The sequence below is a fragment of the Cupressus sempervirens genome, chromosome 11 (genome assembly GCF_028749045.1).
Source record: "Cupressus sempervirens isolate cs-2001-9-10 chromosome 11, ASM2874904v1, whole genome shotgun sequence".
In the NCBI taxonomy this organism is placed as follows: domain Eukaryota; kingdom Viridiplantae; phylum Streptophyta; class Pinopsida; order Cupressales; family Cupressaceae; genus Cupressus; species Cupressus sempervirens.
This window is the reverse complement of record NC_143128.1, coordinates 92,552,367-92,624,455: the sequence shown is the minus strand read 5'-3', so window position 1 is coordinate 92,624,455 and position 72,089 is coordinate 92,552,367. Positions and strand designations below refer to the sequence as shown.

The window sequence follows — 72,089 nt, the reverse complement described above, 5'->3', positions numbered from 1 at the left end:
ATTGCATAGATAGGAAGAAGGGTTTTGAGTACCTTGCTTACCACTGTCACATCCTCAATTGTTCCTCCAGAGGCTTTGATAGCATTGATTCTTTCAACATATTTTATAATGTTTTCATCTTCTCTCATCTTCATTGATCAAATTAACCTCTTAAGCTTTCTACCTTAGCTCTTTTCACATTATCATCACCTCCATAGATATCCTCCAATTTGGTCCACATGGCATGAGTAGTAGCACATCTTTTGACATAATTGAATTTAACATATTTAAGAGCTTGTGCTATGTCAATCACCATGATATTATGATTTCTCTTTTCAAAAATCTTCTCCATAGTCATTGTACCAGTAGGATCTTTGTAAGCAGTGTTTAAATATTTCAAACCTGAATCACTGATGATTTCTAGATACAACTTCATAAGTTCCTTTCATGCTTCAAAGTTATCTCTGTCCAGCTTGGGAATCTCTCTTCTATAAGACATCCTGATCTTTAGTTTAGGTCCCTGAAACCTTCTCTACAGGCACCAAGTAGCTTTGATACCAATTGTTGGAAATATAAGAGGAGTAACTGAAATGGGAGTGGTGAATCAATTACCACAAAAAAAAATCCTAGATCCCTTAGATGTCATTTAAAAAATAAACTTCACTGAAAATACTAATGCTTGGTAAACACACAGTCACTCAGTTTACACTAGGAAATGTTGTAACTCGACAAACACTAAAATAACTTGGCAACTACTAAACATGTAAATCTTAAGATATTATTTTTGATTAACCTTAATTAACTTAGTTGCATACACATAAAAGAAACAACATGAACACAAGTGACACCAAGATTTAACATGGAAACTCAATTTGGGAAAACCCACCAATTGCAACTAGCTACTGATTTTCACTCTTCTAAAGTGAGCACTGCTAGGAGCCAACCTTGTTAAAGGTTACAAAACACACTGTTAGTTGTCACCCTATGAGAGGATTTAATCACCCTATTAGGAGTGGCCTTGTTAGAGGTCTTTTGACACTTCAATAGAAATGCCACCTTGTTAGAGAATTTACAAATAACTATTAAGCCAACTACGTTAAGAGATTTTGATCACTACTACAATGGTTAGAGAGTAACAATGAGATGGCCTAATTTCTAATGCAACTAAATTTTTAATTACAAATCTCAATTCTGGCTTGTATACTTGATCCTTTCTGATCAAATGTATCTTTGCAGCTCCACATAGATATTTTGTTTATCCTTCTAATTTGCTTCCTTTAAGCATCTTATATTCTTCAAAACACTCTTCCTCACTTTCAATCGTTAACTTCACCTTATACTTATACCTTATGCATTGTGAAGTTGGCTTGAATACATCTTAAAACAATTAATTTACATTACCTCAGTTGGCTAGAACTGATAAAAAAATCTATTGAACTTGATATGCCAAAACAAGACAATCCTTTGTTAGCCGACCCTACTCAGTAGACACTAACTTAGAAGCAATTTTCCTATGTTAACCAAGTGAACTCAGTTAACACAACATTTTCACAACCTTTCTTTGGTAATTGAGTGAGCTTGGTTGATACTAGTTCCATCCAACTTTTCTTTCATTAACCAAGTGAGCTCAGTTAACACTCGTCTTCTACGAACTTTGCTTTGACGCTTGAGTGAACTTGGTAGTCACTAATTTTTGAACTTGGTAAACTTTGGAATACTCAGCTAACACAAGAAACTGTCCTCAATGCCTAAGTGAGCTCGACATGCACTGTCTGGTAAAGATATGACATTTTGTGTAACATTAAGGATAATACACAATTAACCAATTATTTTCAATAAATTTGTCTTATCCTTTGGGTTCCTTGGTGGGGCATTACATTTGGTATCAAAGCCCTGGGTTGCTACACTAGGAGCTCCAGGGCCTATTATTCTTAGGAAAAGAAAGAACAATGAAAACATGAAACATCATAAACCTCATTTCCTTGTAATCTTTAGGATGCCTCCTCAGGCATGGATATTAGAAAAGAGTAGAGAGGTCCATAAGTTCCCAACAAGGGAGTATATTAGAATCACCAAGTCCTAACTCTGGAAAAAAGATACAACACTAAGGATAAGTGTTTCATATATCGCTTAAATACTTCATCTTTGTGGTGATAGGAAAAGGAGAGTTTTCTAGGAATTTCAGAAAAAATATATTTCTCTAGTACATAACTCTAGTATTGGACAAGACCTATATAAGCACTACACAATTCACTATTCAAGATAAACCTATATTTTGTAAAATTATGTATGGAATCATAGGAATTCCAAGCTTAGTTAAGATCAATTCTAGCGCGTTTTATGATTACAACTATTTGAAAATATTGCTAAGATAACCCCAAAATTTCTAAACACATTTCTTAAACTCATTTTGGAACATAGAGTATTGTGGTATGGACTCATAGGATAATATACCTTCTTTGGTCATGATTATGAAACATGGATGCCTAGTATATGGAATTAAGAAAATAAGGTAATATCTCCTAATGGATAAACATCATCCATTTTTACATAAAATTCAAGAGATGATAAGACTACAAGTTTTAGAGAACCATTTATTGTAAGATCATTAGTTGTTAAGTTTATATAAGTACTACATGAATACTCAATAGAATATGTGTTAAGCAATGCATTTGTTTTTCCCTACCTTAACTTATGATGATTATACACTTGTGGGGAATAACTTAAAATTGTTAGACAAATAAGTTATAGATACATGGCCTTCCTATTCTGGTTTGACAAATTGATGAACCAATAAACTAAAAATATTTTCTCTTCCTTTCCCAAATTCTATAAAAGGCCAACAATTTGGAGTAATGTAGAGTCATAAGTTACAAAAATATTAGGTCTTGAGTCCCTCTCCTCCTATTATATAGAAATTAATCACTCTGCTCCCAAGAAAGGTTGAATAGTTGAATAACTCTAATAAGTGTGAGTATTATCCTTGTTAATATATTAGCGGTAAGAAATGATTCTTAAGGACTAGTAAAGGCCTATATGAAATTAACAAATAGTTATGAGAAAACAATTAAAGATCTACTTGATATTACTAAAATCATATGTTAAGCACAAGTTTTAAACTTTTTAGAATATTATAAGATAGTCCAAAGCTACTTTGAGCTAGAAAAACTTGGGACAATGATGAGGGGCAATTCTAATTATGGTAATATTTTGATATTGGAAAATAATAAGACAATTAACCATGAACACAGTTTAGCAAGATGTATCCCATCAAGGGATTTGTGATATTTAACGAATAGAAAAGATAAAAGAACTCACTCCTTATTGACCAACTAAACACTTGGGAGAATTGTAAAAGCAATAATTTTCAGAAATGGTTGTAGTTTGTGGTTTAAGTAGAAATAAGTAACCTCTAACCTAATATATTCATCTTTTGTATAAAATTAATTAAGAAGTACTTTTTATGAATATTTTTATGAAGAAAAATTAATCATATGCGAAGGAGAGTTTATGAGTATAATTATTTAAGGATTTGTATGTTAATTTCTTTTTTGGAGAGAGAGTTATATGTGAGAGTTTAAGGGGCCAAGAGAGAGACTAATTTTTGTAGAATATATTCTTCTTCAACATTGGAGGTTTGCGAAATTGGAGTGAGCTTGAATGATCCATCTCAGGTTGGATTTATTTTCTCTTTGTTCCTGCTTCCGTTGAATCTCCGTAGGAATTGAGGTATGGATTGAACTTATTAATTGTGTAACGCCCCACTCGGGAACCCAAGAGAAATAAACCTAACATGTTACAATGTTTACTGAACTATTTTTTTTTTTTTTGAAGTTTAAACAACATCAAGATAACATTAATGCGGAAGCAATATGAACATACACATCAAATACACATATGCAAATATAGATACAGTTTCAATTCCTCAAGAGTTCGTTTACGTTGAGTCACATTTAATAATTTTTAAATTAATTAGTTTAAGTTCCAAGTACAATGTCTCATGATCATAAAGAAATAACAGATACATAATCGCATAAGCAATTGCATAAGTATAAACAATACAATGAAAGTATATCCAAATAATAACATCCACTGCACATGTCACAGGGTATGTGAGAAAAGATACAATACATCAGACTACATGATAACATATATACATCATCTGAAAAGAAGTCTCTGAGATAAGAAATAAGAATGATAAAGGTACATCTTCTGCAATAAACATCCAACAACTAGCAATGTAAAGGGGGAACCCAAATGGTAAGAAGACACTACCTCCCGACCACGTGGTTACCTAGTCAGGCTTCCACTCCCACCGTGCAGGGAAGATAATGAACGATCCACATACGGCTATCAAACATAAAACATTCCTAGGCATGGAATTCCTAATAGCCAAAACTACCTCAAAGGTAACACATGCTACTCAAGAAGATAAAATAATTCAAAAGTAAGAACACTCAATCCAATACTGACACCACATAATCAAACATCATACATGAACCAAGTATAAACCAAATACCAAGATCATAAGATAAAGTCAACAAAAGACAATCACCTCAAGTCAAAAGCCACATGTCAAAAGTACATCATCCATGAATCACCAATCATCATCAATGAAAGTAAATAACCATAATAAACACATCTGATAATAGATACACCGCCAACAATAAGTACACCACCAGAGATACACAAAATCTACAGAGGAGACTCAGGCTACACACTAGGGAGTGTCATTACATGGCTGCTTGAGTTACCCTGGACTAATCTCTTAAAAGACCCTGAACCCTCAAGCGTTGAGTTACCCTGGACTGGTTACTCTGAACCCCGGACCCTCAACATCACACATATGGAAAACTAGAAAGCCCTCTCAAGAAGACGAGGCACTCATCTCATTCCCATCCTTAATCTATACAAGCACTAAAGGCATGGGTAGATCAAAAATCTCTAACTTATCTTTTTAGTGTGTTTCCCCCCATAAATTTTAATTACTAGATTATCACTTATTACATAACTTGCATTAGGTTACCCTGGCACTGACCACTTTGGGTCCCGGACCCCTATGCAAGCCACTCCCAAGTCACGTACCTAGACAACCTCTCCTAAGCACATAAAAACACAGTTGTGTCCCATACCACAACACCCATAAAGATCAAACTTGGTTCCTTAACAGGCAACCCGAAAGCAAATTGGTTCTCCAAACCCAAGTACACATAAATGTTCCATAGAGTAAACCTCATAAACATAATCTCAATATGAATCACAAAACACATCACAACATCTAGTCCCATAAATAGTATACAATAAATCTCACAAAACCTCTGGTGTACATCCTAGACTGGTCAACACCTACTCGACTCCAAAATCCAAAGGCATAAATAATACAAGCAACACCACAGTTTCATAGTTTGGTTTGATTTGATAATACACAATAAAGTCAAAAGTAAAGTTTCAATTCTCGTTTCAAAGTATGAACTTGATTGACAATATATTGTTGAGTTAATGATTAGTTCCCATTTCCAGTTGAACGTATGTTTTAATCAGATAATTCCCATAGTTTACCCTTGCAAAAATATCTTGTCCCTATATCCAAATGATTTCAAGTTAAGTCCCCAAGAGTGATAATTAAATTATTAATAATACTTATTGATCCATCAATATAATAATCTACGTTTTTCATTAAATTTTGGTATTATAATAATTTAATTATCTTTAATTTAATCCACTTCCTTTACTCAATTAAATCAAATTTTAATTAAACCAATTATTATTATTTTCATAAGAATCTATATTATATTTACAAATAATTTATTTAATTACAAAATTATTAATAAATGATAATACAAATTCAATATAATTAAAACTTAATATATTTAAGTTTAATAATCTAAAATTTTAATATAATTAAACTATAATAAAAACTAAATTATAATTAAAAAAATTTAATGCATATATCAAGAAACGTTTATAGCCCGCCGGCTAACACTATTGGCCGCAGCCCTTAGTGCGGCAGCTCTGCCGTAGCAGGCTGCTGCCGCAGCAGCAGTACTATGTACTGCTGCTGTTGCAGCAGTCACTACTACGACAATGGCTGACCGCCGTGCGAGGAGGACAAGGGGACAGGGGGTGGGTAAAACCCGCCCCTCCCCATATTTATTTATTTATTTTATAATATTTAAAACACCCACGTCTTTTTAAATAAATATTTTAAAAAAAAAATTTAAGAATTGTTTTATTATTTGATAAATTTTTATTTCATTAAAATTTATGATTTTCATTTCAAACAAATTCTACAATAAAAATTATTTTAATATATATATATATATATATATATATATATATATATATATATATATATATATATATATATATATATATATATATAATCTTGACATTATTAGTCTGATAGGAAAAAAAACTAAGTTTGACCATTCAAATTTCTAATTTTAAATCTTTCTTTTCCTTCAAACCCTACGTGATTTAATTAATTTCCTCTATGATTCTTCTGTATAAACAATGAGAAACTAATTTTAACCAATTAGATCTTGAAACAATCGAGATGATAAACATAATTTCAATCACCCAACAATCACGAAGCAAACAGATATTTCCAATTAAAATTGCATTCATGGGATTTCAAAACCCTACCTCGTACTGATGCTAAAACTCTAACAGCTGGATGAAAATTTCTACTGCAAGCAATATCCTTCAAGCTACGAAAAATTCCTTCTTTTCCAAACCCTCTGAATCGCTCTCCAAACCTGTGTGTGCCCTTGACACTTATGTGTGTCTTGAAAACCTGTGTGTGCAATAATGACCCGAAAACCCTCTAATATAGAATCTAATTACCTTTAGGGTTTCTGTCTCCACAACTCTAAAATAATAATTACTTTATTTAATTAATTCTTTCATGCACAATTAATTTCCTTTTTAAATTAAAATATTCTTTTTATTATACCTTCATGCACTTTAAGTGAATTGTTAAATTACTTTATTTAACTTTCCACTTTACTTCACTCTAAATTAATTTATTAACTTTAATCTCATGCGCAATAAAATATCTTAATCAAGTTCACATATTTTATCTTTTAAATTAATTTCTTTTATTTTCAACTCATGCATAAATCATGCGAACTATAATCTTTATGATAATTAAATATCTTTTCACTTTTAATTTCATTTTTTTAGAAACTTAATTGATAAAATATTTATTAACTTAAATAACAATAATATTTAGCATTTATTTAAAAATGCACTCTAAATATATTATTATTAAATTAAATAAATATAATCACGTTCTAAATTTAAACTTTATTTAACTTTTTAATATATTTAGAACGTTTAATTTGATAAATATTTATTAACTTAAATAACAATAATATTTAGCATTTATTTAAAAATGAACTCTAAATATATTATTATTAAATTAAATAAATATTATCATGTTCTAAATTTAATCTTAAAACTTTTATCTTCAATTTAATTCTTTATATTTAATTAATTTCTCAATTAATTAAATATAATTAAATATTCAAAAAGTCATAATAATTTTCCATTAAATTAAATTATTAATTTAATCTATTAATTAGACTTAATTAATAGAAATTCATCAAAGACTCACAAAACAACATACGCACAAAATACTCATAGGTTTAAAAAGGGTAGACAGTTTGTTACGAGTCCTCCTTGCAGGACAAGTATTATAGGCTTATGGCTAGGATTGGACCTGATCATTATCTTCCCATTCTCACCATTTGAGTATTTGTAATAGGGCACGCTCATCCTGGCAATTCAGGGAAGTCGATGCCCAGTACCTGCATCCTATATAAAAGACGAGCATGTACATGTATATAATATATCTAAACTAAACAGACAATGGCGGGGAGTGGTTCATCGTGTAGATCCCGACTAGCAGGTGACTACGACTCCCTCCCTTAACCACATCAAACACGTCAGACAGAAAGATAAAATAAACACGCACACCATACACATGCAAGTATGGGGTAAGTATCGTAAAAATCACAAGTCTAACATCAAATGCGTACATATAATAATGCATCTCTATCAATACAACATAATCATCATTAAAGACATCATGTTAACATTTTTATGAAAGAAACCACATTTACTAACTAGGAATCATCAAAATACCATTAACAACACATGAATGAAATCAACTAAGCAATAATAACCGATACATTTGTAATTCAAGACATGAAATAATATCATAATATTGTAAATCCAATATCTCTAAAACTAATCAATGCATAAAATCAGCCTAAGGAATTTGACAATAATAACAGAAATGCAAACTAGGGGCAGGCACTACAAATTGCAGTATTTATCTAATTAAATATATATCTATTTATATGTTCTCTTGATGTACTATAATTGTATATTTTGTATTTTGATATGATGAAATAAATAACCATGTACTCTTCATAATGTTAATAGAAAATAGAAGGTGACCTGGTTTACATGTATGGTTGATGGTTTAAATCTATTTCATTTATCTTTACTGCGTGTTAAGTAGATACATTTGACTGTAAGGAATAAGACATTTTTTTTTTAAATCATAAAAGGCCAAAGCCTTGTGTATTTTATATAAATTAAAATGAAAAACAAGTAAAGTCTCTGTTCAAATGGGCACTGGTAGGAAAGAAGGGAGAAGAAAACCTCCAATCTTGCCCGGGACAAAAGTCCTTTACAAATTTACATAAATAAAAGGGGCATAGGCTAGTATTACATTGTTACATATATCGGTTTTATTTGATTTAAAATGGATGGGTACATATGTCCCTTGTGAACTTGGGGACTTCGAAAGGCGTTCCTTCACAAATGTTTTTAGATTTTGATGTATGTTTTTAAATCTAGATTCAAGTCTTCATTATGAAAAAGCCTTTTGCAATTTAAATGATTTTCTATAGAACTTTCCTGAAAAGATCTAAGCACTCCCTTGATTCTGCATCTCACAACAAACTTCAAACTCTTTTTTGTATGTTAGCATCAAACATCATAGAATATATTAATTGTGATTCATTCCAAGAGAAGGGTTAAGGTTAAAGATTAACTATGAGAGTTTCTTTTGTTATAGGATTGATTAACACATATCTTTTGTTTAAAGTTTTAAAACTTATTAATATACTTCAGATCTAATAAATTTAATCCAAGTATATAGTTTTTCTTTAACATTTTAAGATTGGGAAAAACTTATAATGGGAGTTTTTAGTAAGCTACAGTTTTAATATTTATGGTTTCAATATGTGATGTGATTTTATCCCATTTGTTTCCTTTATAGTGAACTTGGTTCCAGTTTTGAGTTATAGATGTTTTTATCTTAATGTTTAACAATATGATCTTGAAGAGTTAAACTAAATATCGGATTTGGAGATAGTGAGGGGGAGGACATTAGGGAACATGTTAGCACTTTACATACATGATTAAGTGAATTTAGCAAGCAAAAGATGTTAAACGAAAATTATTCACCATTTGTCTTATCCTTTTGGGTTCTTTGTTGGGGCATTACATGAATACACCTCGGTCTTTGGCTCTTATTTGAATTGATTTAACCTATGGCTCATGTTCTCCTATTGAGTAACCACACACACACACACACACACACAGTAACCGGGTCTACTTTAATAGGTTTCGGGTCCCCTACTATCTAGTCGGGGTCAAAAGCTGGTCTTGCCTCTCCTCCTACTCCCCATGCCTATACCTATGCTATGGATGGGGCGGAGCCGTAGATGGGAGAACACCAACAACACCTCCTTTGGAGGCGTATGGAGCACTGGGGGTCAGCTATGGGGAATGGGCAGTTTACCACCTCAGGGTCAGACCCTGAGGTGGTAAACTGCCCATTCCCCATAGCTGACCCCCACTGCTCCATACGCCTCCAAAGGTATGTATATATATATACATATATATACATATACATACATATACATATCTATACATACATACATATATGTATATATATGTATACATGTATATGTGTGTGTGTGTGTGTATATATATGTATGTATGTATGTATATACATACATGTATGTATGTATATACATACATGTATGTATGTATATATACATACATATAGATATGTATATATATATATATATATACATACATATATAGATATATATTTATATGTATATGTATATGTATATATGTATATATACACATATGTATATGTATATATGTATATATACACATATGTATATGTATGTACATACATACATACATACATACATACATACATAAAGCCCTCCACAAAAATGATCATCATCTTTCTTCTTTTATACACCAATGCATCATTCAAAGTCAACATTTTGAATGGACGTATAATGACTAATTGTAGTCAAATTGGTTTATGTCTATTATTAAAATATGACTTTTGAAAAAAAGGGTCATTACTACCTTACAACGACGTCTAAATCCTAAACTCAAACACAAATCTTACCAAGAGAAACACTTAAAAACTTTTTTCAAACGTCCATTATATGTTTGACATTTTAGTTTGGAATTTAGCCAATATTCTACCTTACAAACTTAAATCAGATTAAACTTGTCTTAATGATTTGAATCTATAATTAAACACAACAACAACAATAATAATAATAATATAAAATAAATTCAAACCAAGAGAGAATGATAGCCCTACTTTATTTTTATTTGAATTCCACCACCTACACATACATAGACCATTCACATGTTTTGGACTATTACACTACATACAAGAATGTAGACGAATAAAAAATAAGCAAACCTCAAAACAGATCATTATCAGCCAACAATTTTAATTTAAAAGTTATAATATATTATAAAATTCATTTTTAACAAAACTAGAAAACAATGTATAACGAGAACCAAGTCTAAAATAATAAAAAAGAACCCGGAATACCTACTTATATCTAAAAAGACAAAATTCGTTCTTTAAAAAAACAACGTTTTCACCGGCCAACGGGCCTTTTTATTATTATTAGTAGGTGTGAGTACCTAAGCATAAGCTTTCCCAAGGTCAATTAATTATAATAAAAAAAATGCAACTAACTTTCCAAGGCATTGTTATCATAAGCCACCTTAAGAATTGTGCCTTTTAAAGGAAACATTTATTGGAAGTAGAAAAAATCATATGCCCAAGAGCTATTGTGAAGTTCTATGAGAAACTTCAGCATAGAATAGATAAAACAAAGGATTACTACCTAAATATATGGAGACCCAGTTTAGGTGTGGTGGAACAAGATTCAAAAACTCCCTTCCAACTCACCCACTTTAACCCCTAAAGTCAAGCTTATCCAAAGACAACCTAATTGATAACATGTTTTATAGTTTTAATTATAGATTATTGTATCAGTGGAATTTAAATTAGTTTTGATTGATGAATTTTGAGAGTGATGATAAATTAAATGAATATCTAGAATTGTTTAGTTTTTTTTACTGTTATAATGATTGATTGTGAATTTATAAATTTATAAAATGCATTCTTTATCCTTCAAATGTCTTGTAGTAGTTTTGTTAATTTTTTCCTTCTTTCTTTTGAGATTCTTATCTTGAAATAACATTGTGTTGTATAATTTTTAATCATTTGTATATATATAGTTAAAAATATATGTATTGAGAATCTAGTATTAAATTTTTGTTCTACATTATAACAAGGTCACATTTTATGTTTTCTTTGTTTATGAGTGAATGAGTTTAAATGATGTTCTTGAAATCATTGGTATGAAATTAAGAGTATTATTGTTAACTATTTTCAAGATTCCTTCAAAGAGGGTTCTTTGTGTTGTAGATCTTGATCAAGGAACTGAAAATTTTGTGGACTATGAAATTTCATCACGAGATGACAATGATCCTAACTATCTTTCCATGATTTAATCCTACATTGCACTAAATTTTAGAACCCATGCACCTATTAAGATGTATGCTTTTGCAGGTTTTTTTTGACGTTAAAGATTACATTATGGGCCATGTAATTATACACTTGAACCATGCAAATTATATGACTCGAAAATAGAATCATAACTAGTTTCACAATACTATATGATATGAAATACACATATATTTAATATATTTAATGTATAATATCTATAAATGTTATTGCATAGTTTATATACTCTAACTTAATAATGTTCTCAAATGTGATCAAATTCCATTCAATCATTTTTAATATCAACGAGTCTCTAGGTCCATCTACAAATACAACATCACAGTTACTAAATTTAAATATGTCAACACAAATATGTATACAATAATTTAATACTTCATAAGGATAAACTTGGAATAAACAAAAAACAAAATGTTTAAATTTAAGTAAACATTAGATGTACGATTTTGTGTAAGAGAAACAATTGCACATACAACATAGTAGAAGTGAAGAAATATGTGTAAATTAGATTAAGTCCATAATACCAAATCTATAAAATTAGAAGCCTTGTGATTTTTATAGAATAATTAGTCAAAAGAACATCTTTAAACAAGACCCAAAAGGAGTGTAAAATGACTAAAAGGAAGAAAAATATACTTTTATCCTTTATATAGTATAAGTACTAATCATACCAATAATTGTTTGTCATAATTTATTTTGAATATCTTATAAGAATAAAGTCAAGAGTAGCTTTGTCTATATTTCATATAACAAAGTCAAAGATATATTTTTATATTATATAATTAAATAATAAAATTATACTTTTGAAATAAATAATTGTATTCAAATGAGTTAATTTTTTCTCATCATTATCATAGTAACAATGATGAACATTTTATATTTATTCTAACATAATCTCAACAACACACGAGAATCTTTATTATAAAGTAATATTTAATAATGTCTTTGTAGTCTTTGGATGCTTTTTAATAAATTACTTGGAAAATATATCAAATCATAAAAATCAAACATCAAATCCAAAAGAAGTAATAAAGAGTAAAATATTCTAAAAACACATAATAGGAAAGTGGGAATCCACAAGTACATCAAACAAATAAATAGAGACCATAGATCATAATTGAATCACTTGTCCCACTCAATTACTAACTTAATAATTTTTTATTATACAAAAGCATAATGCCATTACTTTTAATTATCAAATAAATATACTTAACTTAAAGTTAAGCCTAACCATTAAAATAATTTAAGAATATTAATTTAAAATATAAAAATTGATAAATACGTTCAAAATTAAATGGATATTGTCATGGATTATAATTGTGTCACTTACAATACTCAATTATTAAATTAATAGAAAATTCTTATGTAAACAATAATGTTATTAATTTTGCCAATAGTGGCATGTTGTGATGGTTAAGTTGTTGCGTTGTTATCCATGCCATCAAGGTTCAAATCTAATGGGGATGAGGTCCCCCGTTTGTGGCCTCACTAGTTCTTAGCTCCAGATAAGGATGACAATTTAATTGTCTATCTCTAAAGCTATCCATAGTGGTAGAAGATTACTAGGCAATTCGTCTACTACAAGTGGCTTTGCTTCTCATTTAGCTAAGTATTGACATCAACTTCAATAACACATAATGACTCTTAAATGTGATAAAATATGGTTAAATTATTTGATTATAATTTAATTCAAAAAACAAAAATAGAACAATAAATTTGATGAATTTGAATACCATCACCAACATTAGAAATGACCATCTCATTCCATTTTTATTATTATTTGGGTTGATTATCTTTCTAGAAGTTATGGTCATCCCAATTCCATTGCAATCTTCCTTTAGCAAGTCTGTCATTTCTATTATTTGCATTAAAACAAGCAACGTTTTCCATATTTGTGGAAAATATGGCTATTTTAGTTAGACTTACTTCATGATATGTAAGCCTTGATTGTAAGGGTCTTTCAATTGTTCTCCTCTATTCTTAGTAATTTGTTTTTTTGGGTCTTTGACCTTTTTTTAACAAAAAAGGTTAGAAAATATAATAATAACTATGAAGTCATCCACAATATTATTTTGTTATCCAACATAAGAGTTTAAACCAATGTTGACATGTCTTTGGTTAAGAGTCAAGGATTAAAGGTATCTATTTTGTGGTCGAGAGTAAAGGATTAAGAGTATCCATTTTGCAAATGTTGTGAGATTTTAAATAAAAAATAAATAAATAATGAAACATAAGATTCAAGCTCACAATTCACACAAACACAAAATGAGTTCTACAATCTATACATAAATCAAATGAAAAAAAAACCATCTTAAGGACCTTGGGAGAGTCCATGTTACTTATAAATTTTCTTACATAACTTTGATTGCACAATGAAGGAGAAATGCTTGACAATGCTTAATAGATGCTAGCTCTTAATTTAGAGTGCTTGATAATTTGGCTATAGTGCAAGTACTTAAAAATGCTTCATGTAAAATGATAAGTGAATGCCTTATTTATATGCCTCACACATATTAGGTAAATGGTATAGATTAAATGACACAATGAAGGTTGAGAAAAAAATAGAGGGGACAAGACATACAATGCATATGGATTGATTAGATGGAAGGATAAGATGAGGTGTAAATGTCAAGAGGAAATAAATAAAATAGTATTTTGATTTATTTAAGGTGAAAAATTAAATAAATGATTTAAATTTATTTAATTTTTAAAAAGTGTGCTAGTTAAATATTTTTTGAAAGTTATACAATTATGGAGGGTGTGATCTATATGTAGGATGATGAGGTGTAAATGTAATGTATAGAGAAAATAAATAAAATATTAAAATAATTAATACTTTACTTTTATATACAAAATCGAATTAAATCATTATTGTTTATATGAAATTGAACTTCATAATGATAACAAAACTAAATTACATTTTAGAAGTAATTAAAGACTTCAAATGTACCTAAAAATAATAATTTTATTTTAGAACATTCTTTATATAAGAATTAATAAGAAAATGATGATAATATAAAAATACATTAATCATTTTAAAAAAATCTACAAATTCCACACCCACCTCATTCCTTATAACTTCTATAAGACTTGATCAAGAACTTCCTATTCCTTAATAACGAGACATCTTTATAAAAAGTCAAACTTCAAATAAGGAAAAATCAAGAGCTCAAGTATTCAAATTAACCTGAAAACAATATCATTTTATTATTATTAAAATATAAAATATAAATGATTATAAATAAAAAATTACTCTTACCAACCTGCATTGAAAATATCATAATTATAGCTCAAAAATTAATGTTAAATACAACTATTAGTAGAGGACTTCAAACACAACTATGAACAATGTCTTCATTCCTTATGCTTTTTATATTTCCTAAAATCCTTCATGAATTCAATTTGACTATCATATGACCAGGCCAGAGGGATTATATTGTATAATTTTTTTTGTTAATTCGATGAATTTTATAGAGGTGTATTTCTTCTTTTCTGTTCTCTAACCCCAAATGAGTTCTTAAAAATAAAACGCGTCAGCTTTGCTATTAAGATCCACATGTCTCAATGCATCAGATAAATTCATTGGAGTCAGACGTATATATAGTAAATCGTTGATAGACGCTTTTATATTCTTTTCCACACCAATCACAATCAAAATTAAAATCCAAATCCTTGTACCAACTGCCCATTCAGTCTGTCCTTTTTCACCAGAAAATTTCCCCCCTCCTGGTATGACATTTTTGCACCCGGAGGAGATTGCTTTGAGCTTAATTTCTTGTTTGTTTGTTGTATTAGTTTATTTTTGTGCACATGGCCTTAGTTGTCTTGAAGACTTATCAAACCAATTTGAGCTCCATGTACTTTTCTTTATCCAACCTGCTCTGATTCCTGTGTTTTTATTACAGAAGAACGGGAGAGGCTTGGAAAACTCCCGTGGACTTTGTGGGACTTGCACCGCATTGGGCCGACTTGAATCTTTTTGTGTTCCACTGGTGAAATGGGGCTGAAGTGGGTCACTGATTTGTATCTTGGTCTGAAGTGGGTACTGCATTTTCTTTAGTTTTTGTAGCTGGTTTTTGGATTGCATTTCAACTGGGCGGCAAGCCTTGTTTTTATTCATAGCGAGGCTTGTTGGGGAGCTTTGCTTCTGATTCATGTGGTGAAATGTGGGCATTCTGATATGGGTATTGAAGTGGGTGGGTAGATTGTGTCTTGTAGTGAAGCGGGTATTGGCTCTTTTGTAGTTTGGGTTACTTGTTTTTTGTTTTGGGTTTGGATTTGAAGCAGCTCGGACTTTATAAATTGTGTTCTAGGCCTTATACTGAGATGGGTTTTCGTTGCAATGGGAGGTTTGGTGGAGATTCTTCTGTTGCTCTTCTGCCATTATAGTAGTTGTATACGAGCATTTGGTCTGCATACTTGTAAGTATTGCAGTCTTTTAGGTCACTCTATTCACGCTTAGAACAGGGAGGAGGGCGGCCTTTTAAGTGTGTGCTCCAATGAGATCTGAAATCCGCATTCTATGTTATCCCGCTTAATTTGGAGGTTTTGACAAGTGAGCACCTGAATCAGCTAGAAAAACTGAAAACGGACATCTAGTCAGAACGGAGATTTGGGAAAAATGGCTTGTATGAAGCTGGGATCGAAGACTGATGGTTTCCAACGACAAGGACAGGCCTGGTATAGTAACTTTTCCATTTTCCATTTCTAAGTTCGCCTTCTTTTTTTCCCAATTTCAAATGAAGAGTTTCAATGCCATTAGAACTAATATAATTTAGCTGTAGGAAAACTGAATGCATTGTTTGAAGGATTATTTTAGAGCAATCTTTCTGTCTCCTGCTGAAGGTAAATGATTCACAAAGTACTTCGCCATAGTTAAGTTTTATTGAGTGCAAGGCATATAACCTTCAAGGACGAGGGCAGAATCATGCCCTGATTCTTAAATTGAAAAAATGATTATTTGTACATAAGTTGCAAAAATGAGAGGTTGTTATAGAGCCTCTAAGGATTTAATCCTTTCAAATATTGTTAGGTTGTTTCTCTTGAGTTCACTACAAAGACTTTAATGGGTGCAACTTGACCCTGAGCCTCCCTTTTCTCGTGGGCGCTCCTGACGATGATAAATCACATTCGCTTAGCCTTCTGATATTCTCGATTATTATTGTTCTCTCTCTTTCCTCAACCTTTTTCCCCTCTAAATTCCCTCAGGACTGATTTTGACAATTCCGATATCTGAAACTTCTGGCAAGGGCAATGTCAAAGATCCGCAGTAAAGTTAAAAGGAGAAACAGGGATTACGGAATCATCAAATAAAATTTCTCTAGCCTTATTATCTTTTGTTTTGGACTTCACACTGCCCAGAGTGGAATCCAGGGAAAAATAATTAAAAAATTGGACAAAATCTACATGCATGAATAATATATACATAGCATTTTTCATCTTCTGCATTCTCCGCAGTTTTCTTCATAATACAATTGAGTATAGTCTGCAATTGAGGCCTGAATGAAGTGTGGACACTAAAACCAACATGCAAAATTGTCAGCGGTTGTGAATTAGCTTTCTCACCCGCATTTCGAAAAAAAAAGAATTGGTCTGGGACTGCAGAGGAAACATAAATTTTCTGGTATAAAAATATTTTGGTCGGCATGATAGATTAGTTTGGTTACAGGTTGGAAGCAGCTAGTATGGAAAGAATGCTTTGCAGTCGTGATGATGAATTGCTTTTGATAGTTTGCATTCTGCATATTGATGCTAGAACATTAGCCCTCCTGCCGAGAACTTAAAACTGAAAAGCTATTTAGTAATACAGTGACCCATAATAATCCTATATTTTTTGTTGTAATTGACACTCATTTATGTATTATTTGATAAATAAGTCTAATTATTATGTATAGAAGTTTTTCATCATGACAATTTTTAAAAAAAATTCTACACTCATATTGTTCCTCTGGGCCTACCTCAGTCATGTTCAGGCACTGTAGATACATATTGGAAGGTTCGTTTGTGAATTTTACAAAATTATTGAAGCAGAGAAAGAGAATTTCCATCATATTCACCTATGAATGCAAGATAGAGTGGGAAGAAAGAAGAGATCTGATTCAAAGTCATATGATTCTATGGAATAAAATCTAAAAATCTGCATGTGAACTTGTCATAAGGCTTACATCCTTAACATGTCCCAAAAGCAAATGAATATAAAAAAAGACACGGTAAAAAATAGAGCAAGATATGGATCTCTTGGCAGCCTCTTTGACTGTATTCACAAATATTTGTCAACGCTTTATGTTTGATATTTCTTGATTCCTGCTAGAAAACAAATATGATTCTATGGAATAAAATCTAAAAATCTGCATGTGAACTTGTCATAAGGCTTACATCCTTAACATGTCCCAAAAGCAAATGAATATAAAAAAAGACACGGTAAAAAATAGAGCAAGATATGGATCTCTTGGCAGCCTCTTTGACTGTATTCACAAATATTTGTCAATGCTTTATGTTTGATATTTCTTGATTCCTGCTAGAAAACAATCTTGAAATATACAATGTGAATGTCTCTGCCGCTTTCCACTTGTTTGAGGATTGAAATTGTGTTTTGGTTCTGATATAAGTTTATAATTGTAGCCTTTGTCCTTTCGCATCAGTGTTCACATCAGTGTTGCTCAGCTTTACCTTCTCTTGAGTACAGTGCTTGTACTGTCCTTGTTTTCACTGTTGGTCTGCTTATGCTTATTTGGTCACGTTGCAAGGTGCCCTTTAATAACAAGACTGGCCGGGTCTTTTCTTTTACTCTTGGCCTTCTTCACCCTGTTACTGTCAGTTGACCTTCATGTATTGCGGAGTCTTGAAAAAAACAGCTCAATGCAAATAGACAGGAAAAGTAAATGGTAAATATTAGAACAAGATATGGTCTTGGCAGCCTCTTTGACTATATTCACAATTATTTGTCAAAGCTTTATGTTTGATATTTCTTGATTCCTGCTAGAAAACAATCTTGAAATATATAATGTCTCTACTGCCTTCCACTTGTTTGAAGATTGAAACTGTATTTGGCTTGGATATGATTGTAGCCTTTGTTCTATTGCACCACGGATGCTCAGCTTTTACCTTCTCTAGAGTACAATATCTGCAGTGCTCTTGTTTTCACTGTTTGTCTGCTTAAGCTTATTTGGTCACATTGCATGGTGCCCTTCAATTACAAGACTGACTGAGTCTTTGTGTTTACTGTTGGTCTTCTTCATCTTGTTTGGTCATTGTGTGAGTTGCTCTTAATGTATTGCTGAGGCTTGAAAAAATGAAATTTGAATTTTCTTACTCTAGAGTCTATATGGATGCTTTCTGCAGCTGCCAAATTTGTGGGATACATTCCCTCTTCTTCCCTGATACATGTATCTGTGTTTTAAATAATGGAGATGGATACACTATGCCTTGAGATGGCATGAATACTATATCTAGCAGTATCGATGTACAAACCCATAGCTGGGCCACATCTAATAGGCTCAGATACAAAGACGGAGGCTGTTCTGAGCTGTATACAGATTCAGGTTATAAAATTGCCAAATCCTGCAAAAAATATTGTGAAACTTGGGAATGATTTATTCTACACAAAAAATGTATACTGTTATTAGTACACATAAATCACCAAAAAATACAAATATGACAAAAAAAGCTAGTCTTAAAACATAAAAGCCAATATATATTTTAATGCTTTGTAACACACACACTCGCATACAGACACACAGAGATACATACATCTCTCTCTCTCTCTCTCTATATATATATATATATATACACACACACACACACACACGCACGCACGCACACAGAAACTTACATCAATATATATATATATATATAGTGCACACACAGAAATATATATACATACTACATACATACACATATATACACATATACATACATCTATAAATACATCTATTTATATGATATACATACAGGTGTATATGTCAATAATATATACATATATATGTATATTTATATATATATATACACATACATACATACATAGATACACACACATATACATACATATAGATTTGTGTGTGTATCTATATCTATAGATGTAGACACACAGATGTCGACCCTTTTATAAATACCATTAAAAGGCTAAAGCTGTATGTGTGCCATGGGGGTCTTCAAAATTTGCCATAAATGATGCTGTATCCATTTTCATGCAACAATGCTAGTTTAATATTTATGTTGACAATTTCAATGTAATTTCAGTTTCTTATTTAACAGTAAGTAGGGGATGTTTTGTAGCCATCCTCATGAGTGGAAACATCATTATGGGAAATAGAACTTCACCAGGGCTGGATACATGTCTTTTTGGTGTATAGGAAAAATCTGTCGAAAGTGATCATAAATCTCTCTCCCCCCCACTCTTTTAAAATACTATCATCATCATGTCATGAAAATGTTTTAGCATGTCTAGATTGGGTACTGTACTAAGTGCATAGTAAAATACATAGAGGTGTAGGAAATAGGAATCTCATGCCTTGTATACTTTAATCTGTATTAAAGAGTTAAATGCTTTAATACTATCAATTCAAATCTCAAGAGATGTTGGGGAACTGATATGACTGTGGTGGAAACAATATGTTACAATGACGACAAATGTGTGAAAGTTGAAGTGAGCAAATGAGCTTAATCTATAACACTAACAAAAGCAAATGACAAGTTGCATGATGGAAAAAGAGAAATGGGAAATAATAAACTAGGAGTATAAATTTATAGTTCATTAATGCTAGTAAAAGTGTTTTATGCAGTATCTCTAAAAAGAGCTTTAAAGAATTTACAACTACAAATTGTGAAGAGACTTAACTGGAGAGCTAAATTGAACTGGTTACAATTCCTAGTTTATTCTACTATAGTACGAGTTTTAATAAAAGAAGATGAAATGGTTTTATCTCTAAACTGTTACTTTTAATCTGCCTTTTAATTAGTTGCCCTTTCTTTTCTTTAACGTTCTTTCCTTTCCTTCGCAGTGGTAAAGCCAATCACTTGGCCTTTTCATTTTATCATATTACCGTGTATGAGAAGAATTATTTTATCTACTTTCAAGCATTGGCTTTATGCCTTTCCATGATGTTGGAACTTAAACAAATCATACAGCCATATCCAGTCTGTCATGGAAAATCTGTATGCTCTTAAATCAGTGATATAACTACTATACATGGCTGGTTTGCGGCACAGGTTCATGTATGTTGGATGTTGGGTGGATGATGGCAGAACTGGCATTTGTTGCAACACATGATTTTATAATTGGGGCTCAGATAAGTGACAGGTCTTGATGGTCGATGTTGGTGCCAATTTTGGAAATTGAGCATGGTTTCTTTTAGGGTGGTCCATATACAGTCTCAGAGTTCTTCTCAATAGCTATAAGCCTATAAGCAGTCAAACCTCTCTTCTAATCCAATTAACATAACCACTACAAGACAGTTTATGTCATGATTATATCTTGCTTCTAATTATGATACTCACAATCCTTTTTGACTAAAAGATGATACATCTAATAGCTTTATTTATTTTTAATGTTTTGTTGTTGACTATAAACTTTTTGTACACTTGCATTTAATTATGATTATTTATGAAAGTTCTACCATCTCTAACATGCATAATATTCAATAGTGCTTCCTATTCATAGAAAAATGTGATCTCAACAGGTTCTGTACGACAGGGCTTCCTAGTGACATCCTTATTGAAGTTGGAGAAATGTCCTTTCATTTGCACAAGGTTTGAGTTTTATCATTATCATTTTGCAGTCTTTTATCAAATTCATTATCTAATTTATTAGTCACATTTGATAATTCATGCACACTTGAATTATAATAATATTTGCTAAGCTTTTTGCTAGAGGCGTCGTATGGCCTCCAGCATTGAAAAAGGCATGAATATGCTTTCTAATCACATGTATTCTATTGTGTTGCTTGTATGCATCTCTAGTCTGGCAGCTCCACTTTAATGATAAAAAGTTGTATGAAATTTCAATTATAAAGAAGTTTCACTAGATTAGAACCTGAACTTTTATAAAAAATATTTCTATCAAATGTGAATTGCAGTTTGCAGACATTTATAAAGATTTTGGTTTTACAGATTCTTTATAAGTGTTTTTTGGTAGTTTTAAAACATTTTACTATTTTACTATTTTGATGTTATCATTGATAATTTTAAATTGCAAAATAGCTTCTCGTGGAAGGACTTTGGGACACATGCAATGCTGATTTAAGCTTTTTACTGGTATGTCAAGTTAAATAAGCTAAGTGCATTAAGAACAATATCAACATTCAGGAATATGATCACGTCTGTTAATCTGGAGGTCCCTAATACGAAAAAACTATACAATGACTTGCATACACTATATTTATGACTCTGATGCAAGTTTTCACTATGATCCTGTCAATCCAGAAATTGCAATGCTCTGTCATGCATCATTGTTACAGAAGTCTGTGTGAAGTGTACTTACAAGTGAAGTTTGTTAATCTCCATGACCCTTATTTTCCAAGACAAAGCTCTAAAACTTTTTAGCTATAAAATGATTGATTGGCCATTTTCAAACTAGTGATCACATGCTATTTTGATTGATCTCTTGTAACTCTGTATCTTCACTCACAAAATGATACTTGACAACCCTATGTCAGGAAATTAGCACTCAGGCATCTTCCCACTAGTCTCATTCAATGTCTAGGTTGATAATGTACGTAACAAAGAGCTGAACTTTCTTAAGATGCTTATTGCAGGCTTGTAGAAGTCACTGCAGGCTTGCGCATGTTTGCAACTTGAAGGGCTGGCAGCGCTCACCTGTAAACTCAGCCCAACTGCCAGCTGAATTCCTCTACTTTTACCTGTATAACATATATAGAGGAGGGTTAGGCTCTTGCAAAAGATTTTTATGGAGGTGAACTTAAAGGCTTACCACCATCCAAAGGGGAGGAATGTTGACTTGACCAAGATTGAGTCTCGAGTGCTAAATTCCTTATTCTCAGTGCTGCATGAAACTCATCACTGTTTACCTGTTGAGAGCTTGGATCAATGATTAATGGCTCCTAACAATGTTGTTATAGTTGTGAGCTGTCTTCCTATGGCTTTAAGCTTTGGAAACTTTTTGACCAGCCACACTAAGAATAGTCTGGGCAACCTTACACTCCTTATGCTGGCAATATATATTCATCGTGGAATATTTTGGACCCAGTTGGATGGTCATCTGGGCGATGAGGGATCCTTTGTCCCCAACAAAGCAAATCCATAATCATCACTGTAAGGCCAGACTCTGTAAAATAAATATTGTATATTCACAAATCCGTTCCCTCAGAGAGAAATATAAATCCTCTTGTTGATTATGATGATTATTCTGAGGTCTGTTTCACATATTCTGGTCAATGGCATTCAACTGTAGATTTTTGATGCAGAGTGTTTCACATATTCTAGTTGATGGCATTCAACTGTAGATTTTTGATAGTCACAGTGTATTCTTAATGTTGGTTATATATTATTTTCCAAATTATTGTTAGTATGTTTGCTAAGCAGCCAAATAACTTAATTGCATTTATTAGTCACTATCACCAGCTATATAGTCTCTTGGTAATTTTATTTATACATGTTATGCTAACAGCAATAACTTACAAGGTTATTGCAATACATGTTCTAAAGTTGAAAATTAATAAGATTATGCATCAAACAAGACATCCAATCAACAAGCCGACAAATTAATTTATCACTAAGAAGATCAAACCTGCGATAAAGGAACTGCCAAAGCTTAATAAGATTAGGCCTCAAGCAAGACATATCATGAAAGAAGACATCAGCATAAATTATGATAAATCAAATAAAATGGGCAACTAAATATGCCATTGCAGATGTGCACATCTTAAACTTAACTTGTTGAGCTCATTAATCACAGGTGGTTGGAATTTCTTGAGATGCTTGGGGTTTGAATATTATTCTCATGAGACATTAACATGTGGTGTTTTAGGTTATTGCATAGCTGAACTAATTGGGTACAAGTTTATCATTATGGTATTACCTTGTAGATTAGATTTATATTGAGCTCACCTTGGTATTGGTTTACTCTCCCCTACCCATCTTAGTTTAATAGTAGGTTAATAGACTTGTCATGAGAGATATAACCATACAAGATAACGTGATTTCATATTTAGATGTAGATGGGAGTTGTGTCTTATGCTTTATTCATCATTCAAATTCTTGTGCTAAGACAAAATTTGGCATGCTAGGTTTACCATCCATATCCAGCCACTCACTCCCCATTGCGCTTTTAATCATGCATCTCATGTTGCTTATGAAGAGAAACTTGCATTTCACTCAACTACATTGCTTATGAATTGCTACTTGAGTTTCAATCCAGTATTGGAAGGCAAAACAAATACTATGTTTTAGTGCCATCTCTAACGAATTTGTTTTAAACATTGATAGACATATACAAAAGGACCCTTTGATGCCGCAAACAATGTCTTGGGATTCTTTACTTTTCAGAAGTTTAAGAAACATAATTACAAGATTTTCCTGGCCCAATGAGTCATGAGTTGGGCAGTTGCAAACAAGCCTAGAAGACCCAGAACCTGCTTACCTGACAAGCAGTTCTTGAAACTGGACTCTCTATGTTACCTCCAGAAATTAAAATACTAGAGCAAAAATAAAAAGTTGAACAATATGTCCAAAGTCAAATGTCCTTTAGTGTTAGACTTAGCAAATTATAGCAATATGTTAAAAGGCAAACTGACCAATATGGTTTGGGATTTCAATTTTCTTTGCGCTTAAGATTGGCTGCATTTTCTTGAAGGAGTAGGCTGCCCAGTAGCCGAGCAGGAGCCCTATAGCTTTTCCTCACTCTTGGAATGTGTTCAACCCACTTCCACTTCTTCTCTTTGATGCTTCTTTAATACCAAGTCAGGAGAGCAAATCTGAATTGATAATGCATTGCTCAATGAAACATTGTTTTATAGTTTATTCAATCCAAAAACTGTTGAATGCTTGATGTATTGCTAGAATATGTTGTCTTGTACATAACAATTGAAATCGATGTATGTATGCCTTTGTGTTTGGTTAAAAGCAATAAATTATTAAAAATGGTATACACCATGATGGTCTGTTTTCCCGCAGAGGCATTGGTTTAGGCCTAGTAGTCCTCAACGGGTGCTGTCCCTGGACTCCTTGGGGAGTGTTGCCTTTAGAGCATTGCATGGGGTGCTGCACTATGACCTTGTTGGACCTGCTGCCCCAAGCCCCACTCTATGTCCAAAGAGAAGAAAAAAGAAACCATTTTGGTCCTGGCAAATTAGAAAAGCAACCCTTTTTAAAATTCTATTGATATTTTCCCAATTAAATCTCTAGCAATCAAATTATATTTATACTTTTAGTTTTCCAAGTCAATCTTGTCCCAAGTAATGCTCCTATGGCTGTAGCAGCATAGTAGATCTGTTTGAGATAGGAGTGCAACCTCTCACATAACAAACCCAACATCTCACATAAAGCTAGTCATGTTGGGTTGAGTGATACAATCTCCTCTCTACTATAGTTCATGAATTCATGTTGCAATTTTTGTTTCTGGTGCCATTGATATCATAATCTATTATTTTTGTCTACCCAAAACAATTGAGAATATTTATATATAAAAAAATGCTGTTTCCTTTGACTTAAATCTGCTGTTGTATCTGCTTGTGTGTGATCAAAATAGCATCTGTTTAATTAGTTTTAGTATATCTTTAAACTTTATTTATTGAAGGTTGCATAATAAAAGTGTTATATATATTTTGTGTTTAAATTTTCACATTCTCTTTGATTCTTAGTTGAGTCTTGAGTGGTGAGTCCTGACTGGGTCCATGTTTCAATATATTGTGCTGGAGTTGACTAAAATATCACTTCCAACTTGCCAAACTCAAGTGGTAAATGCAGAGGTGCTTTTGAAAGAAAGTTGAAGTCCAAATGATTGAGGGCATATAAGATGTGGAAATTGGAAAAAACTAATCTCAACACTTACATGAATAACACTAAGTGCAAGTTAAGGTTTCAATTTGAGAAAATAAATGCACCGAAATTCCAGGGTGCAATGGACACCAAAAGATGAGGCCAATTGCTAGTTCTGCGCTAACAAGGACACGTGAACATTAAGGTGCTCAAATTGGAAAATAACACATCAAGGTGTTCAATTTTAACCTTTTTTTCGAATCGTAGTCGAGTTCAAGCTTCAGTACAAATTAGCTTGCTGTTTGAGCTGAGTTCGTATCTTGTAATTGTGTGAAGAATCCTCCCAATTGCTTGCATTTCTAGAAATTACATCAAAAAAATGAAAGTGTATGGTTCTATTCTTTTTTAAACACTATCTGTTCCATGTTGGTTCACTGATTTTAATTTATTGTGAGATGCAGCAAGAATTAGAGAATGGGAATCGGTTCAAAATGCTTATGCAGCAAGATAGGATTCAGACCGAATATATGAACATGGGATTGTTGATCATCTAAGTCCATTATTTCACTTGCGAGATTTAGCTTTGGTATAATCTTTCTTTTGGGTTTGATTGTGTAATACATTTTTAAGCATCAACGTTTCGGATCACACTACATGATCCATCATCAGGACACTAGAGAATAAGGAAAAAAATAATGGAAAGATTCAACCTTGGTTAACTAGAGAGGATTTCTATGAATAATGATGATATTACTTTCTATGAACAATTTAAGCACTGGGTGTTGGTTCTTTTAAGTTAAAACAATTTAATTCATTAGCCCTCACTACTCTCGACTTATTGCCTATAGTAGCTGAAATTAGTTTATAGGTCGACCATAGGTAAGCCATTGTAACATCTGCATTTTAGAGAGTAGAGGTATTCTAGGTCTCTTGGAAAGAAAGCATTTTGGGCTTAGTTGTCCTAAAACTTGAGCTTGACACCTATTGTAGGGATTGATTTTGGATGAGTTGATGCTAGAGTGTGGAGCTTATCATGTTTTTGATCAACGTGGAGCTTATCATGTTCATCTTGAGGAAACCATAAAGCTGTATTTATAACAACAAGGTCTCTTGGTTTTCATGTTATAATAATTATTGAGTAATATTTGATTGACTGTGCATATGAGAATTGATTGTTGATCACTATAGCTTGGACAGGGTTTGTTGTGATATGTTGTTGTATCGAGTGTAATGGTTTGACGTCTAAGGCTTCTCATTTTGCATATGGCATCCTCATGATTCTTTTTGCGAGGGGATTGTGGAGAGTTGTGATGTTAGCCTTGATGGATTCCTATTCTCATGTCAAATATGATTCGATGAAAAGTACGAGGATGTGAAATGTGGCCTCCTCAATGTTGATCTAAAGGAAATCTATGTCAAGAAGCAACCAAATTTAAGCAGTGAGATACACATTCCAAGGGTTTCTGTTGAATAAACAAGCACCTTTTGCATGGTATGGAAAGATTAACAAATTCTATGTTTCAATGCAACTCAACAGTTGTAGTTTGATCAACAATGTTTGTGTTAGACAAGTCAATAATTGTATATTTAGTGTTGGTTTATGTGGACGATGTTTACTGTACAGGGTAAACGGATACTTATCGCATGTAGTACAGTAAGATATAACACAAAACATATAATTTCTTCATATACGCAATATGCACTCCAAGTGCAATGCTAACAATGATAATGATTATGATGATGTCTCAATAGTCCCTATGGACGATGTACATATACTTTCCCAAAGGGGTGATTCAATTGTCACATGCCCTTTTAGAGACAATTATACCTGTCGACTACAATATAGAATTTATTGGCAACATCTTCCCCCCCAAAAAGTAAAGTTGTCTCCAGAGGACAATTACAACATTGCCGAGACAGATTAACAAAATGGATTTTTTTTTGTCACATCACATTCACATTCCTCTTGTGCCTGCACCAAACTGGTCTCCAAAAACATGTTGCATCTGTAGCCTCTGCTAACACAATACTGTCTCCCTAGCAAATTTGACCCTGATAGCCACCCATGCCGCCTTCTCTACTTCCAACTCCTGGGTACGCTGAGCCAAGTGTCGCTCTACTGCCTCCAACTGGGTGGTTAGCTCCTCCTGAGCTCTCTATGCATCTACCAAAACAACCTCAAGTCCAACCAACACCTACTTCAAGTGCCTCAAAGCGTAGCCCTTGAAAGGCTTGCTCCAGAGCCCTTGAAAGGCTTGCTCCGGTGTTCTCTCCACCTTTGGCATACAAACACTCCATGCCTGCAATAGCTCCAGGTCTCATCAATTAGTCACACTTCCCAAGACTAATCACTACACTGGCTAGGGGTCTAGGGGGCAACGCCCTCAGCAAGGTCGAGGGGCTGCATCGCCAAAACTAAATTAGCACCCTCAAACCCACATAGAAGTCCATAGAACACATCTTTTTTGTGATTTTCTTCCAATCCCATACTATTTCTATCAATCGCTTATATTTTCTTCGCTACCTGTTTATGTCTTTCCCTTTGGTACCATACATCATTCATTGTGAACCATTTTGATTTGTCGTCGTTTTTTTTTAGAACCTCCTATCACCCTTCTTCTGTGTCCATACAGTGGTCATCCCTTGTATCAATTTATGCCGTGCGACTGGGCAATGATGTTTTATAACTTCTTTGTCTTTATTGTACGATATTCTATGCTTACTTTCCTTCAGACCATACGACATCTATACTCTCCTGCAAACAATCTTCCATGACCATGTGATATTTTTCTGCTCCTAGCTCGTCCGTACGGGCTGTACAGTGTAAATCTTGTCGTGTCCTTGCTTCTGCCAACCCTTGTACGGTAGTGTGAATGACTTCTTGAACTTCTTATGTTTGTACAATCCTTACTAGAATAGCCTTGGCCTCTTCTGTCTTCTTATCCTGCAATACGTATTGCAGCCTGTACAGTAGTCCTACTTTGCTGTTTCCTTACTTTCGGATTCTCTTAATCCCAGGCCGTACAATATGGTGCTTATAGTGCTACATCTTCTCTTGCTACCTGTACCTAAGGCCATACAGTGCTATTTCCATCTATTTACCTTGCTTGCATTTGATTTCCACCCTTACCTTCCTAATTGCACAGTGTACTTATGTGCTAGTACCGAACGATATTTATTGATAATAGATTTCACCTTCTGTATGTATTGTTCGTATGGTGGCTGTCTATCACATTGCTTTATGTCGTACATCTATACAAATTTTAAGTTTGAACTTTCCCATTTACACCATACATTTTGAACTGAATGGTTCCTCTGTTCCTTGGCTGATTGTACGACTGTAGGTGTTCACCTCCTTCTACCTCCAAGGCCGTACGATGTTCACCTCCAAGGCCATACGGTGTCTTTATCTAATGTGCTCCTTTCGTAAGGTGATCTCCCCTCCTATTTTTGCTGTACGGTGGGCTCTTTGTTATACCCTTCTTGTATGAAGACCGTACAGTGATTGTATGTTTCTTATATAATGTGCCTCTTATACCATACATTTGTATGGTAGTCTCTTTCCTTTCAAATAATGTTTGTACGATGCCCTTATCCTTGCATAATGTCGATTCGGTGCCTTTTTCCCGTGGACTGCTGGCTGTACATTGGTTATACATCCTTTAGTTTACTTTTATTTCGTCTTTGCTCATTATATTCAAGGGTTGTACCATGACAATATGCTCAACTTTATACATCTTTTATTATTATTTACATTTATTTTACATATATACATTATTTATTATTATTTTTATACTCTTTCTGAGTTGTTTGCTATTTCTTTCATGGTAGACTTTCGGTTTCAACCCATTCACTACATCGGGCACTTCCTTCCTGTCAAGCATCCATAATTTTATTACTCCATTATCGCCAACTTCGCAGATCTTGTATGGTCTTACCCATTTCACTTTGAATTTTCCTGGTCTAATCTCGTTGTGCCCATTATACTTAAACACTAGTTGGCCTCGTTGAAATTTGCTCAATTTTAAATGCTTGTCAAGCCATGCCTTACGCCTATTCTGTGTAACCTTTGTGGCCCATTGTGCTTGTAGTTGTCACTTATCAAGTTTATTTAAATTATACAATCTCTCCCTCAGAGTTTCCATATCTCCACACTTGTTTTTGATCGCTATCCTTAAACTTGGTACCATGAATTCTGTCGGCTGCCACTCCTTACCGTCAATAATTGTATTATTTATTCTAGAACTTTCACTCTGTATTGCTGAAGTTTTTATTAATCCCTTCCTCTTTGTTTCCTGTGCAGATCATACAATGTGTTTTCCTTGCTGCTGACACCTTTCTACGAAATGCGTGGTGCGTTGTGACCTTTTCTTTGCATGCGGTCCATTCACCGTGTACCGTACGGTGGAATCTTTCCTTTTGTTGGGTTCGTATGGTGTGTTCTTTCTTTTGTATTGGCCGCACGGTATGTTCTTTCCTTTAGCTTTAGCCGTAACCGCCTTTCCTTCTTTCACTTCTTTGTATTCTTTCGGACATTCATTTTCCACTCTTTTATTACCTTCGTCGACCCTTAACATATTACAGCTCGGAAAGAGCTCATAGTCCTCCATCTGCCAAATCATCGTCAGACACTCCTTCCAATCTCAATATTCCCTCTTTGTTAGGTTCCATTCTTTTCTTCCCCTTGTTGTCCCTTTTGCCTTCGCCTTTGAAATCTGAGGACGTTGCCTCCTCGCCTACCATTTGTGTGTGTAAGTCGATTACAAATCTCCGACCTCTACTGTCCATGGACATAGAATTCTGTTTTTAATCATGTTTCACCTTCACCTATACCAACCATCCTCTTCCGAGAATGGGTCATACCCTTTCCTTTTTAACGGTATGATCACAAAATCCAATAAGAATGGTTGCGTCCCGATGGTTATAAGCTGCGCCATTAGGGTCCCTAAGGGCTTGATTCAGTGTTTATTGACAGTGAGTAGTTGAAATGTAGGTGGCCACAACGTAGGTTGTCCCAACTTCCTCCATACATCATTTGGTAATACATTCACTCTTGACCCTCCATCGATGATTGTGTCTGTGAGTACATTTCCTAGGATACTCATCTCTGCTACTGTAGGATGTCTTCTTGTAATGAGCGCCTATAGCATTTGGTCTATTGTAGTCATTCTGCTGCCCTCCTTTCCTGTCTGTTCTGTTGCTTTCGGGAGTGGTGTCATGTTTAGTATTACCATTCGTAATTGAGGCATTGTATGAAGAAGGTCCTTCAGTTTCATAGGAACTTCCATTTGCATTCCCTGCCTTATAATATTTTGTTCTGCCAGGTTCCTCTTCGAGGTGCTGACAGTGTCTTTTGTTTGTAATTTTTTCGTTTCCATTTGTTTTTCCAACTCAATTCGTGCTTGCTGCAACCTCTTCTTTTCTTCCTTTGCATTTGGGTACATTGCCTTCTTTGCTTGCTCGTGAGTTGTGGCTAATGTCTCCTCATCACATGTTTCGATGCTTAACAAGTTCACCCCTTGCTTAGGGCATTTTGAATCCTTGTGGTCTCTTGGACCACACCATCTGCATAATAGCTATGGCATTTCCTTTGTGGTATTGTCTCTAGCGAAGTGCCCCCAGAGGTTGCACGCACGACATTGTATCAGCAGCCATCCACTTGAGTTGTACTGTATCCAACTTCGGCCTCCATTATTGTCATTATTGTTATTATTACTGCTTCGTCCGCATCAGTTATTGTTCCGGTGCCCTCCTGAGGTTGCGTCATTGTTCGTGTTCGTTCCTGCTCCTGCAGTGGACACTTCCTGCGCTAGTAACACTTGTTGATGTCCCTTTGTCTTCATATTGAACGAGCATTCCTTGGTGGAATGTCCCGCAATTTGGCAAATGTTGTAATTTTTTTTTTGAGCAGGAACCCTTTGTGTGACCACCCTCCTTACAGTCTGTACATCACAATTCCCCTTTCACCGAGTCAGGATTCTTTTTCAGATTTATGAACTCCATCATCCATAACATATCCCTCTACAACGCTTGAACCTTCTTATGGAATTCTTCGTCGCTGCTACTACTTTCAGAAGATGAATTGTTTGAGTTTGATGATTTGTGTTTCTTCTTTTTGCTTGTTTTTTGCTCACTCTCTAGATCCATCTCTCGATTATACGCATCTATGTATGACGCTGGAGGTGCAATTTTCATCTTTTTCTTCAGCGCGGTCGTAGCCCTTCAAAAAATCATCTTTTCTTTAATCCATCTGTTGGTTGGCTCTCCATTTTCCTCATCAGCTCCTTCAGCCTTCTTGCATATACCCATATTGTTTCATTCTTCCCCTATTTCATATTGTATATTTCCACTACTATTTTGTTATCATCCCTCAGTATACGGAATTTTGCTACAAATCCTTTCTTAACGTTCGGCCATGTAGTTAATTTCTAAGGATCGGCATCTGAAAACCAATCATTTGCTACATCCTGTAGGGTCGTCGAAAACTATCAGATCTAGTCATCTTTGTCTGTTACGCCGTTCGCCATCCAGATCATTTCATATATTTTACAATGTCTGATTGGATCGGTCGTCCCATCAACCATTGAACTTCGACAATTTTTCCTTTGGTCTTGCTATTGCTACTCTCTTCTGATTTTGTGGTACTTGCTGTGTACCTGCGCTGTTCAGAGCACCCATGTTGTTCTGCACAACTGCGTTGCTTTGGACAACTGCCCTACCTTGGACAATCGCGTTACTCGGTGTGAAAAGATCTTCCTCAAGTGAAGTTGTTCGATTCTTTGCTTGTATCTGTTCGTTGGGTGTATCGAGAACAAAGAGTTCACTCCATGCTCGTGCTCCTTCGACACTTCAAGCCTTGTGAGTTACTTTCCTTCCATTTGGATTCTCTACCCTCGACTTATACAAATTAAGGAATTCCTCCCTTGTCTCTTCCACCAAATTCAATCACTGTCGAGTTTCTTCTAGCAATTTCTCGGCACTCCTCGGTCTACTAGGTAAATGTACTCCCTTCGTCTGTGCTCCTTCACCCCCTTGGTGCTCGTTGGTAAGCTACTAAAGCTTCTGTCTGCGCTTCGCTTGTTGTGCTAAAATTAATGCTTCCTGTGCTTTGTGTATCTCATCCTTATCTTTTGTCTTATTCCTATCTTTATTAAGCAAATTCACCATTAATCTTCATAACACTTCCTTTGTTCTAGGTTCGACTGGCAACGACGCCAAATGTTTACCGTACAGGGTAAACAGATACTTATCGCATGTAGCACAGTGAGATATAACATAGAACAAATACTTTCTTCATATGCGCAATATGCACTCCAAGTACAATGCTTACAATGATAATGATTATGATGATGTCTCAAAAGTCCCTACGGACGATGTACATATATTTTTCCCAAAGGGGTGACTCAACTGTCACGTGCCCTTTCGGATACAATTCTACCCATCGGCTACAATATAGAATTTACTGATAACCGACAATAAAATCATTTTTGGTAATAATACTTCATTCACAATCTCTCAAATAAATTGAATATTCTTGTGCTATGAAAAAGTTTTTTATGTTACATATCTAATATGTAGGTTTTGCAAATAAATGATGAATTTATCACATCCCAACTATGCATGGGATGAATTGAAGATGATTAAGATCAGAATTTATTTATCAACAATCTATGTCACAATGATCGACGAATTTCATCCATGGGATTCAAATACAATGAAATTTTAGAAAACCCCCCGAAAGTGTTTGAGTTTGCCTTTTAAATGGCCTAGGATTTTTCAAAAAAATTGTATTATAAAAATGCGACTTACAATGGTACAATGGGAGATGACATGTCTTGCGATACAAGATAGGTATGAAGATAAAGCTCAATAATATATTATTGTATTTGGAGGGCCATGTAATTTTTGCTAAGTTGCTGATTCGGGTTTGGGGATGGATTCGGGTTTGAGGTTTGGGTTTGTGGGTTTGGGCTAATTTTTTTTTCCCATTTGGGTTCGTGGGTGGGTTCGTGAATATTATTGTATTTGGAGGGCCATGTAATTTTTGCTAAGTTGCTGATTCGGGTTTGAGGTTTGGGTTTGTGGGTTTGGGCTAATTTTTTTTTTCCCATTTGGGTTCGTGAATATATATATATAAACACACAAACACACAAGAGAAACATGCATAGTTGCAAAACAAAGTCATTCCATAGTATGAATAATTGTTGCTTGATCATTGATCAATCCCAAATGTCAACTATAAACATTAAATACTCGCTCATTATTCTATCTACATGATTGTAAAAAAAATCATACATTGAATTACTAAATTGCAAAACATAGACTAGTTCATCAAATAATAAAGTTTGAAACATATTGATAAATGACAAGTGTTTAGTAGTTTATCAATGATCATAGTATCAAATGCCCTTCAAGAGTCAAATGGATCATCAGAAAATAAGGGCAATGGCTTCATCCGCAATTGCAACTATATCTAGATCCTCTTCATTGGAACCCAAACTGATTCCACTAGTCCCATATGCTGCTATATCATCATCCTCCTCAACATAAGAGATTAGATGAGTGAAATGTTTTTTATTAGCTTCCTTTTAGAGTTACATAAGGAAAAAAAAAAAAAAAAACACTCTTTAAAGTTGTTTTATTTCACATTTTGGACCCTACTGCCCTAGGTCCTCCCGGGTTCGCTCCAGCAAGGACTTGAGGGAACCCACAATCCAAACTAAGGATGCTGCCTGGACTTGCATCCTTGTTTGCACTGGTGAAGCTATACCACAAGCGCAAATAGGAGTGACGCCTTGTAAGTCCAATGCATACCATCAACACTCAACAAGTTTGTCACAAACCTTGGTTACTCGGGTTTGTCGTTTTGGCCCAAGAACCCAGCATGGGTTCAAACCAGTTTGAAATACAGGTCTGATTCAACCTAGGTTCGATTAGGGTTCAAATTCCTCTCTATTGCCCTAGGTCCTCTCGGGTTCGCTCCAGCAAAGACTTGAGGGAACCCACAATCCAAACTAAGGATGCTGCCTGGACTTGCATCCTTGTTTGCACTGGTGAAGCTATACCACAAGCGCAAATAGGAGTGACGCCTTGTAAGTCCAATGCATCCCATCAACACTCAACAAGTTTGTCACAAACCTTGGTTACTCGGGTTTGTCGTTTTGGCCCAAGAACCCAGCATGGGTTCAAACCGGTTTGAAATACAGGTCTGGTTCGACCTAGGTTTGATTAGGGTTCGAATTTCCCTATGCTGGTGCAAACCTGCAGTCTAGAATTTGAACTCGGGGGAATTTTGGCTACCTAGATCGAATTTGGGACAAATTTGGGTGAATATTATATTTTTTGAGTTCCGGTTGCCCTAAAACGTGAATGTAAGTAGGTTATTTTGGCTTCTAACATCATCTGTGGTGTGCAAATAGGTGATTTTGTGAGCAAATAGGTGTTTGAGCAAAAGAAGTTTGTGCAAGGTGGAGTTTACATCATATGATTTTATGATACTCTATGCTTCTAGACTTCATATATATATATATATAATTATAATTTTTACATGTTTTTGTACGAACGAACCCAAAACCCTTTCCAAACGCACCCAAAACCCTTCCCAAAATTTTGCCGTACCGGTGAATGGTTCTTTGAAGCCGTATTTCGAACCGAAATCGAACCTATTGTTGGTTCCCAAAACTGCAGATTGGAATCCTACAAGTCTTGCCAACTCGATGTTGGGATATCCAACCAATTATGGCCAACTTGACAAGATTGATCGATGTGATCGAAATGCCCTGTGCTTCTGGCTTTGCAAAACCAAGGCGGTGTACTTGGTCCTGGACAAAATACATAGATCCAAGACGCTTATAGCAGATTGATTAGAATGTGAATATAATGTAAGTTTCCGAAATGGCAAGAATCATTGAAAACTTCAAACTTGAAAATAATGAATTAATAACAAAAGTAAATGATTGTATAATTATGCTAATGTTTTAAATAAAGAATGAATGCAACAAATGAATATATTAATTCCTCAATAGAAAGAAATGAAACAATTGCTAACATATGGATTATGAATCAAGAGTAATATAAAGACCAATGCTTAATTAAATGGGCAATCAGAGTCAATATTATAAGTTGAAAAGTACAACTTTATAAAGTTCAATGTATTTAAACTATAAATGATTTCAACAATTCAGACGTGACGGATCAATTATATAAACACAATTTTAAGCTGGTCTAGGATGCACTTTAACCCCTATGATATGGAGACAAACTAGACATAAATATGAAATTAATTAAATATTTCACAATATTTATGTTTATCAAGTTTAAATTGCAATAATGACCCAGTCCACTTGTCCAAACATTAAAACATTTATAGAATTTAAAAGTAATAATTATAAAGGACACAACTTAATAATAATTTGAAACTCTAAAATTTAAAATAAATAATTATACTGGAAGTAAAATCGCAATAAAGACACTCCTTACAGATGATCTATCTACTGCATTTCAATTCCGGAATTGCATATAAATTTGCTCAGTAATCCAAAATCCAGGGGCTTTGTTCAATTGCTCATTCCTTTACCAATGAAAAATATAATATATCATAAGTGCATCATAGTATATGTAAACTTTTAAATATGAATCTGAATTGTCTCCTGTCTTGATTTTTACATCTTAAATTTATAATAGACAGAGAGGCATACCTCAACCACCATACCTCTTCATAAAAGAAACTAATCTTACATTATTAAACTAAATCCTCAAAATTCCTATAAACCATCGGCTCTTTATGATAAACTGACCTGGATTAGGATAATGCAACTCCAGATTAATTTTTCTGACGTTTGGAGTTTGGGCAAAGCATACAACAATTTAATTGACCAATAAACAATATCAAATTTCTTTATTTGCGTTTGATTTGAATGGTATGAATGGTATCACACCGTAACTCCATTCGCAAGAGCCTTCTTTCCTCTCAGAACTGTAACCCTTGTCACTGTGTGTGATAAGATTCATTTCTGGCAACGTAACTGCTATCCTCCTGCTATTTTACTCGCATAGATTCCTCCTCTGCTTCGTTTCTCAACTGAACTCATCATAAAATGTTCTTGGTGACGCATAAAATTTGAATAATTTGCTGCAGACGTGATGCTCCAAATCTTCATAAGTGCCTTTCCGTCCTTCAAACACTTATTCACCATGTCTGGCATATCAAGGATCAGTGCGTGTGCAGATAAATTCCATTGTTCCACTCCTCCTGCAACACGTATGCAATAATGTTAGATGTGAATTTTATTAAATATAAATTCCATGTTCAGGTGAATATCCATCGTTGCCGTTAAGATTGAAGAATAAGAAACGGCAAGGGAACTGTCGAAATCAATTGATGAGGAATCAAGTTTGGGTCTTAATAATGTGAATGGTCTTTGAGCAATTCCGCACATGCCTTTGCTGTGCATCTCATATGCCAAGATTTTCTGTATATGCTTTTGTTTTTTGTTCATATTTTGACAATGTCTTTGATAACAGACCTGGAAGTGAAAATCCTTTATACAGTCCTAAGGTCATAGGAGATAATCCCCATCATGGAACTGTTTAGAGGGAAAGAAAAATGCTCCTAACTGTATAGCAGAGATAAGTAGAAACATTCAGCCTGTCCGAGAAAACTGCACCACCATATGAAATTCATCTTCAAACCCCTTTATTTCAGATTCCAGCCTGAAAAGGCATAGGTTTACTGGCTTCCACAACATACCCAAAAATCATGTGAAATAAAACATCTTGTTGGGTTTCTTTTTTACTGCATCTCACAAGCATACATATCAATGGCTTAAGCTTTCATGAGGGTTGCTGCCTTACTGTTATCTTTTAATCTATAAGCTCATTCTGTATATATCACATGTTCAAACAGTTTGATTGTTACTGGAGTCTATGACACAATAATCGCTTATTCATTTGTATTCCATATTTTGGTTAGGTGATACTTGTTCTATAATCACAATATCTTCATTACTGATTTAACACTTGCTAACTTTGAATGTCTTGGCACTGTAAGATTGGTATCAGTTCCTTTTATAAACAATTTGCTGCACATACTAATGTTTACCATTTATATTAATGTGTGCTTCTTCTTTAAGTGATGTCAACATTTGCCTCGCTTTCCAACTGTTAGTTGCTTTAAATGTATTTCATTATATGCAGCATACTTGCACACAACCATATCCCATTGCATGTACTTGAATTCTTCATCTTTTGATTTAACATCAATGCTTATATTTCCATGATGAATCTCTAACATTGTTTCTTAAATGGAGACTATAAGTTTTGCAAAATATTTAGGCTCCATCACCGGTAACTAAGTCGCAAGCAATAGTGATGCTCTTCTAGTCCCACGTGACCTAACAAGTTTGACGAGACTGCAACTCTAATTCTTGCCAACCTCTAGGCAAATAGATTTTCATGTTCTCTTTTAGGTTGCTCTTTACATTTTTGTTAGATATCCCGAGAAAATTAAAAAATGCTCTTTCATTAGGTTCCATTTTTTTTTTGAAAGTCTTACATTTTAAAATGTATGTTGTTAATGTCTGTATTTTTAATCTAGATATTGACTTATATTCATTTAAAAGTTCAAATATTATAAAATTTATATTTAGTTTTTATAAAAACATTAATACTAAACTATAAATAAATATGAATTTAAGGCTTTTTTGGTTTTGAAATAATTGTTAAGCAAATATGATAATTCATTGGATATATTACTTACAAATTTATTATAAGGTGAATTTATTATCGATTTTTTTTTCCTCATTGAACTTCATCCAAATTTCATTGTTGCTGAATTTGAATTCAAATTTAAACCATGTGACTTAGCCAACGATGCTAGCGTGTACAGTTGACTTGTTAGACTTATCATCTACTTGATTTATACAATGCTAGGCCCATCCTTTGTAGTTGTTATTCTGTGAACCTAAGGTGAGCTATTGAAGCTGTTGAGAGGATATTTTGGTATGTTTAGGGTGTCGCCAACTTGAGCATTGTGTATTTATATGTAGTCAGGGAGCTCTTAATATGATATGCAAATTTGGAGAAACATCAAGAATTTGATTCTGCATGTTTCAAGATGAAACATCAACTACTCAATCCTCTCTTGATATAATGTCATCTCTTATGCTGAGTTTGCAAAGTAAGATAATGAAATGACTTCAAGGCTCCTTCAATTGTGGACACACTCAATAAAATAATGTGATATGTTGGTAATCACTTAGGGGACTTATGCTATTCATTCTATGGATATCAACTATTTGCACTTCTAAAGATTTGGCTTCACAATGTGCAATGCAAATATAGTTTGATTTTCCACCCTTTCCACTTCAAATCCAACTTAAACTTTCAACTTCTATTTCTACTTCTACTTCTAACTAAATGAAATGAAATGAAAGGTTTTAGTGACGTCCATGAGACTGTCGGTTTAATGGACCAAAGGGCCAGTTAAGCAGCCTGCTGTAATTTCTTCAAGTTGTTCCTTTTGTTGTGGATCTGAACCAGGAAGCTAGCTGTCTTGTGTAATCTTGCCTCTTCAAAAAGTTCCTTCATGGTGCTCACCTGTAGGCTATTCTTGTACTCTTTGCAAATATCTTTATATGCAGCACACTCTTTGATAAAGTGCCATTCTGTTTCCACCACTCCTTTGTTGCAAAAAGTACAAACTCTCTCTTCCCATTCTTCTTTAGGGACCTTCCATCCTATTAGTTTCACATCGTAAATGATGAGAGCTGGTCCTTAATTGGGCAAGTAAAATATTGACGTTTCCTTTGATTGCGGATCCTAAATATTGTTTATCGTTGTGTTCTCATGCGTGGTTAAATTCTTTGACGTAATAGGTTTTTTTCCTACTTATCAGATTTGTCCACATGGCAGTTTTGAATTTATCTAACACCCATTTTTTTATTTCTATATTGGTGTTTGGACACTCCAGAGGGGTTAATGTTCCATTTGTTCAACAACTTGCTATTTTGTTTCTTCCATGTTTATTTCCTACGTTCTAGCTCTTCCTTAGCCACCAATTTAGGCCGGCGACGTTTATACATATTTTCCACTTTTTTTAGATAGCTTAGCAATTGGATAATTGTTGAGGCCTCAATTGAGAACATGCCCGCCTCCCTCTAAAGGATCTTGTAAGGAATCGTTGACTTGACCTCGAGGTTAGTATTAATGAAAGGAAGGAAGCATAGATGCATTTGGACTCTATTAAATGCAATTTAATCAACAACTACACCCACCTAGTGGAAGATTCTAAGGAATACACAAACGGTTTTCACATTAATATCCTCTCTTCAATCCCATCAAGTGGATGCAAATAAAAGATTGAATATCAGTTTCAATTAAGTGCTTTTAACCATCAACTTACCACACAAGGCACACTTACAATTGACAAGAGGCTAGTGGTCTGAATTTGTGGCATCAATCAAGTAAACATCCACAATTACTTTCATTCAACTAAACTTTTACTAAACAACATGAAATGAAATCCTAATCTAAGTCAGAGATGCAAAGAACCATGCAATACTCCAAAATGATCATATATATCCATTATGAAGACCAACAATGAATAGAAAACATTTTTGGTAGTACTTTGGCGACAGTTCTCTAACATAATTCCTCCTACTCTACTCTAAAACTAATGAGTTGCAAATGAGGAGGCCTTGGCCTTTTATAGTAGTCCTCAATATGAGTGACCAAGATTGATTTGAAATCAAGGGCCAAGATTAATCCACATAAGCCCTAATTAGGGTTCCATAACCACCTTCTACAAGTATCAAATGCCCAGCCAATTACAATTAGGCAACATTGTGTGGGCCAATTAGAAAATTACATTTCCTTCTTGGACCAGTGAGAAAATTCAAATCCATAACAACTGGGTAAAGATCAATGACATGTGGACCAATGAGAAGAGCACATTGCAGACAATGCCACCTCATCACCTCGGGAAATGTGTCCCTTCTTTTCATCCTCTTTCACATTTGATGAATCCAGACATATCTCATTAAATTGTCTCCACATGACACTTGGCATGCTTTTATTGATTAAGGATCTGGCTGCCACCTCGGCAAACTTACCCTTTAAACTTGATAAATACCCTCGCTTGTTTGTTAATGAGAAGTCATTTTTACTCTTTCATTTACAGCTCATTCTTCCAATTGGTCAATCTCTTGAAATATTTTCATCCTTGTTGTCTTGGAGTTTCTCCCTGTCGTAGTCTTTCAAGTTGGTCCAAGGAATGAGTTTCAGCCCAGCCTTACTTCAAATGCCAAATCTCTGTTGGCGTGATGATGAAGGATTCACATACCATCAATGGTCTAATTTTCCAAGTTGCCTTTTTAGATGCGTGATCTTTTCTTGATGTCTTGGAAATCTTCTACATCCTTGATCATGATAGCCACCTTCCCAACTTCGCTTGAGGTCTCATTTTTGGAATGCTTTCAGCTCCTCTTTCCATTCTCGGTCCTGCAACAAACAATTATTAGGATTGCATTTTGCCTTAATTGAATCTGATCCTAAAACAAAGGTTAGCGCAAGTCAAGTTCCTAAAATGAGAACTTCTGATGTTTATATCAGACTTCGAAAACAAACTAATTGAAGCCTATTGCATCCTTTAACACTCCTAAAATTGATTTGTTTTGAGGCTAAGGGCCCTACTGCTAGTAATATTAGCCTTAACTTTTGCTAAATCAAATCTGATAAATATGTCAAAATCGAATGATATTAGTTCCTTAATCTGAACTGAGACATAAATTATGTTGAACTAGACTCGCTGTTTGAAAGGTCCCCAGTGATCAAAATTAGAGTTTGGATGCTCAGAAAGGGAGCCCTTCGAAAATGGCTGCTTGTAGTTGATATAGGAATGATTGAGAGATTTTTGTACATTGCCCTCTCCACTGCAGATGTGTTTAAAAAAGGTGGATCAGAGCCCTGTTATGGACGAAGTCTCAAATATCTCATCAATCAGCCTCTGCAAGTTCTAAATCCAGCTATCGATTGCATTAGGGATGAATAAAATGGAAGCTGGGCTGTCTTATTTATATAGTAGCATCTAGATTTGGGACCTCCATTTCTCATTAAATGCATTACCTTGAACTTTGTGATAAATAGGGCCATTGATTTAATAAAATCATTGCCTTAGATATTAATTTTAATATTTAAAATACAAATTTAATTAAATCATTGCCTTAGATATTAATTTTAATATTAATTTGATTTAAATATCAATCAACCTCAGTAAAGCCACACATTTCATGCAAATCAGGCCCTTATTGGATTCAAGTTACATTGGGGCCATGTATAGGCACACACACTATGTTTACAGGGCCGGTTGCTTAGAAATTTGAACCCAGCTAATCATCCAAGTCCACATTGCTGCCTTATCTCGAGTTTTGTGCCCAGCTCTCTGCCAATTAAGCTTGATTTTAGCTTGCTGGGTGCATTTAAGGCCACATGTTAAGCATTTAAGGTCAGACCAATGGGGTTTTAGTACCACACGTTTTGTATCCATGACCGCAGATTACTTAGAGCCATGTTCATTGAGATTCAATGATCTATGTCCCACAATATGGCCCCAAAATGAAGTAATTTTAGGCCCGATATCACTCCCAATGTAAGTTGCCACATATAAAGTAAGATTTGGGGCCATTTCATCCCAACTTGAGATTTTTTGCAGGGTCTTGATATGTTTTCTGGGTCTAATGATGTCTTGGGGACACAAGAACTTCAAGTCTTGTGATCTATTTAGCAAGTTCTCTGGTACTGTTATAAGTCTTAACACCGCTCCTTCAGATCTGGGCCCTCCTATTGAGGGCCTAATTAAGGCCACATTAGGTGTGAGCTAAGGCCTGGTCCAAAAGACTAGGTCCAAACATTATACTTGGGCTTGCATTCTTCCATTCTCATAAACATTATCAAGACTCAACTATCTCATTTCGAGGTTGAAGGCATTTCGTTAAGTTCATGTCACAACTCCTAGGCTTGAGATGGGATGATGCTTCCTTCACTTGATTCGAGATAAGACAAAATTTCATGGGGCCAAAGCTCAGCTCAAAGATGAGACAAGATGGAAACAAAGGAGGGGCTCAGCTCAAAGATGAGACAAGATGGGAATGAAGACATGTCTCAGCTTGAAGATGAGGCAAGATTGGAACGAAGGCAAGTCTCAGCTCCAAGCTTTATACGTAGCCAAATTTTAGCTCTTCCAAGCCCAACCTTTATTTTGCTCCCATTGCCTAGATTTAGCCATACTTTGCAAAATTACTCCCATCTTGACACTTGGATCATTTTCAGATTTTGCCCAAACATAACCTCTTGCACCTAGATTGTTGCCAAATCTATTCCAACACCTAAGCCTACTAGTAAAAGAGGGCGTCCCCATTTGCAACGGGGCAATGATTGTTATGGTAAATCGATGTTGTTGTAGTTGTATTAAACAAAGGAGTTGAAAGTTCCTTACATAGATTTACAAAGAGGATGTTTTTAAAAGAAACAATCATAAACTAAAGATGGACATAAAAACTTCTTAATAAACTAAAGACTAACTAAGATGACTGTTAAAGAAACATTATAATATTCTGTTACCCCTCCTTAATAGTCATTGTCCAACTGATGTCTTTTGGTCACAAATTCTTCAAAACATTTTGCTGCTGCTGAGACCCTCATTGGATCTGCAAAATGTTAATAACCAAGAAGCCAAAATTCACCGATAAAAGAGCAGAGAAGGGTGCCCCCTTCTGCAGATTACTTTGCAACAAGAGACAAGAGCCTGCTACTGAGATGAGCCTGCCACTAACCCTCCCAAAATCAGCAAAACCTCTGACAAAATTATCACAAAATATCCAACTTGATGTTGGATAACGGAGCTACTCTTCCTTGGAGACAGACAAACATCGAAAACAGCTAGCACGATTTTGAGGAAAAATCGACAAACCTACAAACTTTGTAGGTGAGCATGATGCTCCAAAATAGACTGCAAAAAACCATGATTTTGTAGGACAAAATCAACGAAAACTCAACACAATTTTTGAAGTGAAAAATCAATCAAAACCAAACAATACAAAGCTTCATTTTTTTAGGAAAAATGAGTTTTATCAGATAATTCTTGAAAGAAAAATTTTAAACCCATAAAGGAATTCCATACAACTTTGCGAATTACAGAAATTGAAACTTTTCGAGAGAAAAAATTATGAAAACCCATCATAAAATTATTAAGGGAAAAATTTATGAAAACCCATGAGAGATTTTTAAGGGCTGCAAAACAAAAGACTTTGCAAGGTAAACCAGCACATGCAACTACATACAACCCTAAAAAATCAGAGACTTTGGCTACAACCAAGAAATCATGGGATCAAAACCCTTAACCGGGCTTGTGATTTCTAGCAAAAATCTTCGAAGACAAACCACAAAAGTTTTCTAATGATTTTTATTTGTAAAAATTGAAAAGCACATTTTTGGAAAAAAATTCCAAATCAAAAGAGTCTATTTTTCCTTAAAAAAATCCACCAAATTTTATGAAATCCGATCTTCTTGCTCTGATACATCATCTTGCTTTGATACAATGTTACGGCAAATCGATGTTGTTGTAGTTGTATTAAAGTATTAAACAAAGGAGATGAAAGCTCTTTATATAGATTTACAAAGAGGATGTTCTAAAAGAAACAATTGTGAATTAAAGATGGAAATAGAGATTACTTAATAAACTAAAGACTAACTAAGATGACGATTAAAGAAACATTATAATATTCTAATAGTGAAAACCTCACAATAGTTATCAGGGAACAAAGGAACTAGGACAGAATAATAGTAGTAATCATAACATAGAAGATCATGTTAAGGGGGTTATCTCTTGAGCTTGGTTTTCTGCAGACTTCCCATCCAACTTGTTTACTCACCATCTAGTGTATATGCAATGGACCAAACATGTTAAGGTCAATGGGCATTCAATTTGCCACTACATTGAAGATGGAGCTACGGAAAGGTATTTGGAGTGGACGAATAGGATCTGGCCATCTTTATGAAGCCCTTAAATGAGTTCAAGATCAATAGGGTGCAGTGCTTGCTTATGCTTTTTGAAGTTATCTTTGGGGATGTAGGGAGTGATTCCCTCCCTTTGGTTGGAAGTTTCAGCTTATGTGCATGTTATCTTTCCCTAAGCCCCTCTAAGTAGTGTGCCATGCCCTGCTTGAGATGAGAGCTTTATACCCCTGATAGCAGCACCTTAAGGAGGGCGGACTAGCATTAATAATTATAATATTAAATTTCTATATCTAATGCTAGCCGACAATGGAAAGAGAAATGTATTACTATTAAGGCCAACTGACAACAGTTTAAGTTATGTTAAAAAAAAATATAAATAAATTGTTAATTGGCATGACAAGGGGGATGGATAAAAACTGATACGAGTCAGTGATTATATACAGAAGATGAGCAGATAGCATCAGGTGGTCAAAAGAAGCAGCAAAAGGAATACATTTTCTATAGAGCCAGTGATCTGCCATACGTAGCAGAGAGCAGTGATAATTAAGAAATGACAATTAAATTATGATAAACAGCAGTGACCAAAGACAGCAGATTATAGTTAAGGATACCGATAATGAACAGGAAGACTGATTGCAAACAGCAGCAAACACTCTGAATACTTAAATCAGCAATCTTCAATATAAACAAAAATTAAAGTTAATAATAATCAGCGATCTTATAAAATAACTATGCTGTTAATCAATCCCTGAAAATGTGCAAACAAGGGAAGAAAATAAGGCTTTCTAGCCAGCGGTTAATCAAGAGGCACATCTCTTCCCAAATTACAGCCACTCTCAAAGGGTTGCATACTCTCAAAGAAAGGATGTATTATAAATGAAGAAGGCCTGATTGAAGAAAGGGATGGTTCAAGCATCACCAACTCAGCATTCCGTTATATCTGCAAACACAAATCATCAGGAAATATAGCAGCAAGTTAGCAACACCACCCAAAGAACTAAGGCGATTCATAGGATTGTTCAGCACCTATGCACAAGAACTCTGCAGTTTGGTAGACTGATATTATATCAGATCTGCCATTTCAGCATCCTTCCTATTTACGAGTAGGTTTGAGGTGTAAGAGGAGGGCTAAGAGATTCATGAAGGAGGCCAAGAGGGCAGTTGCATCATGTAAGGAGGCAGAGAGAGCACTGACATAGGACCAAGAAACTCCTTCATAGCCCCAGCTCAATTCTGCAAGGTGATGTGTCTTTGGGAAGTTTGAGACATTGATAGGGAAACCAGGTACAAGCAAATCACTAAGCAAGCAAAGAGGAAGGCTCTAGTATACATCCACTCTTGGGCTTAGTGTTGGAATATGCTTGCCCACGCTAAAAATCTAGACTCAAAAAATTAAAAGTCTAGACTCTATTTTCATCACTATCTAATATTTACTTTTGTATTCCTTAATTTGATTCCGAATGGTGTTTATATTTGTCGAGGCTTACGTTATCACTTAATTTAGGTGATTCTCTTCTCCTTATCTCTTACGCACACAAGGCTTTAGCGTAGGGTGCATGAGATTTTTATTTTTGTAAATGAGCAGATTTAATTCACTGTAGGAATAAGTTTCAAGCTGTGTATGATGGCCAAGTAATTTGATTTTCGACTGGTAAGACAGGTACTGTTTTTGATATATTTGGCTGTTAAGAACTGTGTTTGTGTGAGAATGTAAACTGAGTGATGGATTTGTTGCAACTTCTTTATTATCAATTAGAAGGGAGAAAGCATCTGGAAGATACCGTAATTGTTGGAAGAGTTGCTTAAGTTATGAAACAAGTAGCCACAGTTTTTCCAAAGTAGTTTTGCAGGTGCTATTTGTCAATGGAGTCAATAAATAGTAATAGGTTATTAATTTGTTACAAAGCGTATGTACTGTATCAGGCTTGGCTTTTACAATCAGAAGGATTATATTCTTTTGGTCATATATTTAAGATGTTACTTGCTGCTGGCATAAAAGCTAATGTTAACTGTTTAGATGTTTAAAACTTTAAATCATGGAAGTAGTCTTCAATCCTTATCATATGATATTGCAGTATTCTATATCTTAAATTTTCTCTGTTTTACTAGTTTGAACTTTGAACAGAGTGAATTCATCCATCTTTCAAGGAAGTTGATCGGATGAGGTCATGGGACTCAATTCATGATTGATTTGCAATAATCCTTGATCATTTCAATAAAATTTGTTACAGAACTCAGTTTAATTCTTTAAGCATGAATATTCACTGTTGATTTCTTTTGGCTATTACAAGTTTCAGCAAGGTTGTAAAGAAATGTAAGATTTACTTTCCTTTCTACTACTTGTTTTAAGTGTATCTGACTCACTGTTTTTTTGATTGACTGCAGTTTCCATTGTTATCACGGAGTGGGAAATTGGAAAGGCTTATTGAAGAATTTTCTGATGACGAAGAGGAGGGCTGTGCTATAAAGTTGCATGATATTCCTGGTGGACCAAATGCGTTTGAACTTGCAGCCAAGTTTTGTTATGGAGTAAAAGTAGAGCTGACTGCTGCAAATGTTGTTTTTTTAAGATGTGCAGCAGACTATCTTGAGATGACAGAAGAATACGGAGAGGGGAACCTGGTTTCTCAGACAGAGGTTTTCTTGAATCAAGTGGTGCTTCGTAGCTGGAAAGATTCCATCAAGGCACTTCAGAGCTGTGAGGATGTGCTTCCACAAGCTGAACAATTGCATATTGTGAAAAGATGTGTTGATTCTGTAGCCACCAAAGCTTGCACTGATCCAAACTTGTTTGGATGGCCTATGATGGAGCATGGAGCCATGCAAAGTCCTGGAGGAAGTGTTCTATGGAATGGAATCAGTACAGGAGCCAGGCCAAAAAATGCTAGTTCGGATTGGTGGTTTGAAGATGTCACTGGACTGAGTCTTCAATTGTATAAGAGGCTGATTTCTGCAATGGAAGCTAGGGGTATCAGACCCGAGAATATTTCTGGGTCTTTGACAATGTATGCTAAACGATATCTCCCTGGTCTTAATAGGCGCCAGGGTGTTCGAGAAAATAGCAGCCGCTTTTCTGCCATTTCATTGTCTACTACGCCATCTGAAGATGATCAAAGATATCTTCTTGAATCTATTGAGGCTATGCTGCCAATGCAAAAGGGTGTGGCATCCACCAGGTTTTTGTTTGGACTGCTGCGTACTGCAATGATTTTGAATGCAAGCTCTGCTTGTAAAAGCAATCTAGAGAAAAGAATAGGGATGCAGTTGGACAAGGCTTCTCTGGAAGATCTTCTTGTGCCCAACTACTCCTATGCAATGGAAACTCTGTACGATGTTGATTGTATTCACCGGATTCTAGATCATTTTCTTGTGTTGGATCAAGCATCTGAAGATGCATCACCTTGTTCAGTTGATGATGGGCAATTGATTGGTTCTCCATCACTTACCCCGATTACTATGGTTGCAAAGTTGATGGATGGTTACCTTGCAGAGGTTGCACCGGATGTCAATTTGAAGCTTCCCAAATTCCAGTCGCTGGCAGCAGCACTTCCTGACTATGCTAGACCTTTGGATGATGGTCTATATCGTGCTATTGATATATATTTAAAGGTAACTTCTGTTTTCTTCATTATAGTAATGTATTTAACCACAGTTGCATGGGCACATGTGAATACAGATATGGATACGAAATCAGATATAGGACTATTTTCTAAGACCCCTTTTATGGATATAGTTGGATATGACATACATGGAAAACACATGCACATATTTAACACCAATTTTCTAAGTTATTAGAGTAGGTTTTCATTACTTTAAAAGCAACATCCAAACACTTGCTACATAAGTATTTAAAAATTGATTTAGCAATTTACTATATATGAAAAAAAAACCATGACCCATAATTAAATTATCAATAATGTCGTTTGAATCTACATAAAAATAAGGTAATTTATTATAAATTGAAAAATAAATAAATCTAATTATATAAGAAAAATTAAAAAAAGAGAGTAAATAATTGATAATAATCTAAACTTCAAAATATGAAGTCACAATAAAACAGAAAAAATAAAATAAAAAATTGCATGAATGAAGTTTTTAAAATCAAGTTTGGGAAGTTTCCCATGAAACTTTAAAAAAAAATCAAATAGCATGGTATGCAACATGGCGGGAAAGTTAGTTTTTTGGCCCCATGTGGATATGGTGTATGCTATCCAAGTCGTATCTGTATTTTGTATGGCAGAATGTGCCCAAGAAAGGGCATGGGTTTATTTGGCTACTTTGCATTTATCAAATGATTGCCAAACTGTTTCAGACATGAGGTTTTGCTTACATTGGCATTTGGTAAGAATGTCCATACTTTATGGTTAACTCTTACCCTTTGGTTGAGTGAGGTTACTATGACAGAGGTATTGGAGTTGTGAACTCAATGGATACAATTTAAAAGGAAGCAAAAAGGTTTAAACTTTGGGCGTGAAGCTCCCTTGAGTTGTCATAGACCTTTTTGGGGATGTTCCCAACCGTAGCAGTTGCATTTATTGTGCTTCTGTTTCACTAGTTGATGCAATTGCAGCTGGAAAATGACATATCATTTGTGGAGAGTTCTGATGTCTTTGGGTCTTGAGCCTTTAAAACCGCATATTTGATATTTGTGTAGCACAGGTAGACAGGGACAACTAGTCACAACTCAACCATAGCTAATGTTGTCGGTAGAAATTATGTATCAGCCGATGGGACCCTTCGGAAAGGTTCTTGTATGTAGCCGATGGGTCCCTTTGGAAAGGTTCTTGTTATGTAGCCGATGGACCCCTTCGGGAAGGTTCTTCGGAAATTATTTATACACCTTTCGGGATTATTGTAAATCATCATTCAAGCATAATGTACTGTTTGGCATATGCGAATAATAATAAGAAGTTCTGCTATTCATATCTATTGTTTGTGCATTGATTTCTTTACCCAGTACGGTAAACATTTGGCGCTGTTTGATTTCTTTACCCAGTACGGTAAACAGCTAAGTGAGTTATTTTATTCAAGTCTACCTTAACTGCTACTGTCTAGCCTAGATCCTGTTGCGACTGGATATTTCAGACATGCCAAAACATTCTAATTTGATCGGGCCATTTTTATTCTGCTTCTCTTGAATTTTTTTTTTTTTAATTGAACCTATTCCCCTGCAATCCACTTCCCAGGTGAGTTGCTTTGTTCAGCTTGCCATTAAATTTTTTCACATATCTTTCTGTTATAAAGATGTTTTTACAGATATGTACAGAAACTGAATCTAGCCCCCAATAAATAGTCCATCAAGCTTCTGGTGAGGTCAACTAGCCATTCAACACTGTTTCTTGCAATCCTTCACTCTAAGCTGAGTGGAATGGTAATGTGGCCTTATGACCTAGTATGCTAATCTGTGTGGGATCAACTGTGTTCCTTTCCCTCTCACTATCTTCCCTGCACATCACTGTTATTCATTCATCATGACAGGCAATGATACCATGAACTTAGTGCAGCTAACCCTAAATCTACTAATTTTCGTTTTCTATGATTTCCAATTTAATGGGGAACAGTCTTATCCAAATGTAATGTATTCTTATCATCACGAAAGATGTGTTTTAGTATTGGTATGTGAGCATATCAAGTCAATAGAAAATGAGGAAGGGGAAGAGGTGAGGAAGAAAAACAGTATTAGATGAGTGAAACCTTGACATTGCACTGTATTATGTATGACATTTTTAAAGAATATATTGTATGTACAATTCTGATTTCTGTTTGATATGACAAACTTTTAATGGATAAGCTAGGAGTTGAACCTTGGACCTCCCAATTGCTGATTGGGTGCTTTGTCACTGAATTACTGGTCCCCTTTGTTGTGCAGCTTGAGTTAGGTGTGACTCATTTTCAACAGTAACCCTTTAGTCACACTAATGGTGTTCCAGGTTCATATTTTGGCCTCTTGGCATGGCCCTGTCAACCTTAGCTCTGACACCATGTTAAAACTTTTCATGGACCTGGTAGGAGTTGAACCTAGATCCTCCCATTTGCTACTGGTATGCTTTTTCACCAAGCTACCAGCTCCCTTTGTGAGAGGTCCGTTGTGTTTCAGACGTGGCTCATTTTCTAACAGGGTGGGCAAAGTACACACAACCCTAACTTCGCTTTTATCAGGTCACTTATGGTTTGTCTTCATACTCATCCATTAGCCCCTGGTCAGTTAGATGTTGACCACATTAGAGATTGTGGGTTGACTTTGTCGTTTTAAAGGCATACAGGGGTTAAAATGGTGGTTTCTACTCTTAGATATGTGGATGATATGTTCCAGTTGTGCCATATGAATGAATATAACTCTGAGTACCCCATAGTAATTTCCTATCATAATAATTTTGGAAGATGTTTCCTTTCATCTATCACTAAATGTTGTGTAATTCTTTCAAGTTTTTAAACATGTTTTCTTCTATCTTAATGCTATTGGATATTCTATGTCAGGCGCACCACTGGCTTACTGATTCAGAACGAGAACAACTTTGTAGGCTTATGGATTGTCAAAAACTTTCTTTAGAGGCTTGTACCCATGCTGCACAAAATGAAAGATTGCCACTCCGGGTGGTGGTTCAAGTGTTGTTCTTTGAGCAATTACAGTTACGGACTTCTATTGCTGGTTGCTTTCTAGTCTCAGACAACCTTGACACTTCACGGGCTCTGAGACAAAATGTTCCTATCTCCAATGAAGGGGCCATACAACCATCAGCTATGCGCGGTGAAGGCTGGGCCAATGCAGTTCGGGAAAACCAGGTTCTAAAAGTGGGAATGGATAATATGAGATTGCGGGTTTCTGAACTTGAAAAAGAATGTTCCAGCATGAAACAAGAGATCCAGAAGTTAGGAAAAGGAAAAGGCCCATGGAATTCAGTTTCAAAGATGTTTGGATTTAGGATCAAATCTCAATTTTGCACCACACAAGAAGCTGCTATCAGCAATCAACAAGATGGTACGAAAGAACAGGACCAACTTAAGCCAAAACATTTACGACACAAGCGAAATGTATCTTCTGCAAATTAACGCATTTTAAAAAATGTGCTTTATTCTGTAGAATAATTTCTTTCTTGATTATTTGGAATGCCTTTAGGTTTTTGCAGCAATAACAAAGTGTGATTTCTGTTTCTTCTTGTTGGGAATAAAATGCTTAACTTGACTCAAACATGTAACATTATGTAAGGGATGCAAAGAACAGATTCATAATTGCCAATTTCTGAAGAATGTTGCAACTTCATTATCATTTCTCCTTACATTTACTCTGGCATTCATTCAGGAAGTCATTCACAGGAAGTGGTGTTTCATTGTTTTACCAGAAGAATCATCTGCTTTCCATTAGTTTAATAGATAGCAACAACGTACCTTTTTTCTTCATCAGTGAAAAATGACAGCCTGGTCTGATGTGACAATTTCTATTGTTTTAAAAGATGCTTTTTCTGTTTTAAGAAGTATTGCTTTAAAGTGACAGCATATTGCAAATATTATACACTTAATATTTTACCATAATGAAACCTACAATCGTTGTATTCAATAATTTATTTAGGTTCAAGTGTGAATCCTGACGTAATTTGAAATATACTGTTGGTTCAATCATATTATTTTATCTACAGGATCATTCATGGGGACTCAAATTGCATATTTTTGAAATTCATTCATTCCGTGATGGATCATCTCATTAGGGCCTGTATTAACCTATTGTAATTATCTCTGAGTTTTCTTTTTGTCCACTTGATTTGTAAAAACGAACTCCAACGAGAGGTTGACATGAATAAGACACATCGTTACATCCAGTGAAGATCTCAAGGGAGATAACGACCTTGAAGATGCTCCCCTAACCCTACTAGTGCAGGAGTGAGGTTGTAGAGGAATCCACTTCTCAATAGCAGTGACAATTGAAATAATCATGCGATTCATGCCTACGACGTAGTTTCTAGGGTGCAATGCATTTTATTCTTGCATATACTGAAAGGCCTTTGATCACTATCAACAGTTCTTTCCGATGTATCCATTTCTTAATTGGTTGAACAAGTTCATACACTCCACTTTTACAAGTAATCTTCTATAGCTTTAGAAAATATCTATGAATGATAAATTAAGAACATGGTGTACTTGAAATAAAAATGATCGCATAGTGTACTTGCATTTTTATCGGCTTTGAACAGTTGCTGCAAATCAGGAAGACAAAAGACGAGCATGGATGATATTATAGTTCTATCAATCAAAATGACCATCATTTTCCTTGAGAACTGCATGCAAAGTGCCAGCCCATACCCATCATAATCCATACTATAACAATTGAAAGCAAAGATGCCAGCCGCTATCGTAGAAAATGAATGAAGAAATTTTCCCGTGCGCACAATTGCTTCAACAAAGCATCTTATTTCTTTGGAGCGTGGGGTGATAAATGAGACCTTCAATTAAGCTGGATATCTCTTGCCATATAAAAAAAAAGATTTGGTGTGTGGGCGGGACTTGGATGGAAGGTGCAAGAAGGTTAAGTTGTGAGATTGGAAGACTATGAAGATTCTCTTTGGTCTATCGGTGGTACCAGTTATTCTTTGGGTAGCAACCTATCAAATCACAAATAGTGACAAATAGAAAAAATTCAAAAAGATCTAAACATTAGTCGTCAAGTCAATAGTACCTTATGAGATCTTTTTAATTGAAGCTGGTTAAGATGGCTAAATGGTTTGTTGAAGACGAGTTAATGCAGGAAAAAACTTAGAAGAAATAAAACAAGTGAATTGACAAATGGAATGCAAATCTCCACGAGTGCTCCAGCACTAATGAGGAGATAAAATAGTGGGTGTTAGAAAAATTCAAGAATGCCAGGTGGACAAAACATCTAGGTCAAAAAAATGTAAGAATATAATCTCATGATAGAGATTATTTAAGATTCATGATAAAAGAAAATGCCAAAATCCTAATTGCTCAATTGAGGACTAGCTCTCGTCAATTGAGATGTTAAATTACATTCTAAGTTTATTTCGTATAACTTTTTCTCTTTGTTTTGTGTTTATGAACATTTCTTTCATACATAGGATATGAATTGCCTATTCTCATTCATTTGAGATTAATTAGAGATTCTGGAGAATACTTTGTGTTTTGTGCTTATCAAGTTCTAGTTATGTGCCTTCGAATTTTATCATTAGCATCGTCATAGCATTATCATGTTGGCATACCTTCATGTTAGCTTTGTGATGTTATCTTCATCATATTAGCATCATCGTGAACTATCTTAGGATATAACTTGCATCCAAATATCTCTTCATCTTAATTTTTGCATTCTAGTTCTCATCTAGTTGCATTTCAAGTAATCACATAATTCAACCTCTTTGAAATCATCGTGGAAGTGCTAATAGTTGTGAGAGCAAAAAGGCAACGATTAGATATAAGGAGTAAGAATGACGATGTAACATGTGCATTGTAAAAGCTAAATATTATAGTTATTTAGCTTGTTTCTTGTAGTTGTATTGGCGTACTTGATAAACGTAGGATTTTAGAGTATTTTGGGGTGTACATAATAAATATACTTTGTTCAAATTTCAAGCACACAAAGGCTAATAGAAGAAGAAAAGATGACTATCTTTGCTAGTAATTGAAATCTACAAGAAAGAATCATAAAAGAAAATTGCAAGCTTTGTGAAGTTTTCATCATAGGAGATATCTTTGGAAAATGATGTCCATGGTCATGTTGCGAATATTCATTGGAAGCTATGGATGAAGTAACATTATTTTTAATAGAAGAAACATTATTCTTAACAAAATAAACATTAGGTCTCTAGAACCTTTGTGGATGAAATTATATCAAGGTTCAAATGACCATATTCTGTATCCTTAAAAATGTCAACACTAGATGTTTGAATGTGAACACCATTTGAAAGAACATTACCAGAAAAATGTGGAAAATTTGTATTGCCAGCTACAACAATATACTTGCAAGGAAAATCTATAATGATGATAGAGTCTAATGTATAATCAACACTTCTCTATCTTACTTTGTTTGATTTGATCAATGAAGGGATCAAAGGACATTATTGATGATCCCTTTCCCATGTTAGTAGATCCTCCTTACAAAAACATCTATATCACTAGATAGAGTAAAATGGTTGATAATAAAAGAATCCAAGGACACTATTGATGATCCCTTTCCTTTTTCAACATATCTGCTTTACAGACAATCTATCTCACTATGCTTGATCTTTAGACAATAATTTGGTTGATAATAAAGGAATCCAAGGACATTATTATGGTTGTATTTCAATGTCAATAGATCCTATTTTGCCAACACGTGTATTGCTAACTATTTAAAAAGGGCATGGAACAAAGTCTTGAATGAAGAGAACATGCTTTACTATGAAGCCATATGATTTGGAACTTTAGAATTAGGGAGCTATTTCCTTGGCTTGGAGTCTATAATCGTGATTGCTTATGTCTTGCTTCTCTCTAGCTTTGAAGAAGGAGATGATCCCTTTGGCATAGTTCAAGGCAATTTGATATTAGTTTAATGTAGAGGATGTTTTAACCCATTAAATTGTCTTTCAAAGCACATAAATGTTCAATCATGCCTTAAGTCCTTGAGATATACACATTTTTGCTTCTCCATAAACGATTCCCTTTTTGAGAAATATTTGTATTTAGGCCATGTTAAATTTTTGTGGCTTGTTCCTTTTACTCTCGTGACTTCTTAGAATTCTCTAATTCTTTTAAGTTCACATGTCATCTATTCTTGTGGTTTAGTAGACTTAATGAGACTCATTAAATGAACTTCCTTTGTTTTTGGGTTACAATGTTAGACAATTGATCAAGTGTAAGCATTTTAAACTTCATTCCCATAAAAAATTCAATGGATGTAAAAGCAAGAAACAAAACATTAAATTTTCTATAGAAAGTTAGCAAAAATATTAAGAAACTTAAAAAATAAATCAATAACACATTATTTGAGTCATGTTATTAGATCATTGACCTTAATACAAACATTGGATAATATGCTTTTCCTAAACCTAAGTAGGTTTATTATACTTTAACACATGAAAGCTAAGAGCTTTTCCATATTCACCAGACCATGCCTCTTTTTCCTTAGGATTGTTGGTTTTGAATTACTTTCTAACAAATGTTGAGTATGATTGTCATTCTTTAAGTGTGATGCATGAGCATCCATGTAAGGGAAATCTTGCATCACCAAAAACTATTTCTAATTTCAGTTTTCCAATTTTTGTGTTTTTAATAAGAGGTATTCTTGTACAAATTTTCTATTTGTGGGCACTTGCTAATTTTAGTAAGTTGATATTATGTGCTTAGATTGTTCTAATCTCATATGTGGACGTTCATCTTTGACATATCAACCTCCAAGATGAGTTTTATTGTCATATCATATGTATTGATGCATTTATTGCAAATCTTCGATATGAATTTTGGTTATCCAAACTTTAGGTCCAGTGATGAAGGCCTAAAAGACACTAAGACGAGGCAATACATTAGCAAATAGAGGCTTCTGTGGTTAGCCACTGTAGATCACTGATTGAGGAATCTAGAATGGGGTTATAATAGCCCATCGGGTCAATGGTTTGCTACTTATAGTTTCTGTTGTTTAAGGGTAGCACCCTTCATCAAGTGGTATTAGAGCGGTAGTTCCTAGCTTGTAGACGAATCATCGATTGGAAGGCAGTTTGCATTAGGATTGTGGTTTGGGCTGAGCGCGTGGACAAATTGTCGATTGTGAGACAATTTAAACCAGGGTTTTATGAGAAGTGCAAAAATGGCTCCACAAAGAAAGCGTTGTGGAAGAGTCGTAGGTGTTCAACTTGAGGGTTATAGAGCCCTCTAGAGACATATGCAAGCATTGGAAGAAAAAATGTGAAGAGGAATAAATCTTGTTGTATAAGATGAAAGTGAGGATGAAGGCGAAGAAGAAAATGTTGAAGAAGAAGTGGTTCTAAACCCTAAAGAAGAAAGGCTTTTTAGGGCCATTTCCAAGATTGGAAAAAGACCTAGGTTTAAGTTTCCCACATTTTCGGGGAATCTTAACCCAGAGGAGTTGTTTGATTGGATCAATGATTTGGAGGAATACTTTGGGTATGAAGATATTGAAGATTTAGATCGAGTCAAATTTGCAAAAGCCAAAAGCCAAATTGAAGGGTCATGCAAAGATTTGGTGACAAGAGATTCAATTGGAGCGAAATAGAAGAGGGAAAGAAAAAATCACAAGATAGGACTAAATGATAGCTAAATTGAAGTGACAATTCATTCTTGTGGATTATGAGCTTGATCTATTGAAAAAATGCAAGGGTTGAAGTAATCGGGAAGATCTGTTTAAGAGTATACTGAAGAGTTTTACCAAGTTCTCATTAAAACCAGCCATGCGGAAGCTGATAAGGAGAAAGTTGCCCATTATCTTAATGGGATGAGGCCAAGCATTTAGGAGGAGTCGACTCTAGTTTGAATGACTAGTATTGAGGAGGCGTACCAATTTACCCTAAGAGTTGAGGAAAAGTTGAACAAGAAGTTTGATAACAAGAATAGTGCAAGAGGTCATGGTGGAAGATCTAGTGAACAGTCTTATGGAGGATGAAATGATGACTAGAAGAACAAGGACAAGGCCAACAATAACAATCATAACTAGAGGGGAAACAATTCCAATCGTTTCCATGATCAAAACAATAGAGATTAAAGAGGAAGAGGATAAGGATTTGGAAGTGGAGGTTTTTGTGGAAAATGTTTTCACTGCAGAGAAGAAGGGCATAGAGCATTTGAATATTCCCAACACCAAGGAAGGAATGATAGAAGAAAAAAAGGCTATAATAGAGTTGTGCATGTTGATGAAGATGCCAAATCATCACAATCTGAAGATGCTAAAAGAGGAGAGGTCCTAGTTAACAAAAGAGCCTTGCTGAGTGGTGAGAACGAACCTGATTAGAGGAGTTTGTTTTGTACAAGTTGCAAATATGAAAATAAGTGCCACGATGTGATCATTGATGGTGAAAGTACTGATAATATGGTGCTAGAAAAGATGGTCACGAAGTTAGAGTTCAAGAGGTAGAAACACCCACATCCATACCATATTGCCTGGGTGCAGGATGACCTCAAGGTCATGGTCAATGAGTAGTCCCTAGTGAAGTTCAAGATTGGAAGCTACTAGGATGAGGTGCTTTATGATATCATACCTATGGACATATGCCATATGTTACTAGGTAGGCTGTGGCAGTTTGATAGGCATGCTATACATGCCAGATGTGCAAATACTTAACACTTTGACAAAGGATTGAGTGAAGCATAAGTTGAAGCCATTGAAGGAGAGAGAAGAAAAGGTATGTAGTGCTGTCAGAATCTATTTTGTTGATGGAAAGCAGTTTCTCAAGGATATGAGGTGGGAACATATGTGCTTTGCTATAACTCCAAAAGATGGTAAAGAAGAAGTAGAGGAGGTACTTGCAGAAGTGACATATGCGTTGGAGGAATTTCCAATCTGATGGATTACCCCTAGTGTGAAAGATCAATTACCAGATGGACTTGATTCTAGGACCCAGTTTTCCAAACAAGGTAGCACACAAAATGACACCAGTAGAAAGTGAAGAGTTGAACAAACAAGTTCATGAGTTGTTGTAAAATGGTTGATTTGAGAGAGTCTAAGTCCATGTGTTGTACCAATTGTATTGATACCTAAAAAGAATGGAGAATGGAGGATGTGTACAGATTCTTGAGCTATCAACAAGATCAAAATCAAGTACAGATTTTCATTGCTGAGGATGGATGATACTATGGATTGTTTGAGTGGAGATGTGTATTTTAAAAAGATAGATATGAAGAGAGGGTACCATCAAATTCACATAGGAGAAGGAGATGAGTGGAAGACTTCCTTCAAGATAAGGGAACGATTGCACGAGTGGTTAGTCATGCCTTTTGGGATAACCAATGCACCGAGCACTGTCACGAGGCTTATGAATGAGGTACTGAGGGAATTTCTAGGAAAGTTTGTCATTGTTTACCTATATGATATTCTAATCTTTAGTAAGACATTGGAGGAGCATTTGATGCACATTTGAAGGGTGTTTGACAAGTTGAGGGAGGAAAAGTTGCTAATAAATTTGAAGTGCAGTTTTGTGAAGAAAGAGGTGGTGTACTTGAGATTTGTAGTATCAACATAAGGTTTGAAAATAGATCTTGAGAAAGTGGAGGTTATCCTTGAATGGCCTACTCCAAGGAGTGCAACAGAGGTAAGATTTTTTCATGAACTAGCTAGCTTTTATAGAAAGTTTATAAGAGGTTTTAGCATTATTTGTGGACACTTGATGGAAACAATGAGAGGAGAAAAAATAATTTAAGTGGACTATAGGAATAGATAAGAGTTTTAATTTGTTGAAATATAAAATTACAAAGCAATGTTTTTTAGCACTTATAGATTATAATAAGGTTTTTCAAGTAGACTGTGATGCTAGCAATACTGCAGTAGAAGCTATCTTGAGCCAAGAAGGTAGACTTATTACTTATTTTAGTGAGAAATTGAATGATGCCACAATAAAGTATTCTATTTATGATCAGGAATTTTATGCTATAGTTCAGGCATTGAAGAAGTGGAAACACTATCTTCTTCCTAAAGAGTTTTTTTGTATACTAATCATCGAGCTTTACAATATTTTAATAGTCAAGGAAAATTGAATCAAAGGCATTTAAAGAGGGTTGAGTTTTTGGGCCACCCTTAAACATCACACACTAAGAAAAAAATAAAGCTTGGAAAAAATAAGCCAACTTTGACTATTTAACACTTTTAGTCTTGGAATGAAGGTTAGTGTGTGATGTTTAAGCTGTCTCGAGTTTTTGCAAGGTTATACATTTTTTTTGAAACATAGCAGTGGGAAGTCTAATAGAGTTGTAGATGCTCTTAGTAGAAGAAAAGTTTTGCTAACAAAAATGTAGATTGGGGTGGTCTAGTTCAATGAACTCTATAGTTTGTATCGAAAAGGATCCTAATTTTGGTGACGCTTAGAAATCTTGTACACAACCTATTACACTTGACATGATGGTTGGATTTCATAGTCAAAGATGGTACGTTGTTCAAGGGAGGCCAGTTGTGCATTCCTAGAAGTTCTATGACAAAGAATATCATCAAGAAGAAGCACAGTGGAGGATTGGCTAGACACTTGGTAGAGATAAAACCATTTCTTAGGTTGTTGAGAATCATTACTAGCCACAGTTGTAGCAAGATATGAAGAAGTTTGTACAGAGTTATAGAGTATGTCAGATGGCAAAAGGAGTAAAGCAAATTATGAGGTTATATCAGCCATTACCTATACCTGAGAAGCCATGGGAAGATTAGCATGGATATTGTTCTTGGTTTACCAAGGATACAACGAGGGTATGATTCAATATTTATGGCGGTTGATAGATTTTTTAAAATGACACATTCCGTTCCCTGCAAGAAGACTAGTGATGCTGTTCATGAAACAAAATTATTTTTCAGAGAAGTGACAAGACTACATGATCTTCCAAAGAGAACTATTTCTGATTGAGATACCAAGTTTGTTGGTTATTTCTAGTGTACATTTTGGAAGTAATTGAAGACATATTTGAAGTTCAATTCATCACATCATCCACAGACTAATGGACAAACAAAATTTGTGAATTGAAGTTTGGGAAATTTGCTGAAATCTTTGGTTGGAGATAAGCCAAAAGGTTGAGATCTGATTTTATCATAGGCAAAAATTGCATAGAATAATTCTGTGAATAAGAGTACTGGTAAATCGCCAATCCATATTGTGTATGGGAGTAGTCCCATAAATGCTTTTGAATTAAGATAGTTGGATAAAGGAGAAATGAGTAGTGTTGAAGTGGAAGATTTTGCTGAACATTTGAAGAACATCTATGAGGAGGTGAGGAAGAAATTGCACAGATGAATGCACCGTACAAGATTAAGGTAGATGTGACAAGGGGGTATAAGAAATTTTAGATTGATGACTGAAAATGAAGAAGTTTGGACCATGTAAGATATTGAAAAGCCATGATTTTGGAAATGCCTATGAAGCAGAGTTTCTAGTTGAATTAAATATTTCACCAGTATTTAATATTTGAGATTTGATGGAATACTATGAAGGAGGAGATGAAGATGAGCTTGCATAAGTACATTGGAGTATTCTAGCATCTACTTTAGTTACACAAGAGATTGAGGAGATATTAGACAGTCGTGTGGGAAGAAGTACAAGAACCAGAACATATGAAGAGCATTTGGTCAAATAAAAAGAGAAGCCAGTGGGGGATTCATCATGGCTAGCATGGGAGGAGGTTGAGCGTCTTGATTTTCCTCGAACTACCTAAGACGTGACAAAGTCACTTCTCAAACTGCACCGGGTGTTTGATGCAGTAGCATCCTAGATATAAGGGCAATCTTGCATCACCCCAAAATGTTTCTATTTGCAATTTTCCAGTTTTGTGTTTTTAATAAGCGCTATTCTTGTAAACAATTTCTATTAGTGGGAGCTTTCTAATTTTAGTAAGTTGATATTATGTGCTCAGATTGTTCTAATCTCATATGTGGAGGTTCATCTTCGACATATTAGCCTACCAGATGAGTTTTATTTTCATATGTATTCATCTAGTTAGTGTAGATTTTTGGCATGACTTTTGGCTATCCAAACTTTAGGTCTAGTGATGAAGGGTTAAATGGCTTTGAAACAAGGCAAAACCTCATCTAATGGATGCTCACACAATTAGCCGATGTTAATCACTAGTCGAGGATTTTAGAATGGGGTTATAATAGCCCACTAGGTCAACGATTTGCTAGTTATGGTCTCCAAAAGTGGACCCATCCAAAAATGTAATTTGTAGATTGTCTTGAGTTGATCTTATGTAATACAATATAATGAAATGATATAAATGAGGTTGGTCAACCTCAAGGGTTAGGGCTTAGTGTCTAAAACCTTTTTGGACAGTAAAAATTTCCTATATAAGGAAGGCCCTTAGGTTGTCTATGACAACTCTGCGTGATAGTCACAACTCTGTCTTGTAGGCTGTTGTAAGAAAGACACCCATGTGGGTTTGCATATTTTAATTCTATAATTTTGCATTTGTAGTGATAATAAGAAGCCCATATTTTGTTCTCCCAATTTGTGTTGCTCTTTATTAAGGGGAGCACCCTTCATCAAAGTGAATCCATATAAATGCATGACAAGATTAAACTGAAATAATGCAATGAAAAGAACCCAAAGTAGACATAGTCACAAGATCATCCACATGAATAATTGAATGAATGATTCATAACAAATTATGATCTTAGCACTATATACAAAAAAATTGTAGTTACCACTTACCGGTCCAAAAGTGGCCTTGATCTTGACTTGATGTATTAAATGGTAAGCAAGATAAATGAGGATATTGCCCAATTCATGACACATTGGAATTTGAAACCATGCAAAGGTAAATCAAATCAACACTAACCATTGAAAGAGGGTGCTGGTAGAAGATTTATGTCTAGTGGTGTTTCTATTCCTTTGTTTCCATGACTTGAGAGAGGAGGAAGAAAATAATAATATGTAAAGACTAAAGAGTAACAAACCTAACTTAATACCTAGTGAAGAACTGGACATGTGGCGAGAAGATAATTCTATTTAACACATAGAGGGAAAATAATTGTAGAGATAGACTATCAACTATCAATATTGAACAACTTTTGAGGACTCTCAAGTTAAATTTGGCCATTTGGATCAAAAGATTCAACATTTGGGTAAACTGGAAGTTTACAAAAAAGGAGCAAACTGCAAAAATAGAAAAAAAATCAAACTTTTATTTCTAGATTATCAAACAAAGGGAGCCTTTAGAAGAAGTACACAATTCAAGAAAACTCCTCAAGGAGGTGAATAATAACTTTATCTCCCTTATTGTAAAAAAGGAGAAATTAGAGTCCTTTAATGATTATCACCCCATAGATCCTTGCAATACTCTATAAATTATTTACTAAGACTATGAAAAGTAAGAATCCAAAAACTTCTTCCACACTTGATTAGCGAGGAAAAAACAAGGTTTGCACAAGACAAATCTATCTTCCATGGAGTAATTATCGCCCAAGGGGCTATACATCTCGTTCAAAACAAAAAAGAGCCTAGTATGTTAATTAAGCTAGATATTAAAAAGGTTAATGATAGAGTTGATTGGGGATTTTTAGGAAATGTCTCGAAGCCTTTGGATTCGCAAAACAATGGGTGAATTTGATATTTGAATGCATTTCCTCCCTTAGGTTATCAATACTGGTAAATGGATCACCTAAAGGATTTTTTGGAATATGAAGGGTTCTTAGATATGGGGATCTAATATCCCTTTTTCTTTTCATCTTAATGACAAAAGCATTAGTAAGATTAATAAATAATGGCAAGTATGAGAAGTCTATTAAAAAATGAGGATCACTAGTGATCTGAATCCAACAACCCACCAACAATTTGTTGATGACACTACACTTTATGGAAAAATTACTATAGAGGAGGAAAATGCATATAAAATAATATTAAGTCAATATATTGATGCATCATGTCAAGAGATTAACCTCGAGAAGTCATAAATATTCTTCTTTGATACCCATCCTAATATGGACCAATAGATTTTCCAAATTTGAATTTCAAAAGAGGAAGTTTACCTTGTAAATACCTAGGTCTCCCTTTAGACGAAGGGCACACTTGAAAAAATTATGGAATCAAATAACAAAAAAATCAAAAGAAAAATATATCCTTCAAAAGGAAAATGGTTCTCTTTTGTAGGTAGTGCCATGATGATGCAATCTATCCTTTCAACACAACCTATTTATCAACTATCTTGTATTGATCTACCCAACAAAAATATGGACAAAATCAACAGACTCCTTAGGACTTCTTTTGGTAGGGAACATGGGAAAAGGAAAATATCTCCCTTTTAACTTGGGACAAGGTCTACAGACCAAAAGAAAAGGGAGGTATATGGATTAGGGACATAAAAATCTAAGGTAAAGCTTTAGGAGCTAAAATAGTATGGAGAATGTACACAAATCTACATCTCAAGTGTGAAGAGACACTAATAAAGAAATATCTAACCAATACTCATCTGATCAACATATTTAGGGAGAAATCACTGCCTAGAAAATCAGGAATTTGGAACTTCATGATGTATTGTAGACCTTCTATCCATGATAGACTAACATGGAACTTGGGTATGGGAAAATAATCTCTCTTCTCAAAAGAACCATGGGGAGGTTATGGTTATTTGGAAAAGGATAATAAACTAGCTCAATTAAGGTTGACACTTGAAGCTAGATGGAGAAAAGGAGTTATAGATTATGTGACCTTTGAGGATGGAGGAAAATGTTGGAAATAGAATGATTTTAAGGACATGCATATCCCACCTAAGAAAGTAGAAGACATAAAAAGAATCTTATCAAACAAGAAAGTAAGTTTCAATTTTGGAAAGGACAAATTGACGTGGGATAGAAGAAAGAGTAGGGAATACAACTTAAATGGGGGGTATAAATTGCTTAGTCTCACCAGATGAGCACAAATTAAGGACTCCCTCCATACAACTTTATGTTGGAATAAAGCATGTCTACCCATGGAAAGAATTTTCATCTTGTTAGTTTTAAATTGAAAGGTCCTTACTTTAGAAAGATTTAAGAAAAGGGGATTCCAAGGCCTAAGTACATGTCCTTTATGCAAAAATGAGGAAGAATCCATTGACCACCTTTTTTTGCATTTCCCTTATTCAAGTCAATACTAGAAATGACAATGTTGACGATTGGGGTGGGTATCACCATTTCCAAGAATTATAATGGATATGCTACATGCTTGGACCCTCCTTTGAAAGGGTAGTATTTATATCTCTTTATAGATATTTACATTTTTCATAATCCCATGTGAATTTTGGAAGGAACTGCTATAAAGTAAAGTCCACCAAGATAACTAGGGGTTGGGGGGGGGGAGGGGGGGGGGGGTGGTGAATTGGTTATCCAACTATTAAAAAATTTATCAGCCTTATTAGTCCTTAAGAATGTGAACAATATAATCAAAAACCATAAGAAGATACTCATACACAATAGCACCATATATGTTAACTAGGGAAACCCTTGATCAGAGGGAAAACCACGATGGGGATGGTAGCCACAAAATGATGTACTAATATAAATGTTCCTTGTTAGAGGATGGATTCTGTTAGGAGCCAATGAAATACATTCAATACATATAGGTCCTTGTTAGGAGACTTTGAATACCTATTAGGAGATTCCAACCCTGGTACGAGTTGTGCCAACCCTGTTAGGATTTGTAGAAGGCAGATGGACCCATTGTCTAACTAATCTATGTATTATTTCTTACAAAATAATAGAAATGTATAGCTCCTTCTCTGTCTTTTGACCAAACTTCTGCTTTTCAGATCTTGATACTAGATTACCAACTTCACATCCAATAATCCCTTGGATCACTTACTCACATTTACCAAATACTCTTCTTTTTCTCACATGATATCAACCTCAACACATCATTAAAAACAAGGAAAATAACCTTCCTTTATACCACATCCTCAAAAAAATCCCTTGACTCAGCCTTGAGGCTTTCCTAATTAATTATAATAGGACCTCATTAAGATATTACAAAACATTACATCTTTTCACAATTACAAATCACCACCAACTCACAGTTTATAAAAATTTCCATTCGTGCAACCTCAGACCTTGCATAATCACTGACATCATCATCAAGATGTCTACTATTAGTGTCTAACTATGCTCATTATTATTCTATCCCTATTAAGAGATACAAATCAATAATTAGAAATCACTTATCAGGTACTCTGTTTGCTTGCTATCTTCTGTAAATTAGCATATCTTTTGCATCTCTTTGACTCTCTATGCGCGCACTTATCCACATCATTAGGATACAATGTAGAACATGTCCTTAACTGCAATTGACATGATCATAAATACATAGTCCATATGACCTTGTTCTCTATCTGTTACTTTGTCAGTCTTCACAGAAACAATGCTATGTTGACATTAATGAGAAAGACAATCATGAATGTAACATGTCAATCATGCTAACAATCTCCCCAAGTGTTCTTAAAATTGTTACCATACTCCCCCAAAGGGATACCATCAACATTCATGGTTGTAAGAATTTGCCTAAGGGCAAAATTCACCCAGGAACTAAGAACTCAAACACAAGCACACAGTAGACCAAAAATGGATATGATCAATTAATCAGAGTATGTCCGAATACATTGCTCTGTTCAGAATGTGATGTTCAACACACTAGGAGTGCCTGTATATAAAGGCCTCTCAGGAAGCACCTAGAATGTCTAGAAGTTAGCATCATGATGTGTCATACAACCAAGCACATGTCCACTAGATATGGGTTATCCTCCATTAAGCATGAAAGTAAGTGCAGTGATGGGAGGATAAGCCTACAAGGGTGTGACACACAAAAAAGTGTTGTAGACACCATGTGTTAAAATAGAGTTGCGTACTCTTGTGTTTTCTACATGAAAACTAACAAAGGTGCACAAACTCCTCAGTGTCTCACAAATAAAAATAATAAAATAATGCAAAATAATAAATAATGCATTAACCTAAGTAAACTTAAGTAAGTGTAAATAGTAAAATACATATTTACACCAACACCCCCCCTCCCTTAAGTGCAACTTAGGCGAATACCCTTAAGCTTACGAACTAGGATGAAGATGCATAATGGGTCCCGGCTAGTAGGCCATGTTAGGTACCCATGTACATAATGAAGATGCAAATCTCCCATAAAGCGGGGAAAGAGGGAAAACCTCATGGGAAAAACCCTCCCCCAAAAAGAGAGATAAATAGAGATGCATGGATGGATGGAGTAATCAAGACCCCCCCATTATGACATACATCCATGTATATACAAGAAAGAATGGAGAAGGACAAAATGTCCTATGAGGAAAAAGTCCCCCCCAAAAAAGAGAAGAAGGAGACGAGGTAGTCCCCTGCCTTAAAAGTAGTGTGCTGATCAGTGAAGAATGCTCCTATGTAGAAGTTGATCCACAACCTTTGGATGATGTTCCTCCCCTTTGGAAGAAACAAGAGCAAGGCTACCTATGAGATACGTCCCCTAGATGGAGAAGGAATCTCAATGATGAGTGGTATCTCTAAAACCTGTTCAAAAATCCCTATGTCGATACTGATGATGGCTTCCTCCAAAACTATTGAAGAGAAGAGCAGATCAAACAAGGAAAGATGTAGAACTTGCTTTAGGAAACCATCAGTCTTCTCAACTGATGAAGAGACCTCCTGCAGATGCTGTAAAGAAGAATCCACAATCACGCCAATCTGGAAGGATTGATCATGTAGAGCATGGAGTTGAGGCTCAGAGTGGGCCCTCACAAAAATTGTAGAAGACTTCTCAGCAAAGAGAAGTGAGAAATCATCATAAAAATCTCCCATATCTACTGTGTGTGACTCTAAGAACAGAACTGAAATGTCTGGCAAGAAAACATCACCCGGAAGACCATGAGTAACCTGCAGTGTTGAAGTACATGAATCTGTCACTACGACAAAGGATGAAGTATCCGCTTCAAAAAGAAGATGAATGTTATCAAGAATATCTCCCACATCTTCAATGTGAGACTCCATGAACAACTGTGCAATGTCTAAGAGGAAGTCTTCACATGAAGGTAGAGTAGGAAGACATAAAGTATCCTGCTGCACTGATTTCAAAGCATCTGTGACTGAAATAGGATTAGTAGGAGCAACAGGAGTTGGAGGTGTGATCTCATTTGAGGTTGAAGAAACCATATTTGGAGTGACTGGATGTAGAAAGTCCACTGGAGATGGAGGATCACATGGATCTCCATATGCTTCCCAAATAGACCACCAAATATCACAAGAAAAATGTGCCAATCTAAGAGGACCAAAAGATTCCCTACTCATACTTTTACGTAAAAATTGATTAAGCTTGATAATATATGTCCAATCAAAATATGGCGGCATTGAATAGAGATAAGGAAGCAATCCTGGATGTTCTCTTAGATGGTCAATTATCAAAGTCCTCCATTTGTAATAGTTCCTTGTTGTCAATTATAGTCTAATACCAAACTGACAAATCTGACAAGACTCCATGAGATCAATCAATGAACCCCTAAAGAATCAAAGAACCCCCCTTGAAAAAGATGCTGTTGGTACTTGAAAGCCACTTGCCAATTTAGGGCCTATTTTTGAAAGTAGTATTTCTGTCTACAGAACCTATAATGTGATTGCAGATCTAGAAAGTAGACAAAAAAAATGCACTTAAAGAAAAAACGGAACCTGATTTGGAGTCCAAATGAGCCCGTACCAAACATTTTAAGTGGCAAAATTTGAGATTTTGGAGTTGCAAAAAAATTCAAAAATAGAGATCTCAAACCACTTACACCAATGTGTAGATCACGAAATCCTACCCCCAAACAAAAAAAATTGCTCGCAAAAATGAGTCCGTTTGAGGAAGATATCGCTATTTGAAAATTGTTGCTGCTGTTATTTTTTTTGAATTGCTGCTGCGCCTCCAAAAAACAAATCGCTCTAGATTTTGCCTCAGATGTCCGATTTGGATGAAACAAAATCTGATCTAGGGGTTTTTGAACCTTTTGAATGTGATGCAAATATTAGATTTGCACCAACAAGCTTTAATCTTCACTTGCAAAAAATCTCTCCTATGGCCCTATGGCCAAATTTTTCTTAGAAAATAATGTAGATTCGAAAAAAAATAGCAGAGATGCAAATGAAAAAAAATGGATCTAAGAATTAAATGTACAGATTTGAAATGATCATACCAATTTTGCAAATCGGTCCTTCAGGTGCCGGTTTGCAAAATTTTTTTTGCCTCACAATCGACTTTGGCCTAGGGTAGGCAGCTTTGTAGCCGATTTTCACCGAATCAACATTTCGGATGCAATGGCGAGGTCAGATTTGGTTCTAGATGCTTCCAATTTCTACAACACTCCAGATTCAGGCTGAGGTGATGAAGCAAGCGTGGTCTCAAAATGACTATGTGATGAGAAAGCCTCCAAGTTGCTCTGATACCATGTAAGAGTTTGCCTAAGGGAAAAATTCACCTAGGAACTAAGAACTCAAACACAAGCACACAGTAGACCAAAAATGGATATGATCAATTAATTAGAGTATGTCCAAATACATTGCTCTGTTCAGAATGTGATGTTCAACACTAGGAGTGCCTGTATATAAAGGCCTCTCAGGAAGCACCTAGAATGTCTAGAAGTTAGCATCATGATGTGTCATACAACCAAACACATGTCCACCAAATATGGGTTATCCTCCATTAAGCACAGAAGTAAGTGCGGTGATGAGAGGATAAGCCTACAAGGGTGTGACACGCAAAACAGTGTTGTAGACACCATGTGCTAAAATAGAGTTGCGTACTCCTGTGTTGTCTACATCAAAACTCACAAAGGTGCGCAAACTCCTAAGTGTCTCACAAATAAAAATAATAAAATAATGCAAAATAATAAATAATGCATTAACCTAAGTAAACTTAAGTAAGTGTAAATAGTAAAGTACGTATTTACACCAACAATGGTAAAAATATCCCCCTTTGGCATTGATGGTGACATAGATGAAAAACATCTAAGTTCCAAGAATACTAAATCAAACTCTACTATTGTTCTCTCCTTTTCAAATCCTCTTCATGAATAAAATATGAAATCCGTTGAAATACTATTTTGTCTTTGCTTCCTCCTTCTTAGGATTGACATCATTTGTGTTAGAATATATAGTCCACCAATATAACTGGGGGGGGGGGGGGGGGGTGAATAATTTATCCAACTATTATCATAATTATCAACCTTAATCAAACTTAACCATGTGAACAATATAATTAGAAACCATAATAAAATATTCATGCACAATAACACTATACATGTTAACTAGGGAAACCCTTGATCAGAGGGAAAACCCCAGTGGGGATGGTACCCACAAGATGATGTACTAATATAAACATTCCTTGTTAGAGTTGGATGGGCCATGTTAGGATTTTATAACAACATGCAATACATATCAGTCCTTGTTAGGAGAATTTGAATCCATATTAGGAGATTCCAACCCTATTAGGAGTTGTGCCAACCCTGTTAGTTGTTGTAGAAGGTAGATGGACCCATCGTCCAAATAGGTTCAAGGGCAAGACCAATGAACCCACTATCCAAATTATCTCTATATTATTCCTTGTAGAATAATAGATTTGAATTATACTTCCTTCCTCTTCCTCTATCCTATCGACCATATCTTTTCTCCTTCTAATCTTAATACCAGATCACAAACTCTACATCCAATAATATCTTGGATCACTTACTCATATTTGCCACAACACTCTACTCTAATTCACATTTCCTTTATCACTTCACATACTTAATTTGCATTCCATCTCATACAAATAAAGAAAACATATTTCCTTTATACCCTATCTTCAAAATAATTCCTTGAGTCAGCCTTGAGGCTTTCCAAATTAATTATAATAAGATAATTAAATAATTCAAAATTATAATAGCACTACCGACTCACATAGCATTGTCGACTCACATTATTTACAAAACTTCACATGTGTAACTTCATGACTTGCACACTTGCTGATGTCACCATCAGACTGTCCTCTATCACTGTCTAATTGCGCATCACTAAATTATATCTCTTTTAGAAGATATAATAGGATCATCAGAAATTGCTTTCCATGCACTTTGTCTTTGCACTGTTCTCTATAAATCACTTATAGCTTCTGTACATCTTTGACTTAGACTCTATGCATTTAACCTCTATTAGCATGAATGCCAATGATACTACTTTGGGGGAGTATCCTAAGCATTGGAGAGTATTGACATGTTGCATTCATGACTGTGTTTGTTGTTGATGTCAACATAATAGTAAGTCTGTGAAGACTGGCAGAGTAGTAGACATAGATCTTAGTTGTACTGACAAGGTTTTGATTGTCTGGTGATGTGCATTCATGGAAATGTTTAGTACAGTGTCCTGATGTGAAGGTTCAATGTGCAACATGTGCATGTGTCCTGATGTGAATGTTCAATGTGCAATAAGTAAGTCAAAGACGTACAAAAGTTGTACCTAATTTACAGAGAGTAGTAAGAGCCAAAGCACCTGAGAAGCCATTTCTAATGTTTGTATTATATCCTTTGACAATGATATAATCTATTGATGTGTGGTTAGCTACTTATAGAGGATAGTTTGAGGGTGACATTAGCAAGTACGAAGATCTCGAAGTTGTACGTGTGAAGTTTTTTTTATATATTGTGAGGCAACAATCTATTGTAATTGTAAATTAATTAATTGGGAAAGCCTCAAGGCTGACTCAAGGAGTTATTTTGAAGAAATGGTATAAATAAAAGATGTTTTCCTTGTTTGTGAGAGTGTATCAGGCATTGTATTGAGTGTGAAGTGCAAAAAGGAGCAGAGTTTTTATTGAATGTGAGTAAGTGATCCAAAAGATTATTGGATGCGAGATTTGTGATCTGGTTACAAGATCAAAAGAACCAAAAGTCTAGTTGAGAGGACAAAAAGAGGAAGGAGCAGTACTATTCATTTCTATTATTCTTCAAGGAATAATATAGAGATCATTTGGATAGTGGGTTCATTGATCTTGCCCTTGAAGTTGTTTGGGCAGTGGGTTTAACTGTCTTCCACAACTCCTAATAAGGTTGGCACAACTCCTAATAGGGTTGGAATCTCCTAACAGGGATTCAAAGTTTTCTAATAGGGATAGATATGTATTGAATTTTGTTATAGAATCCTAATAGGGTCCATCCTCTAACAATGAATATTTATATTAGTACATCATCTTGTGGGTACCATCCCCACTGAGGTTTTCCCTCTGATCAAGGTTTTCCCTAGTTAACATGTGTTATTGTGCATGAGTATCTAATTGTGGTTTCTAATTATATTGCTCATATGGTTAAAGTTTAATAAGGTTGACAATTGTGGTATTAGTTGGATTACTTATTTACCCCCTCACACTTATATTGGTGGAATATATATTCTGACAACCTCGTCATCAGGACCCAGGGTACAACATGTCCATGATTGCGCATCACTAGATAATCATAACCTTGTTCGTACAACTATGATCTCTATTTGCTACTATCCCAATCTTCATAGACTTACTGCTATGTTGAGATCAATGACAAACATAGTTATGAATGCAAGTTGTCAATACTCTCCAATGCTTAGGATACTCCCCCAAAGGATTTCCATTAACATTTATGCTAACAATCTCCCCCTTTATCATTGATAGCAACACAGATGAAA

At 34.8% G+C, this 72,089-nt stretch overlaps 1 protein-coding gene across 2 annotated transcripts; it reads left to right on the top strand.

Annotated features, from left to right (window-relative positions):
• The first annotated feature begins 15,321 nt into the window (after positions 1 to 15,321).
• Positions 15,322 to 52,061, top strand: LOC149528383 (Phototropic-responsive NPH3 family protein). Of its 2 annotated transcripts, XM_089811849.1 has the most exons (5): positions 15,322 to 15,586; positions 15,763 to 16,537; positions 21,535 to 21,604; positions 47,186 to 48,409; positions 51,278 to 52,061. In XM_089811849.1, exons 2-5 carry the CDS (start codon positions 16,479 to 16,481, stop codon positions 51,848 to 51,850), a joined length of 1,926 nt encoding a protein of 641 aa, XP_089667975.1. In that variant the 5' UTR covers positions 15,322 to 15,586; positions 15,763 to 16,478; the 3' UTR covers positions 51,851 to 52,061. The 2 variants fall into 2 exon arrangements, with proteins under 2 accessions (XP_089667975.1, XP_089667976.1); XM_089811850.1 differs by lacking the exons at positions 15,322 to 15,586; positions 21,535 to 21,604 and having other exon boundaries at positions 15,907 to 16,537.
• The last annotated feature ends 20,028 nt before the right edge of the window (positions 52,062 to 72,089 follow it).

Coding starts and splice junctions, on each gene's coding strand:
- LOC149528383 (XM_089811849.1), top strand. CDS start 16,479: ATGGCTTGTATGAAGCTGGGATCGAAGACTGATGGTTTCCAACGACAA. Junction 16,538..21,534: donor CAACGACAAGGACAGGCCTG/GTATAGTAACTT, acceptor TGATCTCAACAG/GTTCTGTACGACAGGGCTTC. Junction 21,605..47,185: donor TGTCCTTTCATTTGCACAAG/GTTTGAGTTTTA, acceptor GATTGACTGCAG/TTTCCATTGTTATCACGGAG.